Source organism: Nicotiana tomentosiformis, chromosome 4 (genome assembly GCF_000390325.3).
Source record: "Nicotiana tomentosiformis chromosome 4, ASM39032v3, whole genome shotgun sequence".
Lineage (NCBI taxonomy): Eukaryota > Viridiplantae > Streptophyta > Magnoliopsida > Solanales > Solanaceae > Nicotiana > Nicotiana tomentosiformis.
The window spans coordinates 7,842,991-7,903,938 of record NC_090815.1 but is presented as its reverse complement, the minus strand read 5'-3'; the positions used below and the strand labels follow the sequence as shown (position 1 = coordinate 7,903,938).

The 60,948-nt window shown below is 38.0% G+C and overlaps 2 protein-coding genes across 2 annotated transcripts; one reads left to right on the top strand and one right to left on the bottom strand.

Moving 5' to 3' along the window:
- Window positions 1-24,385: 24,385 nt before the first annotated feature.
- On the bottom strand, window positions 24,386-25,607 carry LOC104116348 (uncharacterized). The gene is made up of 2 exons (XM_033661353.2): window positions 24,796-25,607; window positions 24,386-24,713 (listed from the first exon to the last, which is right to left on the bottom strand). Exons 1-2 carry the CDS (start codon window positions 25,605-25,607, stop codon window positions 24,386-24,388), a joined length of 1,140 nt encoding a protein of 379 aa, XP_033517244.2.
- A 9,973-nt stretch (window positions 25,608-35,580) lies between these two features.
- Window positions 35,581-36,612, top strand: LOC104116347 (ethylene-response factor C3-like). The gene has a single exon (XM_009627184.4). The coding sequence runs from the start codon at window positions 35,755-35,757 to the stop codon at window positions 36,448-36,450; it is 696 nt and encodes a 231-aa protein (XP_009625479.1). The 5' UTR covers window positions 35,581-35,754; the 3' UTR covers window positions 36,451-36,612.
- Window positions 36,613-60,948: the final 24,336 nt, after the last annotated feature.

Sequence of the window (60,948 nt, the reverse complement as noted above, 5' to 3'; positions counted from 1 at the left end):
TTTTGGGGTTAAGCGCGTATCTAATTTGGACTAAACAAATTTATCCATGTCTAAATGATTATGATGTCTTGAACTTTTACGCGACTAATCACAATAAAAATAGTATTTAATTCAAGTTAATTAGAAATTAATGTACATCCAAAGTCAACAAAAGTTGTGACTCATAAAGTTAGCAGAAAATTACACCCAAAAGCAGTTCTAGAATTACACGTCGATTCTTGCACGTGCTGCACCTAATCTCACCTATATTTACTTTTATTTTTAAACTGTTAGCCATTTTGTTTGTTTGTTTGTTTGTTTATATTTTAGTAATATGTAAAATAATTTTGTGGATTATAAATTTATGAGTAAACTCTTGTTACCTGATTTTCTCCAACACATAACTTATAGGCAGTACTTATGAGAATTGAATATTAATTTTGAGATAATCATAGAAACTCATAAAATTTAAATTTTGAATTCACTTTTGATTTAAATATATTAACTCTAGTTAATATGCATATACATAATAATTTAATTAATAAATTGAAATTTCTAAGATTAAGGATAGGTATGCCCTCTCTTCACTTGAAAATTTTAGGAGATAAAGCTTTACGTCCTCATTCTACATTATTTGAAATATTGGACCTTGTGAATTGGGACAAGTTAAAAAGAAAAAAAAAGGTATATTGCTTGATTAGACATATTGATAATGAGATATATGGATTAGCGATCGAGAAGAATTAATATGTCAAGTCAATTCAAATGCTTCACTCACCACGTAATCAAATTACAATTGGACCAAACTTATAGAATTTTATGTGGAGTAGCTACATTTATTTGTTTTTTGTTTTTTTTCATTTTTGGCATAGTAAGGTGGCAGTAGCTTCATTTACTTGCATAATAAACACTCTCGATGCGCTTCAAATATCTTCAATAGAACGATAGAGACCTTTTTGGCTTGACCTATCTTTTGAGTGAAAATCATTTTAATCCCCCATTTCATCTAAAAAATCAAATTTCTCCTCCAATATTTAAATAACGTAAAAGGTCAAAACTATCCCTATTGTTTGGCAGATAGTTTATATTTATCATGTGTCCATCTATCAGTCCAAATATATGTTGGGATTAAAAGATTGGTGAATGGAAAATGAAGGAAAGAAAGTGGAGGGAAAGTAAGCTCCTTTTTTGCTTTAGAAAGAGCAAAGTGTCCCTCATTGGTGGTGGAAAGAAAAATGAATGTGCTTATATTGAGAAAGCACTTCTCTTGGTGTTAAATGGGTTGGAAAGAAAGTAAGCCCCACGCCGTCGTCATTGTTGCTCGCTCGGATTCGGTCAATAATTGATTGATTAATCTTTTTGGATTTTTCAGTACAACTATTGAGTGGTTCGCAGTTCATCTGAGTTTTTGGTACCAATATACTGGTGAGTTAAATCGTTCTATCCTGGGAGGATAATATTTCAGCACCTCGGGTACTTGAGGGGAATAATTTTCTTAAGGACACACTGTGCATTCAGTCGACTCGATTTATACCGAAATTATTTTCAGATATTATTTCGACATTCTGTTGCTGCTAACTTTCTGTTTCAGAAAGTTTACTGTTTCATTATTCATTATAGTAATACAGATTGGATAACAATCTTAAGGAAATTATTTTTTATATTATAATCTGTATTCTGTTTTTGGAGATTAAAACATGTGTGATTTTCTACTACTTCTGAATTTTTTTATTCTGATTTGAAGATATAAAAATTTCATCATTTTCTGTGAAACAGTATATAAAAATCTCGGTTTTTATTTATTAAATATATTGTTTATCATTAATTATAGTACCGTTTACTGTTCTATTTTTTGCCATTAATTGAACTCTTCTGTTGTTGACAGTGAAAAATGGCAATTGATAATAAAAATCCTTCTGTGACTGTTGCGGCAACGACGATAGCCTCGTCAAGCCAAACTGTTGTGCCACCAGCCGAGAAACCGGAGAAATTTTCTGGAGCCAACTTCAAAGGATGGCAGCAAAGGGTATTTTTCTGGCTTACCACGCTTGGTATGCAGAAGTTCACCAGTGAAGACCCTCCAGTGCCTGATGCCGACATGCCAGACAATGAGAAGTTTATCATTATTGAGGCGTGGAAACATGCAGACTTTCTTTGCAAAGGCTACATCTTAAGTGCTTTGGAGGATGACTTGTACAATGTCTACAGTGCTATGAAAACTTCGAAAGAATTATAGGACGCACTTGAGAAGAAGTACAAGACTGAAGATGCATGCTTGAAAAAGTTATTGGTTGCCATGTTTCTAGACTATAAAATGATAGACAACAAAACAATTAGAACCCAAGTTCAAGAGCTTCAACTTATTTTTCACGACCTTATTTCTGAAGGTATGGTAGTGAATGAAGCATTTTAAGTGACTGCAATGATTGAAAAATTGCCTCATTCGTGGAGAGATTTCAAAAACTATCTTAAGCACAAGTGCAAAGAAATGAAGTTGGAAGATGTAACGAGTCGGCCGGTCGTTTCGAGAGTTATAGCCCTGTTTTCCTCATTTCTATTTCTTTTGTGCTTTACAACTGTATTATATCTTACCGGGTTGGTTGGTTCGGGTCCAGAGTGGTTTTGGAGTGAATTGAGACACTCAGTCTCTTAATTGGAAGCTTAAGTTGGAAAAGTCGACCGGATGTCGACTTGTGGGAAAACGATCTCAAATTTGAATTTTTATGGTTCTGTCAGCTCCGTTAGGTGATTTTGGACTTAGGAGCGCGCCCGGAATGTGATTTGGAGGTCCGTAGTAGAATTAGACTTGAATTGGCGAAAGTTAGAATTTTGGCGATTTTGGCTGACAGTGAAAATTTTGATATCGGGGTCGGATTGGATTTTCGGAAGTTGAAATAGGTTCGTGGTGTCATTTTTGACTTGTGTGTAAAATTTGAGGTCAGTCGGACGTGGTTTGGTAGGTTTCGGCGTCGTTTGTGGAATTTGAAAGTTTAGAAGTTCTTTAGGCTTGAATCCGGGTGTAATTGGTGTTTTGATATTGTCTTGAGTGATTCGAAGGTTCGACTAAGTTCGCATGGGGTTATATGACTTATTGGTATGATTGGTTGAGGTCCCGGAGGCCTCAGGGTGATTTCGGGTGGTTAACAGCTTGATGAGAGTTGAGGAATTGCAGCTGAAGCTACTGTTACTGGTGTAACCGCACCTGCGGAGTGGGAACCGCAGGTGCGAGCCCGCAGAAGCGAAGGAGGAGCTGCAGATGTGGCTAAGGAGTATCTGGGCAGAGGACACAGGTGCGATAGAATTCCCGCACCTGCGATGGTCGCAGAAGCGAATTTAGGGGCGCATGTGCGATGTAGTTCCCGCACCCGCGAAGAGCGCACATGCGGTCACTTGATCGCAGGAGCGGAGGCAGTGTTTAGCGATTTTTCCACAGAAGCGGTGCTTTGCCCGCAAATGCGGCTCCGCAGATGCGAAAATGGAGTCTCAGGTGCGAGAAGTCTGGGCAGAACCTATAAATAGAACACTTCGAGATTTTTTACCATTTTCATCATTTTTTAGCTCGGATTTGTGGGATTTTGAGAGAGATTTCGGAGTAATCACTGAGGTAAGTTCCTTGTACCTATTTATCTTCAATAATAGTGCTTCCACACTGATTTTACTGAGGTAAGAGAGATTTAGGAGATTAGGGCTTGGGAATTGGAGAGTGAATTTTGGGGTTTTGGAGGGGCAATTGAGGTCGGATTTTGATAAATTTGGTATGATTAGACTCATGAGTGAATGGGCTTTCGGGTTTTATGCCTTTCGTCGGGTTTCGAGACGTGGGCCGGGGAGTTGAGCCGATTTTGGATTTTGGATTTTGGACTATATTTTAGTAGTTTTCTTGTGGAATTGATCCTTTTAGCCAATATTGATTATCTCGTACTGTTTGTGGCTAGATTCGGGGTATTTGGAGGCTGATTCGAGAGGCAAAGACATTTTGGAGTAGAATTTCTACGCGGTTGAGGTAAGTAACAGTCTTAAATCTGGTTTTGAGGGTATGAAACCCCGAGAATTGGTATGATGTGACTATTTGGAGGTGACGCACATGCTAGGTGACGGGCGTGTGAGCATGCACCGTGAGGGATTGTGACTTGGTTCGTCCCGTGAGATTGTAAAGTCGAATAGCCATTGTTATTACTTGTTTTTCCTTGTCTTTGAGCAATTGACTGCCTTTCATGTTAAAAACCATGCTTAGGCCATATGATATCACTGTTGTGACCCGCAACGGTCGTATACTTATTGAACTGACTACTAATTGCTGTCTTGTACTCAGTCACAATCTTACTTGTGCGTTATATATCTGTTCCCTTTCATTTCTTGTTGATACTTGTTCTATTCTTTGTTTGGGCTAATTGTTATGATATTCTGTGAGCCCGAGGGGCTGGAGAGGTTAGTGACTGAGATAAGGCCTGAGTGCCGAGCTGCGAGCTGCGAGCTGTGAGGTATATGGATCGGGTTGCAAGCAGCAACAAGCCTTCGGGCTATATATATATATATAATTGGATCGGGTTGCACGCCTCAACAATATTGGATCGGGTTGCACGCCGCAACACTATTGGATCGGGTTTCACGCTGCAACAATATTAGATCGGGCTGCGTACCGCAACAATATAGTGCTTGGGCTGAAGGAGCCCCTCCGGAGTCTGTACACCCCCAGTGAGCGCAGGTACCTATTGGGAGTGTGTATTGAGGGCTGAGAGCCGAGAGTATGAGCTGTTGCGATGAGTTGAGTGACTGCTGCCTTGAGAGGTTGTACATGCTTTTATTTATTGTTACACTTAGTTGTTATCTGTTGTTGTTGTGAAATTTTTGGAAGATTCATATCTGTTTTACTTGAGCTCGAACTGATTTAACTTATACCACCGCATTTGAAAGCATGTTCACTCTTTACTGAAAACTTTTGAAATGATCTGTATTTTTATAGTTCGTCACTGCTTCTCAGTTCCTTATTTAATTCTGTAACTTCCTGAGTTGGTTGTACCCATGCTACACCCTGCACTTCATGTGCAGATCCAGGTGTGTACAGTTCTGGCAGTCGCTGAGTTCGTGCGCGGGCTGATTATCGGAGACTTACGAGATAGCTACCGGCGTCCGCAGTCCTTGTTTCTCCTTTCTTATTATCTTTTCTCTCTTGTATTGGCATTTGGCACAGACTATAGAAGACTCTGTTTTATAGATTAGTTGTTAGATGCTCATGACTTAGTGACACCCCAATGTCGGGCTATCATTCCGCACTTGTGTTTTGGGTTTTTATCCCGTTATTATGTAAACCTTCAGTTAGTTTAATTGCTTTAGATCACCTCTATTATATATTGAAAGCATATTGAGAATGTCGACTTGCCTAGTTCCACGATAGGCTCCATCATGACTGGTTAGGTATTTGGGTCGTGACAGAAGATCTTGTTATTCGTCTCAAGATTGAGGAAGACAACAAAACAACCGAGAAGATGTCTCGTGGAAATTCAACGATTATGGGAGCTAATATCGTTGAAGAGACTACTCCAAAAAGTAAGAAGAGGAAGAGGTCTTCTGGACAGACTAAGGAGCAGAACAAGAAGAAATGCAAGGGCAACTACTATAATTGTGGAAAAGCCGGTCACAAAGCCCCTAATTGCCGTCTCCCAAAAAAGGATAAGAAAAAGGGACAAGCCAACATAGTGGAGAAGAATGATGGCATCGATGATCTGTGTGCAATGCTTTCGGAATTCAACCTAGTTGGAAATCCGAAGGAGTGGTGGATTGACTCTAGAGCCACTCGACATGTTTGTGTTGTCAAAGAAGCATTTGCGACTTACTCTACTGCTGGTCCCAAAGCAGAGCTTTTCATGGGAAATACTTCAACATCCAAGATTGAGGGTTATGGGAAGTTATTCCTCAAGATGACTTCCGGCGAGGTGTTAACGCTCAACAACATTCTTCATGTTCCTACTATTAGGAAGAATTTAGTTTCAACTTCTTTACTTGTTAAGAATGGATTCAAATATGTATTTGTATCTGAAAAAGTTGTTGTAAGCAAGAATGAAATGTATGTTGGAAAGGGCTACCTCACCGAAGGCCTTTTCAAACTCAATGTAATGGTTGTTGACAATATTAATAAAATTTCAGCTTCTTCTTATTTATTGGGGTCAAATGATTCATGGCATATTCGTTTAGGACATGTCAATTACAAAACCTTATGAAAGTTAATTAATTTCAAAGTATTGCCTAAATTCGAGTGTAATAAATTAAAATGTCAAATATGTGTTGAATCTAAGTTTGTAAAACATCCTTATAAGTCTGTTGAAAGGAATTCAAATCCTTTAGACTTAATTCATACTGACATTTGTGATATGAAGTCGACACCTTCTCGAGGTGGGAAAAAATATTTTATAACTTTTATTGATGATTGTACTCGATATTGTTATGTTTATTTGCTTAATAGTAAGGATGAAGCAATTGAAGCATTTAAGCAATACAAGAATGAAGTGGAGAATCAATTGAATAAAAAGATCAAAATGATTAGAAGTGATAGGGGTGGAGAATATGAATCTTCGTTTGCTGAAATATGTTTGGGATATGGAATTATCCATCAAACTACTGCCCCATACACACCTCAATCCAATGGAATTGCGAAAAAGAAAAATCGTACATTTAAGGAAATGATGAATTCTTTATTAATAAGTTTCGGTTTACCGCAGAGTTTGTGGGGGGAGGCTATCCTTACAACTAACCGAATACTCAATAGAGTACCCCACAACAAAATGCAATCTATTCCATATGAAAAATGGAAAGGAAGAAAATCCAACTTGAAATATTTCAAAGTGTGGGGGTGTTAGAAAAGGTACAAGTACCTTTACGCCGCAGCAAGCCTTCGAGCTATATATATATATATATATATATATATATATATATATATATATATATATATATATATATATGTATCGGGTTGCACGCCGCAATAATATTGGATCGGGTTGCACGCCGCAACAATATTGGATCAGGTTGAATGCCACAACAATATTGGATCGTGCTGCGCACCGCAGCAATATAGCGCTTGGGCTGAAGGAGACCCTCTGGAGTCTGTACACCCCCAGTGAGCGCAGGTACCTATTAAGAGTGTGTATTGAGGGCTGAGAGCCGAGAGTATAAGCTGTTGAGATGAGTTGAGTGACTGTTGCCTTGAGAGGCTGTACTTGCTTTTATTTATTGTTGCACTTAGTTGTTATTTGTTGTTGTTGTGAAATTTTTGGAAGATTCATATATGTTTTACTTGAGCTCGAACTGATTTGACTTATACTACCGCATTTGAAAGCATATTCACTCTTTACTGAAAATTTTTGAAATGATCTGTATTTTTATAGTTCGTCACTGCTTCTTAGTCCCTTATTTAATTCTGTTACTTGTTGAGTTGGTATACTCATGCTACACCCTGCACTTTATGTGCAGATCCAGGTATGTACGGTTTTGGCGGTCGCTAGGGTCGTGCGCGGGATGATTTTTGGAGACTTACGAGGTAGCTGCCGGCGTCCCCAGTCCTTGTTTCTCATTTCTTATTATATTTTCTCTCTTGTATTGGCATTTATTACAGACTGTAGTAGACTCTGTTTTCTAGATTGGTTGTTAGATGCTCATGACTTAGTGACACCCTGATGTCGGGCTATCATTCCACACTTGTATTTTGGGTTTTTACCCCGTTATTATGTAAACCTTCAGTTAGTTTAATTGCTTTAGCTCACTTCTGTTATATATCGAAAGCATATTGAGAATGTCGGCTTGCCTAGTTCCACGATAGCTGCCATCACGACTGGTTAGGTAATTCGGTCGTGACAAGTTGGTATTAGAGCCTAGGTTATATAGATCTCATGAGTCATGAGTAGATTTAGTAGAGTCTTGCGGATCGGTACAGAGACGTCTGTACTTATCTTCGAGAGGCTGCAGAACCCTTAGGAAACTCCATATTCTTGAATTCTTGTCGTGTGAATCTGTTGATTCTAGTTACTAAACATCTGTTGTTTTATTCTCTCACAGATCGTGAGGACTCGTACTACCGGGCAGGATGGACAACCACCAGTACCACCAGCCAGGGCCACGAGAGGCCGAGGTCGCGGTAGAGGCTGCGGTAGGGGCAGAGGTGCAGCCCACATAGCAGTTGGGGCAGTACCTGCAGATCCACCAGTTGCCCCAGATCAGGACCAGATTCCAGTTGTTGATGCACCAGCGCAAGCACCACCTGTGCCTATTGTGATTCCAAGCCTTTAGGAGGCCTTAACTCAGATTCTCACTGCGTGTACCAGTCTTTCTCAGGCGGTCTCTATTCCGGCCGCAGCAGCCACTTCTCAGGCCGGGGAGGTGCTCAGACTCCCGCTGCCCGTATACCATAGCAGGTGGTACAGGGATTACAGATACTGGGGGAACCACCAGCCCAGCCGGCTGCAGCTGCTTAGGACTATGTGGTTCCTGCTATGCCTGAGGATGCGCAGCGTAGATTGGAGAGGTTTGGGAGACTCCAACCTCCATCTTTTAGTGGTGCAAAGAGAGAAGATGCATAGGGTTTCTTGGACAAGTGTTAGAGGATACTCCATACAACAGGTATTCTAGAGACCAGTGGGGTCTCATTCACTACCTTTCAGTTCTCTGGGGCTGCATTCAGTTGGTAGGAGTCTTACGAGAGGCGTAGGCCGATCGGCATAATGCCCCTTACCTGGTAGTAGTTCTCCGTTATCTTTCTAGAGAAGTTCGTTCCTCAGTCTCGCAGAGAGGAGCTACGCAGACAGTTTGAGCAGCTTTATCAGGGTGATATGTTTGTGATGCAGTATGAGATGCGATTCTCGGAGTTGGCTCGTCATGCTATCTGGTTGATTCCCACATACAGGGAGAGGATCAGGAGGTTTATAGATGGCCTCACTTATCAGCTGTGATTGCTTATGACCAGAGAGAGAGTGTCTTGTACTACTTTTGATGAGGTTGTCGACATTGCTCATCAGATTGAGATGGTTCGCAGTCAGGAGAGGGTTAAGAGGGAGGCAAAGAGGCCTTGTTGACAGGTAGGATTTAACGGTGCTCCTTTTGGGGGTCAGTTCCAGCACGGTAGAGGCCGTCCTTGCAGACATGCTCAGACGGCTCGTCCAGTTCACCGTGGTGCATCATCTGGCCATGGTTCTCACAGTTATCAGCAAGGTCGTTCATCTCTCGGTGCCCTCCCAGCGCAGAGTTCGTCCCGTGCTCCATCGAGTCAGGGTTTGTCCATGCTAGGTCCTTCTGCCAGTTATCCCGGTGCTCGGGGCTCCCTTCAATCCCCTGCACCAGCACCAGGGAGTTGCTATGAGTGTGGGGAGTTTGGTCACATGAGGAGAGAGTGTCCCCGTATAGTGGGAGGTCCTACTCTGCAGAGGAGCCAGTCTATGTCATCAGTACCAGCCCCTCCACCACCCGCTTAGCTAACCCGGGGTGGAGCCCGGTCAGTTAGGGGTCGCCCGAGAGGGAGAGGTAGATCAGGGAGTGGCCATGCCCGTTTCTATGCCCTACCTTCCATACCAGATGTCGTTGCTTCAGATGCTATGATTACAGGTATTGTCTCAGTTTGCCACAGAGATGCCTCTATATTATTTGACCTTGGTTCCACTTATTCATATGTTTCCTCGTATTTCACTTATTTTTTGGATATGCACCGTCAGTCTTTAGTTTCATCTGTTCATATATCTACTCCTGTGGGTGATACTATTATTGTGGACCGCGTATATCGGTCATGTGTAGTGACTATTGGGGGTGTGGAGACCAGAGTGGATCTTTTGCTGCTCAGTATAGTCGATTTTGATGTGATATTAGGTATGGATTGGTTGTCTCCATGTCATATTTTTCTAGATTGTCACGCTAAGACTGTGACGTTGGCGATGCCAGGGTTGCCGAGGGTTGAGTGGAGTGGTTCTATAGACTATGTTTCCAGTGGAGTGATTTCATACTTGAAGGCTCAGCAGATGGTTGAGAAGGGTTGTCTATCCTATTTGGCTTTTGTGAGGGATGTTAGTGTAGAGACTCCTACCATTGATTCTGTTCCGGTGGTGCGTGATTTTTCGGATGTGTTTCCTGCAGACCTGCCGGGCATGCCGCCTGACAGGGATATTGACTTCGGTATTGATTTGGTGCCGGGCACTCAACCTATTTCTATTCCACCGTATCGTATGGAACCGGCGGAGTTGAAGGAGTTGAAGGAAAAGCTTCAGGAACTCCTTGATAAGGGGTTTATTCTGCCTACCGTGTCACCTTGCGGTGCACCGGTTCTATTTGTAAAGAAGAAAGATGGTTCTATGAGGATGTGCATTGACTACAGGAAGTTAAACAAGGTCACAGTCAAGAACAAGTATCCTTTGCCACATATTGATGATCTATTTGACCAGCTTCAGGGGGCGAGGTTGATAACGACAAGGTCGGGAATCCAAACTAGAGTAAGAATTTGAAAAATAAATGCGGAAGCAATAACAATAAGGAATTGAACAACTAGAACTAAAGGGCAGAAAATAAAGGATATGGGAAAATTCAAGGAAAGAATTCCAAGAACTTCCAAGAACGCAAGTTCTATAGCCTTGACAAGATCAAAGCAACAACGTCTTGATTTATTGAAGAAATCAAACGCCTTTACTTAAAAGCAAATCAAAACAATAGATTCGGATCTTGACCGCTTTACGAGTAACTTGAGACAACAATTAATAACTAGTATTAATTGCCTTCTAAGAATACCACAAAGAAATCAAAGATATCACAATAGAGAAGTAATCTTACTACCTTGAACTATGAACTAGTAAAGGTTGAAAGATAAATCTCAAAGCACAAGTAACAAAGGTTCAAAAGAACTCTCAAAGTATGATATACTTAATCAATAATGAAGTGTCTCAATGAATGAGAAGAACTCCTTATTTATAGGAGTACTAAGGCATAAAAAGTCATTACAATTAGGTAGGGTGGTTGCTAAGGAGTAACAAAAGTCATCAAATTAGGTAGAGGGCTGCTAAGGGGTAACAAAGTCATCAAATTTAGGTAGGGTGGTTGCTAAGAAATAAGAAAAGTCACAAAATTAGGTAGGGGCGGCCAAATCCCTTTGGGGAAGATTTGGGCCTTAAAACTACTAGTTTGGGCCATTGGTTTGGACTCCAATTGGGCTCCATTTCAAACACCCCCATTTGGACCTCTTTTAAGCTCATTTTGGGCTCTTCTGGGTGCCCTTTTGCTAGATTTTAAGGGCCGAGTTCGGGACCCAATCTTCCTCCTCTTGGACTTCAATTTGGGCCATCAAATAATTGTAAAACTTGTATAATTTATCTCCTTTGGTCTTGAGCTTGCCCTCCACCATTAAAAGCTTCTTTATTTGCACTTGAAATCTAATGGCCTTGTTTTGCAACTCTGTAGCTTGACATCTTGTTAAAGGCCATCTTTGAGATTCCAAAGCTTCATCCTTATCCTTGAATAGAGTTGAGCTTTCTAGGATGCTATCATTCCCCTCTTCTTGAAGAAAATCCGCCCTCGAATTTCGACCTTGCAAGAAAAAGAAAACACGCACTAGTAAATGGTATCCACTAATCTGAAAAAATAGTAGGAATAAAACAAGATAGTGACCATGTGTCCATTTAACCCAACTAATCCTAATAGGTGTAAATACTCCCTTATAAAGCATATGGACATCATCATCCCAACAAAATTTATGCCTACCTAGATCAATACAATAAAAACCTCTCTTAGATGCGCCATGCAATGGAACTTGCAATTCGATCTTGTCGGTAAGGTAGTCCATAGGTATACATGATAAAGAAATTATAAAAGATTGACCACACATCCATTTAATATAAGTATCTCTACCACATGTATCAAAGAAGATACTTTCATGATATAGCCAACAATCTACAATTACAAATCTCATGGATTCCTCTACATGAAAGAGTATTTGATCACAAGTGTTACAATAATCATGCATATCATCTTTACTAGTAACAAATACTTTTACAAGCTCACAATGAACATGACTTGAAGAATGACTCCCCATCACACAACAAAAATCACATTCTAGCAATTTATCACATGAAAACTCATTAGCCACTTGAATAAGAGAAGAAGAAATATTTAACTCATTCATAAGCCTCTTCTCATAAATTTCATGCCTCTTTCCACCAAGTTGGAATACATAATCATCTATGTCATACACAATTTTAAAAGGAAGCAAATTACTCTTGCACTTTAACTTAGATATTGCAGTTAATGACTTAATGTGCATCAAAATATCATCATCCACAAAAATTATAAAGTCACCAACATAAGAAATAAGAGTATAATTCATTACCACCAAAAATACCTTAGGTATTCTAGAAAGGGCAAGAATGCAAATGAACCAATTATACATACCATACTTGGACTTATTTACCAATGGAACATCATCACCTTGTATTCTTTTATGCAATTGCTCCAACTTAGCAATACTTTTAGGCAACTCCATGTCATAACCCTTTAAATAAGAATCAAAATAGTCAAAAGGTTCAATAACAAAGAATTTAACCAAGCTTTTATCTTCCACCATCCAACAAGAATAGATATCGCCAAATTCATGTTGGAATCCAATTGGATCTTTTTCCACCATCTCCTGCGCCTCACCACCCCTTTTAAAAGGTATTTCAATATGTGGCTGCATAAAATCACAAGAACTAAAACAAGAAAGAGTTAATGGGTTAGGAAGTAAAGATATTTTTTTCTTGCTTACACTCTCTTTGGCTTTTATCACAAGGCTAACGTTTTCCTCACTCTTAGCCTCTTTTCTCTCACTAAAGAGTTTTTCTTTGCTTTCACTCAATCCCTCTTGTTTTTCTCTCTCTATCTCACAGACTTTGTTTATCTCATTATCTTCTCTCTCTTTTTTTTCTTTTCAATATCACTCTTTACCTCACTTGACATCCCACTCTTTTCACTCAAGACAACCTCTCCTTTTTCCTCTCTTGGAATGTCAACATGCACTCCCTTACTCCTCTCATTCTTTTCACTCTCATATTTTGTCATATTCTCAACAATCTTTTTATCTTCACAAATTTGTGAGGGAGTCAAAGGCCCAAGAATGGGTTTCTTCCTATTAATCTCAAAAGAGTATCTATTTTTTTCAATACTATATGAAGCACTTCTATAGACATACCATGGCCATCCCAACAAGATATGAAAACTATTCATCGGAATGACATCACACCAAATCACATCCTCGTATCTTCCAATAGAGAATGGCAAGAACACTCTTTTATCTACTTTTACCCCTTTCAACATGTAGGGTTCAATATGTTCAATACAAGGCAAGTTCAATTTCTCAACCATATAAGTGCTAATTAAGTTATAGCCAAATGCTTTGTCAATTCTAAGGGCATAAATTGAAGACATCACCTTAGCTCTTGTTTGAAAAATAACTTTACCATTGTCTTCCTTCCATTTGATATACTGTAAGTTCGACTTTTCAAGTTGTTGAGTCATAGCTTTCCTCCTTCCACTGTAACTACCTGTTTGAGACATCTTGACATAGATTAAGGGAAATATGTATCTCTCAAATTTGGCTTTTTCCCTATAATGCTCTCACCTCTCTTGCCTTTTTTTCCTCTCAAAATAACCTTTAAACAAAATACTTTGTAGATTTATGGTTAAACCCAACTCATATAAAGTTCTTAGTAGTAAAATATAAATTTTTGGGGAACAAATAAAAGAAGAACCAAATCCTAGAACTATTAGGCTCGGTTGAAACAAGACACGAACAAAAATGAAAATGATTATATATTTAGATTAGAAAGAGTAAGAAAAATTAAATTTTTGTCTTATCTTTGAAATCTGGGATCCCCTCTTCTTGTTTCCTTTGATAGTTTTTGGAAACAAATTAGATACAAAAGAAAGTTCCTGGAGAGCAAGCAATTTTTTTTTTAAAATTGATTTTCGTTTTTGTTTTTGTTTTTCTTTTTAACTTGTTTTTTTTTTTGCTCTTAGTATTAAAGAAATCCCCAGAATTATCAAGAACGAAACCTTGATAGAACCGCTCTGATACCACTTGATAACGACAAGGTCGGGAATCCAAACTAGAGTAAGAATTTGAAAAATAAATGTGGAAGCAATAACAATAAGGAATTGAACAACTAGAACTAAAGGGCAGAAAATAAAAGATATGGAAAAATTCAAGGAAAGAATTCCAAGAACTTCCAAGAACGCAAGTTCTATAGCCTTGACAAGATCAAAGCAACAACGTCTTGATTTATTGAAGAAATCAAACGCCTTTACTTAAAAGCAAATCAAAACAATAGATTTGGATCTTGACCGCTTTACGAGTAACTTGAGACAATAATTAATAACTAGTATTAATTGCCTTCTAAGAATACCACAAAGAAATCAAAGATATCACAATAGAGAAGTAATCTTACTACCTTGAACTATGAACTAGTAAAGGTTGAAAGATAAATCTCAAAGCACAAGTAACAAAGGTTCAAAAGAACTCTCAAAGTATAATATACTTAATCAATAATGAAGTATCCATGAATGAGAAGAACTCCTTATTTATAGGAGTACTAAGGCATAAAAAGTCATTACAATTAGGTAGGGTGGTTGCTAAGGAGTAACAAAAGTCATCAAATTAGGTAGGGGGCTGCTAAGGGGTAACAAAGTCATCAAATTTAGGTAGGGTGGTTGCTAAGAAATAAGAAAAGTCACAAAATTAGGTAGGGGCGGCCAAATCCCTTTGGGGAAGATTTGGGCCTTAAAACTACTAGTTTGGGCCATTGGTTTGGACTCCAATTGGGCTCCATTTCAAACACCCCCATTTGGACCTCTTTTAAGCTCATTTTGGGCTCTTCTAGGTGCCCTTTTGCTAGATTTTAAGGGCCGAGTTCGGGACCCAATCTTCCTCCTCTTGGACTTCAATTTGGGCCATCAAATAATTGTAAAACTTGTATAATTTTTCTCCTTTGGTCTTGAGCTTTCCCTCCACCATTAAAAGCTTCTTTATTTGCACTTGAAATCTAATGGCCTTGTTTTGCAACTCTTTAGTTTGACATCTTGTTAAAGGCCATCTTTGAGATTCCAAAGCTTCTTCCTTGTCCTTGAATAGAGTTGAGCTTTCTAGGATGCTATCAGAGGGTGTTCTCCAAGATTGATTTGAGGTCAGGGTATCACCAGCTGAAGATTAGGGATTCGGATATTCTTAAGACAGCTTTCAGGACACGATATGGCCATTATGAGTTCCTTGTGATGTCTTTTGGGCTGACTAATGCCCCAGCAATATTCATGCATTTGATGAACAGTGTGTTTCACCCTTATTTGGACTCATTCATTATAGTATTCATTGATGATATCCTGGTGTACTCTCGTAGCCAGGAGGAACATGCCCAGTATCTGAGTATTGTGTTACAAAGATTGAGGGAGGAGAAGCTTTATGCAAAGTTCTCTAAGTGTGAGTTTTGGCTCGGTTCAGTAGAGTTCTTGGGGCACGTGGTGTCCAGCGAGGGTATTCAGGTGTATCCAAAGAAGATAGAGGCGGTGCAGAGTTGGCCCAGACCGTCCTCAGCCACGAAGATTAGGAGCTTTCTTGGTTTGGAGGGCTATTACTGTCATTTTGTGGAGGGTTTTTCATCTATTGCCTCGCCCTTGACCAAATTGACCCAAAATGGTGCTCCATTCAGGTGGTCGGATGAGTGCGAGGAGAGCTTTTAGAAGCTTAAGACTGCCTTGACCACGACCCTAGTTCTAGTTCTGCCATCAGCTTCTGCTTCTTACACAGTGTATTGTGATGCCTCGCGGTTAGGTATTGGATGTGTTCTGATGCAGGAGGGTAGAGTGATTGCTTATGCTTTGTGACAGTTGAAGACCCATAAGAAGAACTATCCTATCCATGATCTTGAGTTAGCAGTTATTGTTCACGCCTTGAAGATTTGGCGGCACTATCTGTACGGGGTTCATTGTGAGATCTACACTGATCACCGGAGTTTGCAGCATTTGGTCAAGCAGAAGGATCTCAACTTGCATCAGCGGAGGTGGTTGGAGCTTCTCAAGAACTATGATATCACCATTTTATACCATCCCGGGAAGGCCAATGTGGTGGCCGATTCCTTGAGTCGTCGGGCAAAAAGTTTAGGGAGTTTAGCGTATCTTCCAGTAGCAGAGAGACCTTTGGCATTGGATGTTCAGGCCTTAGCTAGCCAGCTTGTCATATTGGATATTTCGGAGACGAGTCAGGTATTGGCTTGCGTGGTCTCTAGGTCTTTTCTTTATGATCGTATCAGGGAGCGTCAGTATGATGACCCCCATCTGCTCGTCCTCCAGGACAGGGTTCGGCGAGGTGATGCTAGAGATGTGACTATTGGTGATGATGGCATGTTGAGGATGCATGGCCGGATATGTGTGCCAAATGTGGATGGGCTTCGGGAGTTGATTCTTGAGGAGGCCCATAGCTCACGGTATTTCATTCATCCGGGTGCCGCGAAGATGTACCAAGATTTGAGACAGCACTATTGGTGAAGAAGGATGAAGAAGGATATAGTTGGGTTTGTGGCTCGGTGTCTCAACTGTCAGCAGGTTAAGTATGAGCATCAGAGACCGGGTGGCTTGCTTCAGAGGTTAGAGATCCCAGAGTGGAAGTGGGAGCGGATCACCATAGATTTCGTAGTTGGGCTCCCACGGACTTCAAGGTAGTTTGATGCTATTTGGGTGATTGTGGATCAGCTGACCAAGTCCGCGCACTTCATTCCAGTTGGTACTACTTATTCTTTAGAGCGGTTGGCTGAGATTTACATCCGAGAAATTGTTTGCCTTCATGGTGTCCCGGTTTTCATCATTTTAGATAGAGGCACACAGTTTACATCGCAGTTTTGGAGGGTCGTGCAGTGAGAGTTGGGTACTCAGGTTGAGTTGAGCACAGCCTTTCACCCTCTGATGGACGGACAGTCCAAGCGCACTATCCAGATATTGGAGGACATGTTACGCGCTTGTGTCATTGATTTTGGGGGTTCATGGGACCAATTTCTGCCGCTCGCGGAGTTTTCATATAACAACAGTTATCAGTCAAGCATTCGGATGGCTCCGTATGAGGCTTTATATGGGAGGCGGTGTAGATCTCCGGCGGGAGGGTTTGATCCGGGTGAGGCTAGGCTCTTGGGTACAGACTTGGTCCAGGATGCATTAGACAAGGTGAAATTGATTCAGGAGTGGCTTCACACGGTGCAGTCTAGGTAGAAGAGCTATGCTGACAGGAAGGTCTGTGATGTGTCTTTTTATGGTTGGGGAGAAAGTTCTGCTGAAGGTATCACCCATGAAAGGTGTTATGAGGTTTGGGAAAAGGGGCAAGTTGAGCCCTCGGTTCATTGGGCCTTTTGAGGTACTTCAGAGGATCGGGGAGGTGGCTTACAATCTTGCCTTTCCACCTAGCTTGTCGAGTGTGCATCCAGTATTTCATGTTTTTATGCTCCGGAAGTATATCGGCGATCCGTCCCATGTTTTGGATTTCAGCACGGTTCAGTTGGATGGTGATATGACTTATGATGTGGAGCTAGTGGCCATTTTGGAGCGGCAGGTTCGAAAGTTGAGGTCAAAGGCTATAGCTTCAGTGAAGGTGCAGTGGAGAGGTCAGCCTGTGGAGGAGGCCACTTGGGAGGTCAGCCTGTGGAGGAGACTCCATGTATGTTACTAGACCCGTTCGAGGACGAACGTTTGTTTAATAGGGGGAGGATGTAATGACCCGGCCGGTCGTTTCGAGAGTTATAGCCCAGTTTTCCCCATTTCTGCTTCTTTTGTGCTTTACAGTTGTATTAGGTCTTAGCGGGTTGGTTGGTTCGGGTTCGGAGTGGTTTTGGAGTGAATTGAGACACCTAGTCTCTTAATTGGAAGCTTAAGTAGGAAAAGTTGACCGGATGTCGACTTGTGGGGAAACGACCTCGGATTTGAATTTTTATAGCACTGTTAGCTCCTTTAGGTGTTTTTGGATTTAGGAGCGCGTCTGGAATGTGATTTGGAGGTCAGTAGTAGAATTAGGCTTGAATTGGCGAAAGTTAGAATTTTAGCAATTTTGGCCGGTAGTGGAAATTTTGATATCGGGGTCGGATTGGATTTTCGGAAGTTGGAATAGGTTCGTAGTGTCATTTTTGACTTGTGTGTAAAATTTGAGGTCAATCAGACGTGGTTTGGTAGGTTTCAGCGTCGTTTGTGGAATTTGAAACTTTAGAAATTCTTTAGGCTTGAATCCGGGTGTAATTGGGGTTTGGATGTTGTCTTGAGTGATTCGAAGGTTCGACTATGGGGTTGTATGACTTGTTGGAATGATTGGTTGAGGTCCCGAAGGCCTCGGGGTGATTTCGGGTGGTTAACGGCTTGATGAGAGTTGAGGAATTGCAGCTGAAGCTGCTGCTACTGGTGTAACCGCACCTGCGGAGTGGGAACCGCAGGTGCGAGCCCGCAAAAGCGAAGGAGGAGCCGCAGATGCGGCTAAGGAGGATCTTCGCCACTGATTTTACACCTAGTTGGTGAGTGTTTGAGGTGAGATTTGGGAGATTAGGGCTTGGGAATTGGAGAGTGAATTTTGGAGGGGCAAATGAGGTCGGATTTTGATAAATTTGGTATGGCTAGACTCGTGAGTGAATGGACTTTCAGGTTTTTAAAACTTTCGTGGGGTTTCGAGACATGGGCCCGGGGGCCCGGATTGAGCCGATTTTGGATTTTGGATTATATTTTAGTAGTTTTCTTGTGGAATTGATCCTTTTAGCTAATATTGATTATCTCAAACTGTTTGTGGCTAGATTCGGGGCATTTGGAGGCCGATTCGAGAGGCAAAACCATTTCGGAGTAGGATTTCTATGCGGTTAAGGAAAAGTAACAGTCTTAAATCTGATTTTGAGGGTGTGAAACCCCGAGAATTGGTATAATGTGAATATTTGGAGGTGACACACATGCTAGGTGACGGGTGTGTGAGCGTGCACCGTGAGGGATTGTGACTTGGTCCGTCCCGTGAGACTGTAAAGTCGAATAGCCATTGTTATTACTTGTTTTTCCTTGTCTTTGAGCAATTGACTCCCTTTCATGTTAGAAATCTTACTTTTTAATTGATTTGTATTTTTATAGTTCGTCACTGCTTCTCAATTCCTTATTTAATTCTGTTACTTGCTGAGTTGGTTGTACTCATGCTACACCCTGCACTGCATGTGCAGATCCAAGTATGTACGGTTCTGGCAGTTGCTGAGTTCGTGCGCGCGCTAATTATCGGATACTTATGAGGTAGCTGCCGGCGTCCGCAGTCCTTGTTTCTCCTTTCTTATTATCTTTTCTCTCTTGTTTTAGAATTTGGCACAGACTGTAGTAGACTTTGTTTTCTAGATTGGTTGTTAGATGCTCATGACTTAGTGACACCCTGATGTCGGGCTATCATTCTGCACTTGTGTTTTGGATTTTTACCCCGTTATTATGTAAACCTTCAGTTAGTTTAATTGCTTTAACTCACTTCTGTTATATATTAAAATCATATTGAGAATGTCGGCTTGCCTAGTTCCACGATAAGCACCATCACGACTGGTTAGGTATTTGGGTCGTGACAGAAGATCTTGTGATTCATCTCAAGATTGAGAAAGACAGCAAAATAACCGAGAAGAAGTCTCATGGAAATTCAACGATTATGGGAGCTAATATCGTTGAAGAGACTGCTCCAAAAAGTAAGAAGAGGAAGAGGTCTTATGGACAGACTAAGGAGCAGAACAAGAAGAAATTCAAGGGCAACTGCTACAATTATGGAAAAGCTGGTCACAAAGTCCCTAATTGATGTCTCCCGAAAAAAGATAAGAAAAAGGGACAAGCCAACTTAGTGGAGAAGAATGATGACATCGATGATCTGTGTGCAATGCTTTCGGAATTCAACCTAGTTGGAAATCCGAAAGAGTGATGGATTGACTCTGGAGCCACTCGACATGTTTGTGCTGTCAAAGAAGCATTTGCGACTTACTCTACTGCTGGTCCCGAAGAAGCGCTTTGCATGGAAAATACTGCAACATCCAAGATTGAGGGTTATGGGAAGATATTCCTCAAGATGACTTCCGACAAGGTGTTAACGCTCAACAACATTCTTCATGTTCCTACTATTAGGAAGAATTTAGTTTCAACTTCTTTACTTGTTAAGAATGGATTCAAATGTGTATTTCTATCTGACAAAGTTGTTGTAAGCAAGAACAAAATGTATGTTGGAAAGGGCTACCTCACAGAGGGCCTTTTCAGACTCAATGTAATGGTTGTTGACAGTATTAATAAAATTTCAGCTTCTTCTTATTTATTGGAGTTAAATGATTTATGGCATATTCGTTTAGGACATGACAATTACAAAACCTTGCGGAAGTTAATTAATTTCGAAGTATTGCCTAAATTCGAGTGTAATAAATTAAAATGTCAAATATATATTGAATCTAAGTTTGTAAAACATCCTTATAAGTCTGTTGAAAGGAATTCAAATCCTTTAGACTTAATTCATACTAACATTAGTGATATGAAGTCGACACCATCTCGAGTTGGGAAAAAATATTTTATAACTTTTATTGACGATTGTACTCGATATTGTTATGTGTATTTGCTTAATAGTAAGGATGAAGCAATTGAAGCATTTAAGGAATACAAGAATGAAGTGGAGAATCAATTGAATAAGAAGATCAAAATGATTAGAAGTGATAGGGGTGGAGAATATGAATCTCCGTTTGCAGAAATATGTTTGGGATATGGAATTATCCATCAAACTACTGCCCTCTACACACCTCAATCCAATAGAATTGAAGAAAAGAAAAATCGTACATTTAAGGAAATGGTGTATTCTTTATTAATAAGTTCCGGCTTATCGCAGAGTTTGTGAGGGGAGGCTATCCTTATAGCTAACCAAATACTCTATAGAGTACCCCACAACAAAACGCAATCTATTCCATATGAAAAATGGAAAGGAAGAAAATCCAACTTGAAATATTTCAAAGTGTGGGAGTGTTAGAAAAGGTACAAGTACCTTTACCCAAAAGGGTAAAAATCGGACCAAAAACTGCGGATTGCGTTTTCACTGGATATGCTACAAACAGTAAAGCATGTCTGTTTTTGGTTCATAAATCTGATAATCCCGAATTCATTTTAATACGGTAATTGAATCAGATAATGCTGAATTTTTTGAAAGCATCTATCCGTATAAAACTGAATGCGAGTCATTAAGTTAAAGACCTAAACTACCATGGGAAGAACCAAAGGAAAATACTCCAAGTAATGAAGATCTAAGGCGTAGTGAACGTCAAAGAACATCTACTTCCTTTGAACCAGATTTTGTGACATTCTTGCTTGAAAATGAGCCTCAAACTTTCAAAGAAGCTATGTCATCTTCTGATTCAACATTTTGAAAAGAGGCAGTCAATAGTGAGATTCAATCAATTTTGGATAACCATACATGGGATTTGTTTGATCTTCCTCCAGGAAATAAGCCTTTAGGTTCGAAATGGATCTTTAAACGAAAAATAAAAGATGATGGCACTATTGACAAATATAAGGAAAGACTTGTTGTCAAAGGTTATAGACAAAAGGAAGGCCTTGATTACTTTGACACTTACTCGCCAGTAATGAGGATAAAATCTATTAGGGTGTTAGTGGCACTGGCAGCTGTGTATGGTCTTGAAATCCATCAAATGGATGTTAAAACAGCTTTCTTAAATGGAGAATTGGAGGAAGAGATTTACATGAAACAACCTGAGGGTTTTGTGGTTTCGGGTAAAGTAAAGAAAGTGTGCAAACTGGTTAAGTCGCTTTATGGACTTAAACAACTTCAAAAGAATGAAGGTGAAAGTGACTCATAGATGGACTATGCAAGAGTATTGGGAAGTTTGATGTACATCATGAATTGCACGCGACCAGATATAGCATATGTTATTAGCAAACTGAGTCGGTTTACAAGTAATCCCAATCAAATACATTGGATGGTAATGAAACAAGGTTTGGGGTATCTGAATCATACCCAAAATTATGCTTTGAATTATAACAAATATCCCTCTGTGATCGAGGGATATAGTGATGCAAATTGGATCACCGGATCATCTGAAGTTAAATCCACGAGTAGATATGTTTTCACAATTGGGGTGGAGCAGTGTCTTGGAAATTATCCAAACAAACGTACATCGCCCGTTCTACAATGGAATCTGAATTCATAGCTTTAGACAAGGCCGGTGCAGAAGCTGAATGGCTCTAAAATTTCTTGGAAAATATTTCATTTTGGCCCAAATCTTTGGCACCTATATATATATACATTGTGATAGTCAAGCGACAATAGGCAGGGTAGGGAGCGTTATGTATAACGGAAAATCTCATCACATTCAATGGAAACACAATACCATTAGACAACTACTCTCTAGTGGTGTTATCACGATTGACTACGTAAAGTCAAGAGATAACGTGTCAGATCCACTTACAAAAGGCCTATCTAGAGAGGCGGTTGAAAGATCATAGAAGGGAATGGGGTTAAGGCCTAGGACAAGTCATCATGGCGGTAACTCTACCTAGCAAGCTGGAAATCCCAAGAGCTAGGTTCAAAGAGATCAAACAAACTTATGAATGACGGTTTAAAATTGTCAAATAACTCAACCCATTCTCGTGATGAAGACAATGTTAAGAAATCAGGGTAAAACATTAAGGCTTTTTGATGAGTCAATAAAGCTTAAAGCTTTTTAATGATTTTTGTTCTTTTAGTAATTATAATTTTCATTAATCACCAAGAGCAATCGTTACAAATAAGCATAGTAATCCTCGACTTGCTACAATCCATACATAATCCTATCTGTATAACTATATTATATGCAGTACATAAATACTCATAGAGCTATCTTTGCCTGCTGGTCTTTGTATTGTTATTGTTTCCTTAGAAATGAAGCTGCTGCATCTTTGTCCTCACTCCCCCTTGTGCTCTAATGTTGCATATGCATGCCACTTCCCTAGCTATCTGTTCTACATTTCTTGTTTGATCTTCATACACTCTATTGTTCCTCTCTTTCCAAATCACGTAGCTATATTCTGCATACATCATCTTGAGTATCTTTGCCTTACATGACTTATCTTTGGATTGGAAAAGCAGCCATGTAAACACTTGTTGCGAAGAATTAGTTGGAGCATCCAATAGTTGTAACCATCTCAACAATCTCATCCATACTGCTTTGGAGAAACTACACTCACCAAAAGGATGGAGATGTGATTTATCTGCAGCCATACATAGAATACACCGTGAGTTCACTTAGATTTCCCATTTGGCTAGTCGATCCACAGTTAACAGCCTTTCATGACACTGGAGCCATATTGTAAACACTGCTTTAGGTCTAGCCTCATTATGGAATAGCAAGGTTCTCCATTCCACTTTGTTATGCTTACCCAGGAGCCTTAAGTATATCTGCTTAATGAAGCTCCTCTGCTGCTTTAGTGCTGGTATTTGCTGTATATTTTTCCTAGCATCCAGAATCTTCCTCACCATCCAACTTGCTTGGTGTGGGATAGCCATGTCAAGTATGTTTTGCCCTTTGATATAGTATGTATTAATCCATCTTATCCAAGCTTTATCCTCCTTATGAGCCAGGTCCCAGTATGTTTTAGTGATTGCTGCCTTATTCCACACTTGGAGATTTGTCAAGTTATAGCCCCCTACTGATTTAGTCAGGCACATCTTGTCCCAAGCTATCAATGCTCTCTTTGTGATTGTATTGGTTCCAGACCATATGTAACTTCTACAATATGCCTTTATCATCTTCATAACCTTTGCTGGTATAATGAACAATTGAGCCCAGTAAGATTGAATTCCAAATAGAACAGTCTGCACTAGCTGCACTCTACCAGTATAAGATAGTTTCCGAGCAGTCGAGGAAGATACTCTTGCTACAATTCTCTCTACCAACGGCTGCCATTGCATAATGGTTAACTTTTTTGTGTCTAAAGGAATCCCCAAGTATTTGAAAGGCAGCTCCCCTAATGAATAACCTGTACTCTGTAGTATTCTCATTTGTTCTGGCTTTGTCACTCCTCCAAAGTAGATAGCACTCTTTGTTAGATTAGCTTGTAAACCAGAAGCAGCAGAGAATTGCTTGAAGCAGTGGTGTAGAGCTTGTACAAAACCAGTGTCACCACTGGCAAACATGAGTAGATCATCTGCAAAACTGAGATGAGTTATGTTCAGTTTGTTACATCTTGGATGGTATTTGTACTCCTTTACTTGATTCAATCCTCTAAGTAGCCTGCTCAGATACTCCATGGCAATTGAAAACAAGAATGGTGACATGGGGTCACCCTGTCGAAGTCTTTTAGCAGCATTATAAGGCGTTGTCAATTCTCCATTGATCATGATAGAGTAGCTTACTGTCGACATACATATTTTCACCTATTGGAGGAATTTTGTAGGAAATCCTAAGTATTCCATAAGATGCTCCAAGTATACCCATTCTACTGAGTCATAAGCTTTCATCATGTCCACCTTCAACATGCATCTGGGAGATATATGTTTCCTGTTGTATGCTTTGACAAGTTCATGGGCTAATATGATGTTATCTGCTATTTTCCTTCCTGGGATAAATCTTGCTTGAGCTTCAGAGATGATATGTGACATTATCTTTTGCAATCTTCCAGCAATGACTTTAGATATTAACTTGTATAATACAGTGCAACAAGCAATGGGCCTGAAATCCTTGATTGTCACAGGGTTGGGTGATCTTAGGAAGCAAGGTTATAGTGGTGCAGTTGATAGCTAGATACATTACTCCTGTGTGAAAGAATTCTTTCACTACTACATACACTTCCTCTTTGATCACAGGCCAAGCTTTCTTGAAAAATTCTGTATTATAGTCATCTATTCCTGGCGCTTTATTACTTCCAATATCTTTCAGTCCTTCATATATCTCCTCATCAGTCACTTCTGCATTTAACCTTATTTGTTGTTGCTGTGTTAGAGTTGGTCCATTCTTCATAACCATCATATTGACAGCATGCAGTTTATTGGCCCTAGACCCCATCAGACTTTTGTAGAACTGTACTATCTCCTCCCTAATAGTTGTTGGTTCTGTGATAGTAAAACCTGATAGAGCTTGTATTTCAGTGATATGTTTCTTTTGTTGTCTCTCTTTTATGACAGTTGAAAAGAATTTATTATTGGAATCCCCCAATTTGATCCAAGTTTCTCGAGCCTTCTGCTCTAGAATCCCTTCTTCCACAAGTGACCATGTCTCCAGTTTGTGTAGCCATTCCCTTTCCTGTTCTAGTAATGGATCAGAGTAGTATGTTTGCATTTGACTTTGAACTTGAGAGAGAGTTATCCGAGCTTGTTCTATATTCTCTGTTACTCCTTTAAACTCTGTTGCATTTAGGTGCTTAAATTGACTTTTCAGCTCTTTAAGTTTGAACCAGATGTTTTTCATTTTTCCTGATACTTTGTTCTTTCTCCACCCTTCAGCTACTATCGACTGGAAAGATGCATGATTTGCCCAAACATTGAAGAATCTGAATGGACATTTGGTTTGAGTCTTAGGCTGCCTTATATTAATAATCATAGGGTTATGATCTGAAATATAAGGTTCTCCATACTCTATAACTATATGGCCATAATTCATCATCCAGACATCATTTTCGAATAACCTATCTATGCGACTCCACACTCTAGCATCTCCTTGTTATTTATTAGTCCATGTAAAGTAGTCCCATCTCCAAGGCAGCTCTGTAATATAGATGTTGTGGCAAAGTTCTGAAAAATCTCTAATGTCTGCATTGGTCACATGCACCTTAGACATTCTATCTTGAGGAGTAAGTAGTGCGTTGAAGTCTCCCCCAATTATCCATGGTCCTGTAGTTGTTTGTGCTATCCTTTGAAGATGTTGCCATAGATTTTTCCTTTGTTCAGCTATATTTTGTCCATATACCACTGTGAGATAGCATTGCATTCCATTATGTTTCCCTGTAACTTGCCAATGGATAAATTGAACTTGTTTATCAATTGGTTGCACTTCATACGTTTGGTCATCCCATATAATCCATACCCTACCATTCACTGCATACTCACAATTGGTTATCTTGTTCCATCCAGGGGTAATTTTACTCATCACCCTTTCTGCTTTAGCTTCTTTCACCTTTGTTTCTACCAGACGAGCTAACTTTATATGTTTTTCCTTTATGTACTACTTTATTTCTTTTTGCTTATATCGTTTATTCAAACCCCTGATGTTCCAAATCAACCAAGTCATTGTTGCAGAGCATCTCCACCTCCTCTATAAGGAGGTATAGGATTCTCAATTCTCTCATCTTCTCTTTGCAGGATTTGGAATACATTATGAGTTGATATTGAAGTTGTCCCAGAAACAATTTTCCTGTTACTGTTTAGTACATGCCATTCTATATTCATTCCATGATTTTGGCTTTATTTTGCTTTCCCTTTGTCCTTTGTTGTTGCAGATTTCATACTAGGCTCAGTGGTTGTTATCACAGTAGTATGATCCTGTATATATGCTTTGGTTGTTGCATTATTCTGCTCAACTAAAGGCTGTTGTCCCTGCCCTTTAACTTGCCACCTTGTAGTGACCTTACCCTGTCTTTTCCTTTCTTTAGGTTGTTCTTCTTTGTTTTCTCGTTTAGTCAATTCACAATCATGGCCAATCTTCAAACACTCTGCACAATAGTGTGGCTTCCATTCATATATGACCTGTTGTTGGAATATTCTTCCCGACAAACTTTTTAATGATTTGCTATTTCTGGCCGAAAATGTTCAGATAGTGTGTCTATAGGATTAAACAATTAGAAATCACCTATGTGAGTGTGAAGTGTAAGCCGCTTCAAGGGGAATGAAAGTAAAAGCCCATTCTCTAAGCACTCATAAAATCAGGCGGTGTTCATGGCTGAAACAAACACAACCGTGAGAAACATAGATGATTAAGGGTTGATTGTGTGACTTATGTTATCCAGGTATACAACAAAGCTCGATGGTTCAAAGATATCAAATCTGCCGATTGACCGAGTACATCCGATATAAGTTCATTACAGAAAGTTCAAAGGAAAACCTACTTATCCAGATGCAATTAATCCTTGCATGTAAATCACACATTCGTCTGTGCATTCCTTTATCTTATAGCCATTCCCCAGTCATGTCGAGGATTACTGTGATTAAAAGATTGGTGAATGGGAAATGAAAGGAAGAAAGTGGAGGGAAAGTAAGCTCCATTTTGCTTTAGAAAGAGCAAAGTGTCCCTCATTGGTGGTGGAAAGAAAAGTGAATATGATTATATTGAGAAAGCACTTCTCTTTGTGTTAAATGGGCCGAAGAGAAAGTAAGTCTCGCGCCGTCCTCGTTGCTCACTTGCTTGGCTCGGTTTGGGCTTGGGCTTGTGCTTCTACTTCGGCTTCGGATTTGGTCAAAGATCGATTGATTGATTAATCTTTTTGGACAAATATTATTTCAATTATTTAACTAATTAATTTAATTAATTAACGAAAAAATTCAACCCGGAATAACCCAGGACCCGCGATACGATACGGTCTGGTTCTTTTCCGGATTATTTTAAATCCTTTTCCCGAAATATTTCAGATGTGAAATGTTCCCACCTGTTCCAACAACCATGGCTGTTTCTGAAAGGTTGCAAACCTTTTCAGAAGCAGTGCCAGAAAATGGCTATAAATATGGCTTGATCCTAGAATCATTCATTACAAAATTTTCCGACCGTCTTCTTCTTCTTCTACACAAAATTTTTCAGTGTGTTTTACAACCATTGAGTGGTTCGCAGTTCATCAGAGTTTCTAATACCAATACACTGGTGAGTTAAATCGTTCTATCCTGGGAGGATAATATTCCAGCACCTCGGGTACTTGAGGGGAATAATTTTCTTAAGGACACACTGTGTATTTAGTGGGCTCGATTTATTTCGAAATTATTTTCAGATATTATTTCGATATTTTGTTGCTGCTAACTTTCTGTTTCTGTTTTCTGTTTCAGAAAGTTTATTGTTTCATTATTCATTATAGTAATACAGATTGGATAACAATCTTAAGGAAATTATTTTTTATATTATAATCTGTATTCTGTTTTTGGAGATTAAAACCTGTGTGGTTTTTTACTCCTTCTGAATTTTTCTATTCTGATTTGAAGATATAAAAACTTCATCGGAGTATTAAAATTCAGAAACGATTTGAAGAACATAAAAACTTCATCGTTTTCAGTGAAACAGTATATAAAAACTTCGATTTTTATTTATTAAACGTACTGTAAATTATTAATTACAGTACTATTTAATGTTCTATTTTTTGCCATTAATTTAACTCTTCTGTTGTTGACAGTGAGAAATGGAAATTGATAATGGAAATCCTTATGTGACTGTTGCGGCAACGACGATAGCCTCGTCAAGCCGAAGAGAAACCAGGGAAATTTTCTAGAGCCAACTTCAAAGGATGGCAACAAAGGGTGTTTTTCATGCTTATTACACTTGATATGCAGAAGTTCACCAGTGAAGATCCTCCAATGCCCATCACCGACATGCCGGACAATAAGAAGTTTATGATTATTGAGGCATGGAAACATGCAGAATTTCTTTGCAAAGGCTACATCCTAAGTGCTTTGGAGGATGACTTGTACAATATCTACAGTGTTATAAAAACTTCGAAAGAATTATGGGACGCACTTGAGAAGAAGTACAAGACTGAAGATGCATGCTTGAAAATGTTTGTGTTGCCAAGTTTCTAAAATGATAGACATCAAAACTGTTGGAACCCAAGTTCAAGAGCTTCAACTTATTTTTCATGACCTTATTGTTGAAGGTATGGTAGTGAATGAAGCATTTCAAGTGGCTGCAATGATTGAAAAATTGCCTCCTTCGTGGAGAGATTTCAAAAACTATCTTAAGTACAAGCGCAAAGAAATGAAGTTTGAAGATCTTGTGATTCGTCTCAAGATTGAGGAAGATAACAAAACAGCCGAGAAGAAGTCTCGTGGAAACAACGATTATGAGAGCTAATATCGTTGAGGAGACTGCTCCAAAAAGTAAGAAGAGGAAGAGGTCTTCTGGACAGACTAAGGAGCAGAACAAGAAGAAATTCAAGGGCAACTCCTACAATTGTGGAAAAGCTGGTCACAAAGCCCCTAATTGTCGTCTCCCAAAAAAGAATAAGAAAAAGGGACAAGCCAACATAGTGGAGAAGAATGATGACATCGATGATCAGTGTGCAATGTTTTTGAAATGCAACCTAGTTGGAAATCTGAAGGAGTGGTGGATTGACTCTGGAGCCACTCGACATGTTTGTGCTGCCAAAGAAGCATTTGCGACTTACTCTACTGCTGGTCCCGAAGAAGAGTTTTCCATGGGAAATTCTGCAACAACCAAGATTGAGGGTTATGGGAAGATATTCCTGAAGATGAGTTCCGACAAGATGTTAACGCTCAACAACGTTCTTCATGTTCCTACTATTAGGAAGATTTAGTTTCAACTTCTTTACTTGTTAAGAATGGATTCAAATGTGTATTTGTATCTGACAAAGTTGCTGTAAGCAAGAATGAAATGTATGTTGGAAAGGGCTACCTCACACAGGGCCTTTTCAAACTCAATGTAATGGTTGTTGACAGTATTAATAAAATTTCAGCTTCTTCTTATTTATTGAAGTCAAATGATTTATGGCATATTTGTTTAGGACATGACAATTACAAAACCTTGCGAAAGTTAATTAATTTCAAAGTATTGCCTAAATTCGAGTGTAATAAATTAAAATGTCAAATATGTGTTGAATCTAAGTTTGTAAAACATCCTTATAAGTCTGTTGAAAGGAATTCAAATCCTTTAGACTTAATTCATACTAACATTAGTGATATGAAGTCGACACCATCTCGAGGTGGGAAAAAGTATTTTATAACTTTTATTGACGATTGTACTTGATATTGTTATGTGTATTTGCTTAATAGTAAGGATGAAGCAATTGAAGCATTTAAGGAATACAAGAATGAAGTGGAGAATCAATTGAATAAAAAGATCAAAATGATTAGAAGTGATAGGGGTGGAGAATATGAATCTCCGTTTGAAGAAATATGTTTGGGATATGAAATTATCCATCAAACTACTGCCCCTACACACCTCAATCCAATGGAATTGCGGAAAACAAAAATCGTATATTTAAGGAAATGATGAATTCTTTATTAATAAGTTTCGGATTACCGCAGAGTTTGTAGGGGGAGGCTATCCTTACAGCTAACCGAATACTCAATAGAGTACCCCACAGCAAAACGCAATCTATTCCATATGAAAAATGGAAAGGAAGAAAATACAACTTGAAATATTTCAAAGTGTGGGGGTGTTAGCAAAGGTACAAGTACCTTTACTCAAAAGGGTAAAAATCAGACCAAAAGCTTCAGATTGCGTTTTCACTGGATATGCTACAAACAGTAAAGCATGTCGATTTTTGGTTCATAAATCTGATAATCCCGAATTCAATGTCAATACGGTAATTGAATCAGATAATGCTGAATTTTTTGAAAGCATCTATCCGTATAAAGCTGAATGCGAGTCGTTAAGTGAAATACCTAAACGACCATGGGAAGAACCAAAGGAAAATACTCCAAGTAATGAAAATCCAAGGGCATTGTGAACGTCAAAAAACATCTACTTCCTTTGGACCAGATTTTGTGACATTCTTGCTTGAAAATGAGCCTCAAACTTTCCAAGCAGCTATGTCATCTTCTGATTCAGCATTTTGGAAAGAGGCAGTCAATAGTGAGATTCAATCAATTTTGGATAACCATACATGGGATTTGGTTGATCTTCCTCCAGGAAATAAGCCTTTAGGTTCGAAATGGATCTTTAAACAGAAAATGAAAGCTGATGGCACTATTGACAAATATAAGGTAGGACTTGTTGTCAAAGGTTATAGACAAAAGGAAGGCGTTGATTACTTTGACACTTACTCGCCAGTAACGAGGATAACATCTATTAGGGTGTTAATGGCACTGGCGGCCGTGTATGATCTTGAAATCCATCAAATGGATGGTAAAACAACTTTCTTAAATGGAGAATTGGAGGAAGAGATTTATATGGAACAACCTGAGGATTTTGTGGTTCCGGGTAAAGAAAAGAAAGTGTGCAAACTGGTTAAGTCACTTTATGGACTTAAACAAACACCCAAACAATGGCATGCCAAATTTGACCAAACAATGTTGGCAAGTGGGTTTAAAATCAACGAGTGTGACAAATGTGTTTACATTAAAAACACTCCAGGTCATGAAGTCATTGTTTGTTTATATGTTTATGACATGTTGATAATAAGCACAAATATGGCAGATATAAATGCTACTAAGCGCATGTTGGCTAGCAAATTTGACATGAAAGACTTAGGAGTTGCTGATGTGATCTTAGAAATCAGAATTCACAAGACTCCACAAGGCCTAGCATTATCACAATCTCACTACATTGAAAAAGTACTTGACAAGTTCAAGTATTTGGATTTCAAGATTGCCAAGACTCCAATTGACGTGTGTTATGCACTTCAAAAGAATGAAGGTGAAAGTGACTCACAGCTGGACTATGCAAGAGTATTGGGAAGTTTGATATACATCATGAATTGTAAGCGACCAGATATAGCATGTGTTATTAGCAAACTGAGTCGGTTTACAAGTAATCCCAATCAAATACATTGGATGGCAATGAAACGAGTTTTGGGGTATCTGAAATATACCCAAAATTATGCTTTGCATTATAACAAATATCCCTCCGTGATCGAGGGATATAATGATGCAAATTGGTTCACCGGATCATCTGAAGTTAAATCCACGAGTGGATATATTTTCACAATTGGGGGTGGAGAAGTGTCTTGGAAATCATCCAAACAAACGTGCATCGCCCGTTCTACAATGGAATCTTAATTCATAGCTTTATACAAGGCCGGTGAAGAAGTTGAATGGCTCCGAAATTTCTTGGAAGATATTCCATTTTGGCCCAAACCTTTGACACCTATATGTATACATTGTGATAGCCAAGCAGTAATAGGCAGGGCAGGGAGCGTTATATATAACGAAAAATCTTGTCACATTCGACGGAGACACAATACCGTTAGACAACTACTCTCTAGTGGTGTTATCACACTTTATTACGTAAAGTCAAGAGATAACATGTTGGATCCACTTACAAAAGGCCTATCTAGAGAGGCAGTTGAAAGATCATCGAAGGGAATGGGGTTAAGGCCTAGGACAAGTCAACATGGCGGTAACTCTACCTAGCAGACTGGAGATCCCAAGAGCTAGGTTCAAAGATATCAAACAAAGTTATGAATGACGGTTCAACATTGTCAAATAACTCAACCCATTCTCGTGATGAAGACAATGTTAAGAAATCAGGGTAAAGCATTAAGGCTTTTTGATGAGTCAATAAAGCTTAAAGTTTTTTAATGATTTGCTATATCTGGAAGGAAATGTTCAGATAGTGTGTCTATAGGATTACACGATTAGAAATCACCTATGTGAGTGTGAAGTGTAAGCTGTTTCGAGGGGAATAAAAGTAATGGCCCATTCTCTAAGCGCTCATGAAACCAGGCGGTGTTCATGGCTGAAACAAACACAACCGTGAGAACCATAGATGGTTAAGGGTTGATTGTATGACTTATGTTGTCTAGGTATACAACAAAGCTCGACGGTTCAAAGATATCAAATCTACCCATTGACCGAGTATATCCGATATTAATTCACTACGAAAATTTCTAAGAGAAACCTACTTATCGAGATGCAATTAATCCTTGCATGTAAATAACACATTCGTCCGTGCCTTCCTTTGTCTTATAGACATTCACCATTCATGTGGGAAATTGTTGGGATTAAAAGATTGGTGAATGAGAAATAGAGGGAAGAAAGTGGAGGGAAAGTAAGCTCCCTTTTGCTTCGGAAAGAGCAAAGTGTCCCTCATTGTTGGTGGAAAGAAAAGTCAGTATGCTTATCTCGAGAAAGCACTTCTCTTAGTGTTAAATGGGTTGGAAAGAAAGTAAGCCTCGCGTCGTCGTCGCTCGGCTCGGCTTCGGCTTCAGCTTCGGATTCGGATTTAGCCAAAGATTGATTGATTAATCTTTTTGGACAAAATTTCTTTCAATTATTTAACTAATTAATTAAATTAATTAACGAAAAAATCCAACCAGGAATAACCCAGGACCCACGACACGATCCGGTGTGGTTCTTTTCCGGATTATTTTAAATTATTTTCCCGAAATATTTCAAACGTGAAATGTTCCCACCTGTTCCAACAGCCATGGCTGTTTCTGAAAGGTTGCAAACCTTTTCAGAAACAGTGCCAGAAAAATGGCTATAAATATAGCTTGATCCCAGAATCCTTTATTACGAAATTTTCTGATAGTCTTCTTCTTCTTCTGCACAAAATTTTTCAGTGTGTTTTACAACCATTGAGTGGTTCGCATTCATCAGAGTTTTTGGTACCAATACACTGGTGAGTTAAATCGTTCTATCCTGGGAGGATAATATTCCAGCACCTCGGGTACTTGAGGGGAATAATTTTCTTAAGGACACACTGTGCATTCAGTGGGCTCGATTTATTTTTGAAATTAGTTTCAGATATTATTTCGATATTTTGTTGCTGCTAACTTTCTATTTCTGTTTTCTGTTTCAGAAAGTTTATTGTTTCATTATTCATTATAGTAATACAAATTGGATAACAATATACATATTACGTCCATCTATCAGTCCAAGAATACACGCTATGTTACTTTTATTAATAAAAATATCTTACGTTTAATGGCAGATCAGGTGAACCTTAAAATTAATGCGTTGACATTTTTTTACTAGGCCACCTAGCACGTGTAATACGTTGCCAATTAATTAAAAGTGGGGCTCACATCTGTTGTCGTTAAATCGATGGGTAATTTTTGTAATAGAAATAACGACGAGGGTATATTTGGACGAATAGATGGACAAAGGGTATCTATAAACCATTTAGTAAACAATAGGGGTGGTTTAGGCCCTTTTCCATTTAAACAATAGATATTCTACTCCTCAAAACTCAATTATATTTTTAAAATGCCTATTTTATCCTCAATTTTATCAGCCTTAGTTTTTTTTTTTTACTTTTTTAATACCACAATTTTTTCTTAATCCATGTTATGAATTTAATTATAGTAAATAATTTTTTTTAAACAATAAAATAAAAAAATAATAATCAATCATATATAATTTATTGAAATTGAATAATGAAAGAAATAGGAACAATTAATAAATTAGAATAAAAGATCTTATTAATATCAACCAAATAAAAGGTAACAAAGTAATATAAAAAATAATAATAATAATAAATAAATTTAGATTTTATAATAACTTCCTAAAATATTACATACTTATACCTTGGATGTTCTTTAAATTATAATTTAAAATATATTTCGTTAATAAAAATAAAAATTCAAATATATATATATATATATATATATATATATATATATATATATATATATATCTCAAAGATGTAACGATTTATTGTAACAAAATTTATTGTAACAATCATATTTATAAACGAAAGAAGTATAAAGAACTCTTATAATAAGTCAAAATTGTTACCTTTATAATAATATATATTTAAATAATCCCTTTTATATATAAAGAACTCTTTTTTGAAATTTAAATATATACTTAATATTAAAGTAACAACAAAAAAGAGTAACGATGATTTTTGTCATAAAAGTATTATCCTAGTTAAATTTTATTGAGCTTTAATTATAAAATTCATAATAAGATATTTAGCTAAGTGTTTTACCAATTTAAATATATATAAAAATTATATGCATAGTGGATGAATTAAAAATATTAAGGGTAAAATAGATAATGCATATGATAGGAGGAGTAAAATGTCTATTGTTTAATATTGGAAGAGGAGTTTGATTTTTAAGGCAAACTTGGGGGATCAAAATGATTTTTACGTCATATCTTTTAGAAATAAAAAAATGGAGTTAATCATTGAAGTCATGATTTTCGATTTCAAAATATAAAAAGTAAAAACACACAAAATAAATATATATATATATATATATATATATATATATTCGACATAGTGTATTTACATAAAAAAAATTACTTATCTACTTAATGTTATTAATTTTTACTGATAGCGCCTACATTATAGACATTTCATGAGATTTCATGTTCATCTTAAAGATGAACATTGGAAAAATTTGCCACTTGGACAAAGTTGATGTCAATTTATTACAACCAAATTCTTGACAAAGGTGTAGTATTGCTTTTCTCCTAGGGTTTACACACCGGCCCCTACGTACACTCCCAAACCTTACCCTATGTTTATTCTTAGAGTTTAAGTTGAAGAGAAAATAAGATAACAATCTATTGATAAAGATGAAGAGAAAATAAGAAAATAATGGTAACTAACATTGGTATCAAAAATTAAAATTCACTAGTAATGGTAAAAATAAAAAAATTTACACTGTTAATATTAATGACTTAAATCCTTATTATTTTTTTGCTTTACAAATGGATGAATAAGACAAGTTTCTTGTTCGTTATTATTATCATGTCCTTTATAAGGAAGACTTGATGTGGTTTGGGTCAAATCATGAAGAGAGGTAGTGGGAAAAGTCTTTGAACAATATTGAAAGTTTCAATATACACATATATAATTATTGATCCCATATATAGCTTCCTCAAGTACTCCTTAATTACAACAATAACCTATTCTTATTCTCCTCTTCCACATCCAATGCACCCTTCTATATAAATGTCATGAAAAATTATTCAATTCCTATATGGAAATGGAATTTTCATCCCCTCAAATTAAATACCCAAATTTCAATTTCTTCCAAGATCAATCACCATTACCATGGAATAATGAACTTTTCTTAGATCATGACCATTTGACTAAATATCCATGGGAAGTTGACTCCTTCGAAGAAAAGTATGATCGTCAGATACCAAGAAGTTCTTCATACTCAGACGTTACGAATTCCTCCAAAGGAAGCAATTATCATGAAGAAGAGGTCACATCACACAATTCCACCCAAAACAAAAACACAACAAAAGAAGAAAAAGAAGAAAAACACTATATAGGAGTTAGAAAAAGACCATGGGGAAAATATGCAGCAGAAATAAGGGACTCAACAAGAAATGGAATGAGAGTTTGGTTAGGGACTTTTAATACAGCAGAAGAAGCTGCTTTAGCATATGATCAAGCTGCACTTTCTATGAGAGGTCCATTGGCACTACTCAATTTTCCTATGGACAAAGTAAGAGAATCACTTGAAAATATTAAGTATTCTTGTGAAGATGGATTGTCTCCAGCTGCTGTTTTAAAAGCAACAAATAAAATGAGATGTGTGAAACATAGGAGAAATAGGAAGACGAGAAAGAAGAAAACTGTTTTGGTTTTTCAAGACTTGGGGGCTGACTTGTTAGATGAGCTTTTGATGAGTTCATCTCAGAGTAACACTTCAAGTTGTTTGTAAAAACTGCTCTCTTTTTTTTTCCACTTTTTTTGGTGGACCTTTTATGTGTATGTATATTTCTGATTTGGTTGTCATTGTGAATCTATATATAGTTAAGGTACACTGGGTCTTATTATCTTAATGTTAGTATTCTGTATTTTTATGGAGTTCAATTTCACTGAATATGTGTCGGAGACAACGGGCAGTCCTTATACTATTCCAGGAATCCAATTATGTACCAACTCCTGAAAGCTCAATATATCTGCTAGCAAGGTTTGATTGGGAAATTACTAATTCAATTAATTCAGATTTATAACACCTAGGGCAGCGGCAGAGCTAGGATGAAAAATTGAATATCCTTCGTTAAAAAAATTATATTGATTTTTCATTCTAAAGTTAAACATAGTTTAAGGTCGAAGAAATCACATTCATCCCACCAAACTTTACTCTAGAGAACCTTTGGTGAGATTTAAATCCGAAAAGTGATGTGAAGTGAATAGCAACTATTAAGCTACAAATCCAATTTCTCGTCTATAATATAAATGTTGTAAAAAATCATTCTGTTACTTCTTTTTTTTTTTTTTTCATTTTCTAAATTGCTAATCATAAATATCTTTTCTGACTATTATATTTTCCTTTACCCTATTTCTAAATTGACATGTTTATTTTTCTATCCAACAACTCAATATTTTTCCGTCTTGTCGGGTGTCCTCCTTTCTAGGTTACGAAACAGTGATGTGCTCTTTTTCCTTTTGTTTTTGTCTTAAAGTTCTCACGTTAAGACATATATTTATGTTATATATTCTGATTGTGTAAAAGTTTTTAACTTATATGTATTATACAGTTTAACATGCGACCGTCGATTAATTATTATTTTTATCAGATTATTGCTTAACGTTGAGCATTAAAGTTTATTTAATTACCTTATAAAATATCTAACTGTGTGAATATTTCTAGAACCTTCAGTATATAGAATTTAAGTTCACGATTTGAATTTTGAATGGTGTAGGATCTCATTTCTTTATTTAGTATATTAGCATATATAAGACATCAAATTCAACCTTGATTTGACAACCCTCTCGATCATCATTATAATCTCTTTTTCTCCCAATAAAGCTCGAAAGAATATGCTATCTCCCTATATAGTTTGATCCTTTTCATACGTTTGTTTCATTTTCGTCAAATTGGTCATTTTTGTACGTTGAAAGAGATATAATAAAAATATAAACCACCTCTGCCTCCTGTGAAAAAAATATATATTTGTGGTTGAGATGTGGATTAATTGAGACCCTGAATTGTATCCTATATGTATGTTCTAATTATTATTATAATATTGAGCTTAAGTTATATGTACACGTCAATAAAAAAAATTACACTATCAGATTACTCAAAAGATATATCTATAAATAAGATTTTTTAAAATGTGAGATCTGTAACCTTGAAGTAAAACATGTTACATGTTATAACAGGTAAATGTGATCTAATAGTTAAAAAATTTCATACATAGACAATGTATATAACTAATTAATTACTTACACATACATGTATACTTAGGTCTCGTAGACTTTATCTTATACTATTACTATTTATTAATTTATTTACTTATGTTCCTTCCATCATCAAGTATCATTATATTTGTTTGACATTTCAATGGTTGGTCCGCTCGCGGGGACGCTTTGTACGAATTACACTTATAATCTTATCAACAATGTTGACCTTGAAATTATTATTATTTTTACTCATTCGGTATCAGATATCTGCATTGAAGCCTCGACTAAATCGGATTCACACGACGTAATGTTCATTAAAGGGGAAAGTATTCGCTATCAAAAAATCTTATCTATTCCACAACTATCCTATGTGGTACCTCGAACTATTAATGAGTATCCAACTTTGATACCTAAATCAGATTTACAAGGACGTACAACCAAATTATATACCAAATTTTATTTTATATGTACATAGACAGTTGATTTTTCGTCAAAAAATATTCCCCAGAATTAGCTACTTGTGCACGTTTGGCTATATATTTCTGATGCTTTTCATACAATAAGAATGAGTCTTTTGCAATGATTGAAGTATTCATCATCTACTTAATTTAAAAAGAAAAATATATTCGTAGAGAAAATATATACTGAAATCTGTAGGGTAGACTTTCAAGAAAAGAAATATGATTTTGTTCAGGCAAAACTGAAATTTGCAAGAAAAAATAAAATAAAGGGGGGGGGGGGGGGGGGGGGGAGTTTGCATGAATCTTCTTGCAATTGACAATTAATTCTCCTTTAATTTTCATTTGAAATTTTAAGAGCGATTTTCTGTACTCCTAGCGAGCAATTTCATGGCGCTTTAGTTCAATAATACCAATAGAGCATATTATATTAGTTGAGGTTTGATGTTTATCACAATAATATAATTTTACCAAGAATGAGGGTTTATTGCTTTTTTGGTTGAAAAGAGAAATAAAAAAGACAAAAATCACTACTATTAGGGTGATTAGTAATTAATTAATGAAATAATTTAAAATCTGACAGTAGGTTGATAGTTGTTTTAAGTAGGGAGACAATTAACTGCAAGAAACCTCATGTCAAGATAAGGAGATGTTAATTTGCACATCAACTTTATAAATTCTTTTGAAAAAATACACGTAGTTAACTTTAAATTCTTATAAATAAGAACGAGTCTACATTATTGATAAGATGAAGTTAATTAGCACATCAACTTTCATTTTATCAATAATGAAGTTGATAGAAAAAATACACGTTGTGTCTTTATTTTTCTTTCTTATTATTATAGTTGGTTGCTTATTATTTAATGATTTTTAAGCAAAGGGTCTTACGAAAATAATTTTTTTATCTTCACAAATTAGGGATAAGATCTGCGTACGCATTACCTTCATCGGAGCTCACTTGTGAAATTACACTAGGCTATTGTTGTTGTTGAAGTTGATAGAAAATGTCCACAAAGAATCTAACAAGTTATAAATGAATATAGCTTCGCGCCACTGAAGATTGTGGTGGGATATATATGATCTCTTTATAATTAATGAGAGATCTTTGTTTTGAATCTGAAAAATTAAAAAAATTAAAAAAGAAACTTGATAGAAAATGATATTTTTTCTTTAATAGGTCTTACGTGACATAAATTCAATTTAATTGAAATCTCAATACGAATATCGAACATAAAAATAGGGTGAAAAATAAACAAAAAAAAATGTTATTATCTACTTATCCTTTTCATTGGATTTATATCTCTTAGAAAAGTTGTTGAGGTCCGCCGACGGAAAACGACAAACCAGATGTTAGGTCCAAGATGTTTCCGTACTGCTGACTTAAAATAAAACTAAATCGTACTTATTAAAATAATAATATATTTTTATATTTAAAATAATTTAATTTCAATCCTTTAATCTTTCCTGACATAATTTATAAAGTATTATGTTACGCTTAAGACTTAGATTCCAAAATTAATTTTTTTTAATCTTAAATTTCATATTCAATCAAATAGATTTACATAAAATAAAATTGAGTGAGTACGTTTTATCTAATTTACTCCCCAATTATTATGAATCATACAACATTTTTCAATAATGAAAAATACGCAATATTATATTATTACATAAAATTTAGAATTTCATGTCCTATCTATTCTTAGAACTTCCTTTAAAGATTCAAAATATCATTCTTCATAGAACCTGTGCTTAAAATGCTTTTTACGTATTTGGCCACTCGATCAAAGACTTTTTTACACTCTGTAGCCAATACACATATGTTTTATACTAATTATGTATAACACGTTCATCTTACGGCTATATTTTTGCACGAGGTGCTATTTAAATTAATTTCTCTTTCTTTTCTATAACAAGTCAATATTTCGTAAAGGGTGAAAGGGTTTCTTTACTTCGTTCAAATGATAAATAAGGTAATGTTTTCTATCTCCATAAGGTTAAGAGCGAATAAATGGAGTTTAGTAACTAACATTTCCACAATATTTTGGGTGTGCTTTTCCATCTTTCGAAGAGAAAAAATGTGTTAAAACCGATGATTGTTTAGGTCATTTTTGACTTGCAGAAAAATTTCGACAATGTCATTATTTGAATTTGCAAAACGTAAAAGAGAATTAAATAATCTTTACTCTAGGTTAAATCATTAATAAATTTATAAAACGCCCGAAACCCCACAAAAAATAAAACCAAACTTGAAAGATTACGTTCTCTTTTTCTATTGAATAATAAGTTCACTAAGGGGTGGATGTAGTTTTTCGGTTACGTGTTCAACTGAATACATATTGAGTATAAATTTAAGAATCTATTAAAATCTCAATAAGTATTAAATTTGAATTCATAATTTTAATAATAAAATAAATTTAATGATAAAAATTATAAAATATAAATTTATAAAATTTAAATTCTGAATCCGCCGCTGCATTCTCAACGGATAAAACGGAGCGAAATTAAATGCATATCACCTCGCAATCTTGGTTTCATGTTACTTCAAGATTGGGCGGTGGGGAACCAGAAAACTTATTTTCTTTCTTTCTTTGTCTTATCTAGCCACTTTGCTCTGCTAAAAGATTCAAAATAAAAGAGAAAATGGTCAAATTTGCTCCTTTAATATTTGAAATTGAGAACTTTGGTATTTTGTTATAGTATTATTATCTACGCTAATAGAAAATAACATCATATTTGCCCTTGTAATATGACCATTATTTTAGTTAATGGAGTGCATATCACATAAGTATAAGCATCTTTGCAAAGTGTAGACTTTGTTGACAATATTCTTTGGGACCCTTTGCATTGTGTGTTGGACATCATTTGCACAAGTTGTATCTCTTCTTTTACACCTAAGAGGCCAAGACTTTTTTGTCTATAAAAGGGAAGGTTATTAGTTCATTTTAGACACACCAACAAAACTTGTCTTCATTTCTTGTTTCTTCCTTTCTTCCTTTATTAAAAGTGTTTTGTATGAGAGTTAAGTGTTGGGAAGCACTTGTGTGAACCCTTTCTTTGGAGTGATCTTGTGAGGTTACTCCCTTAGGGTATTTGGGATTAATTAGAGTGTTTACTCTAATTTTGTACTCTCTTTTATACTCTTATTGTTATAGTAAATTGCTCCTCTCCGCTTGTGGACGTAGGTCACTTTGACCGAACCACGTTAAATTTATGTCTTCTTTATCTACTTTAATTATCGTTGTTATCAATTTCAATTGTCTTTGTTATTATCATTATGCCGTTATTTGACTAAATTCTGTACCACCCGAATTTCCGATCCTAACAGCCCTTGACTCCTAATCAGAAGCAAGTTATTAGGTTTTGTCGACCTCGTAACCTGAGTTGTAGCTCTGCCATGCCCCTGACGGAGCTCCAACTAAACGAAAAGTTTGAATCATTATCCAAAGTTAAGCAGTAAATTTGGATTTTTCTTGAAGAATATGAACACATGTAATCCACTCGTATCACGCGGGAGCTTCATTAATGGCAGTTGCAAGTACGACACGATTTGCCAACGGCAAACAATATATAAATCAAAGTGGAACGAGAAAATAAAATTAAACAATTTCAAATAATGTGTGAATAAATTTAAACTTTTTCCAGACTTAAAATTTTCGAACATGAACCTTTAGCACAAAAACTATACTCGAATATTTTTCCCGGAAAAAGTATGAGGAGAAAATGACATTTTTTTAGGGCTTGAGTATGAGAAGAGTCAACATCGTGCAGTATATTAGTATAATGAATGAGAGAAGCTAGTGCATCAACTTTTAATTTTGATAGGCAAGTTGATATGCAAATATAAAGTATGTCCCAAAGAATTCTTAATTATGCAAGTGGAGAAACAGAAATTTATACGGTCCCCCACAACATAATTTTGTCATTTTTAGAGTAAATATGATCCCGTTTTAGAGCAATTGAGCAAACATATCAGGCATTTTGGATAACATTTGGTTAAAGTTGAAAAGATATATATTTGAAATTAAAGGTTATTATTATTATTATTTTTTATGAAAGTCGTACTTGGACATAAACTTTGATCGGAAAGAAGAGGTTGAAAATTTAAGTGGAAACTATAATTGTTAACCGTAAAACGGTACAGTTGAATTTATACGTGGTTTCTAGACAAGTGAACTAATTTGATCCTGAAATAATACAATAATTGAAGAAATATATAATACTTAGCCTTGAAATATAGATGTAGCAGAGATGACAATTCTAGGAACAATGTTTCTAAAGCACAGCGATGGTGAGATCAAAAAGCAAGAAATTAAAATTGTATAAAGCTTTGTATAAAATAGAGTATAAGTTTGCCAGTAAATTAGTGTCATTCACAATGATAACTGAGCTCATTATTTATAGTTATGTCTAGGGAAGGAAGTCCTACGATCATGTCCTCCTTTAATGTCAATTATGAGGGTCATTGATGAAGACATAACGGTGAGCATAAATGCCAAATTCTCTGTACGGACTATCGCTCTTAATGTTGCAGAATATGCCCTATTAAATGCTATCGGGCGCAGAATATTTAACACACCTTTATGAGCGTTATCCTTTCCGGTGACAAGCGGAATGGTTGCGTTCGGTCTTCGGTCATTCCTATCTTGGGTTCCACGTGTCCTCTCTTTAGATGTCCACGTGTCATATCATATTTCACCCTATACAAATAATCCCCCTGCTTTCCGGTAACATAACTTTGTGTTACCGGAAAGTTGGTAGAAACACCTTTCTGGCGAGAATTACTATAACTCCCTCTGAAAGTTTCTGATAGTTGATTAGACGCATGTCTCTCCGCATTTAATACCCCAAACACACGTCATCCCATGATTCAGCATAATTTTTACCGATTATCGAGGTAATCATGGCCATGAATTTAGGCTCCAAAATTTTACTTATACACCACATTCTTTTCCTTTATGTTTCATAATTTCTCGAGCTCCTAATTTGCATCTTTGTTTTCCATTTTTACTTTAGTTCTCTTCAAACACAAAACCTTTTCTTTTTTGATGGCTTCTTCCTCTAAGCGTGTTGGTTCTACAAAGAACAAAATCGAGGACTCTGTTACTCCAACAGTGGGTTCCATCATCCTAAGAAAACTCAGTACCATAAAGGACCTTATAGAGAAATTTCCTATTACTAATCCCCGTACAGGGGCTGTTAGTAAGTACCCTTCTTTCATTTGTCCTTCCAGTATTCCTGCTGTGAAGGAAGACTGTCGCTGCCATGAGTTGGATATCATCACTCCTAATTTGTCGGAGCGAGTGACCCTTCCCAAGGAAGGTTTTACATACTTTTATACGTATCCCTTTACTTTGGGTGCATTTTCTTTGAGTGAAGAGTTTGATTCCGTGATTGCGGAGTTTTACCTTCGCTACCAAGTGTGTTTGGCACAGTTAAGTCCTTAAATGTGGAGGTCGGTCGCCTCCCTTCGACACTTGTTCCAGGAAACTGGAGATGAGCTAACCTTGGCTCATATGATGAATCTTTATTCCCCCAAAATCTTTCGCGGGAGAATGACAAACCTTTGCAAGCGTGGCCACCATGCTTTGTTATCTAGCATGGATGATGACAATAACTGTAGATGGATGGAACGGTTCGTTGTAGTTGCCACCAACGATATCATTCCGCCAATGACTTCATCTTTTCCGGCCGCTTGGAACCGCACTCGTAAGTTCTTTGTTTTGTATTTCTTTTTACTAGATATTCCTTTGTGGTCGCATCAACTCTTCACCCTTCGCATGTTTCTGCAACTCGATGGATCCCACCGGTGGTAGAAGGTTTGGACCGGTGGGTTCAGAAGATCTTAGACGTCACAACGTCCGTAACGCGTTTGTGGAAAGAACTGGCCCTTAAATACGGGTGGAAGGCCAAAAATTATGGTAATTTTAATTTACCTTGCTTTCATTTTTTGTATATGGAAAACTTGATTGAACCCTTCTGACTTGTTCATAAAATTAGGTATATCTGCGGGCTCTGTTGCTGTCCCCGAGGAGAATGATTTGGTTGATCCTGCTGATGCAGCGAGGTTGCTTTAGGAAGCACTTACTCGAACAGGTATCTCCCAGCCTGTTTCGGGTGCAAACACTACTTTACGGAGTCCCCAGCCGGAGGATAAGCAACCAAAGAGAAGACGTTCCTCCACGGCTGGGGAAAAGAATAAGAGGGCAAAGACTGGTGCCCCTGAGTCATCTCCGATGGCGATGATGACTGGTCCTCCTTCCAGGCCGGTCATAGACACTGTGATGATTGATGATGAATAAGAAGTTGTTGATGAGGGAGCTTCTTTACATAGAAAGTTCGATCCTTATCATCTCAACAGGATGTTCGACCTATTGAGATAATTATACCAACTGAAGACGATGTCTCGGCACTTTGGGGAGAATCTGATTTGGTAGAATATGCCAACTCCCATTTTGGGCCCTAATTGCTGTAACCGGTGTTGCGGGGATGAGTACCGAGTCCTTGTCGTCTTTGATGGCGAGCATCCAACAACCGGCACTGCATTTAATGCAGCTGCTTCTCATTCTTCAACTTCATCAGCTTAATCTCCACCTTCACCAACACCAGCAAATGCTACATCACTTTAATCTTCATCCACTCTTCCACCAGCAGTTGCTACACCATCTCCATCGGCCGCACCTTACCATGAAGAAGGTGTTCCTCTTCCACAGTCCCTAGTTCATGGGAATTTGGGGCAAAATTATGCTGCCCCTTTGAAGATCCACAAAGGAGGAGGAACGTTACTTTTTTGGTCTCTGCCGGATGCAACTTGCTATCCCGGTCGGTGGATCTTGCTAACTATCAGAAGCCTTTGGCTTCAGAAAATGACTGGGAAAAGATTTAGGCACTCTCAGGAGAGTGCTTGTTGAACAATGCTATGCACAATGCCACAACGATACCTTCTTTTCTTCCTTCATTACTTCTTCTACTTTTGTATGAATGTATTCTAAGTTTTACTTCTCCTTGTCTTGTAGGCCAATTTTTTTGCTTCTCGGGGCCTTCAAAGATTGATTCGTAAAAAGGAAGAACTTACTTCTAACCGGAATCAGCTTTTGGTAGAACGGGACCAAACTGTTCTCCGCCTCTCAGAATTGGAAACCAAAGCTTCTGAGGCCATTGTTTTGGAGGCTCGCAGTGGAGTGAGCAAGAAGTGATAACCCTTAGCCGAGATATTGGCCCCCTGAGGGTTAGATTTGATGAAGCCAAGGCCAAATGGGCTGAAGTCCAAGATGTCATTCTTGCTGCAACCGATCGAGAGGTTGCCTACGCTGAAAGAGTGATTAACTTGGAGGCAGCCTTAAACTCCAAAATTGAAGAGCTTTTTGTTGCGGGGGCGAAACATACCCAACTAGAAGATAAGTACAGGAAAACTATCAAGCATAATAGGTCTTTAGCTCCACTGTCCGCGACCTCAACGTCAACCTCAAATCTATTAAGTGCGTCCTGAAAAGCCTTTCTGTCAAGGTTTCCCAACTCAAAGAAGAACATAAGCGCTGAGTGGTTTCCCTCATTGTCGAAAAAACTTATGCCGTGTACAGCATGAGGAGAAAAATCTTGGAAAAGGCCAAAGCTGGTATCATTGATTTTGATACCAAAATTGCTAAGGCCCGAGAGCTTGAGTTGGCTGCTAAAAATAGACTACCGGCGTAGTCTGATGCTCCTGGTTCTTTTGGTTCCGATTCCAAATTTTCGGGAACTAAAGAGGGTTCGGAAGGCGATGATACTGAAGACTAAACTGGAAAAAATGTCGATCCATCGGTGGACCTACCTACACCTCCCGGGAATGCGGGCGTTGCATTTTAGCTTTTCTTCTCTTTTTCCCATTTAGTATTTTTACCGCTTTGGCACATTCTTGTAAATAATGACGTATTTTTTTCTCAAGTATCGTTTGAGTCTTACTTTCATTTGAATATCCATGCAAGTCTTTAACCTTTGCATTTGCTCAAGAATTTTGCGCACATTTTTATGTTTGCGCTTTACTATGTGTAGTCTCGGATGCATTCTCCTCAAAGCATTTTGGTTCCGAGCATTATCCCTTTTACGTGAGGGTTTCTATATGTATTTTTGCACTTCGGGTGTACTTTTCCCCGATGGCATTTTAGATTTCAGGCATAGATTCTTCCGGAACCAACCCTTTAACGTGAGATTTTTTATAAGAGAGGGCCCTCTTATGTTTACGATTCTCTTAAAGAGAACGTCTCTTGTTCATTACGACATTAGCATTTGAAGTGCTTGTTTAACTTTCAAATGACAAAGTTTATTCATCGTTTAGACAAGAAACAAGATAAAAATAAAAGGATTGCATTTTATTCATTCTATTTTCAAAAAATACATAAGCATTTGCTATGATGAAAATAAATTGCCATTACTTGTGGCTATATTGTACAATTTATTTCTATGGGGCTGGCTGCGCAGTCCCTGGTCCCGATAATGCATTTAGTTTCTGGATTTTTGGTCCCCGGTTGACGTGGCAATCATTGTTGTCGTATCCTTATATCATTCCCCCGGTGTTTGATTATGAAGAGTGCGAATTAGAACACTGGAAGTCTTGTATCTTTGAAGATTCCACTAATGAATTGCTAGATAATCCTTAACTTGGAAACACAACTTTACTTCCCCTCAGGAATTTATGCTATCGAGCGAAGGAATAGCTAACAGCCCTCTAGTAGTTTGTGCCCGTGAACGGTTGGGTAACCTTTGTTCGGTAGTAAACTTAACTTCCCAATGGGAATTTGCTATCGAACCAAAGATTATCTAACTGTCCCCGAGTGGAAGCTTGTTTGTTTTCCTTGCTATCAAAGGTCTTATTGACGTTGTCTGCTGCTTCGTTAAAAACTTTGCCAGAAAACCCAATTGGGACAAAAGCTGAACGAAAGGAAAAAGAGTACAACACATACTTTCTCTTGAATAATGGTCATCAGCAATAATATCTTTTGAGGTGTGCCACATTCCAGTTGCTCGGCAACTTATCTCCATTCTAGTTCTCCAACTCGTATGAACATTTCCCTATGATAGCTGAAATCCGGTAGGGACCTTCCCACGTTAGACCTAGCTTCTACACATTGAGCTCTCGGGTAGTTTGGGTTACTTTCCTCAGAACCAAGTCTCCTACTTTGAAATAACGAAAGTTGGCTCTTCAATTATAAATCGCTCCATTCTCTGCTTTTGAGCTACCATTCGTAGATGCGCCAAGTCCTTGCGTTCCTTGAGCAACTCCAAGTTGATTAACATTGCTTCGTTGTTCGATTCTTCATCTGCTCAAAAATATCTCAAAGTGGTTTCACCTACTTCCACTGGGATTAGGAGCTTCAGCATCATAAATAAGGGATAAAAGAGTTGGCCACTATTCGGTAGGACCACAGAACTCCGGGTAATTCTTTAGGCCATTTTCCTTTTGCCGCTTCCAAACTTTTCTTGAGGTTTTGAATAATCACTTTGTTTGTTGACTCCGCTTGACTATCTGCGCTTGGATGATAAGGGGAAGATGTGATTCTTATCACCCCCCGTTTTCTCGCGAAAACGGGTTTCGACGTGTGGCAACTCTTTTAAAGGAGGTATTAAAAGAGAAAAGTCTCCGCCTAACGATTTTAAGGTGTGTTAGGGCACCTATTTGCGAATAACTCTGTTTGACTAGTTAATGCCACCAAATATCAGGTAAGGGCTCAAATTACCTCGAATAGAAGGTGTTAGGCACTCTTCGAGGTCCACAACTGTGGGTCCCGACCGAACTTTAAACTATGTGAATTATGTAATAAGGCTAGGTGATCAAGTAAATAAAGGAAAATTCAGAAGTCGAAGAGTCTTATTATAACACATGAGAATTGATACAAACCTTAATGACTACAAGGATACAATTACATCGATCTATGTTAAATGACTAAGTATAAATAACAAGTATATAAAGAAAGGGGGTCCTAAGTTTTTTAGCCTAAAGTATCACCTCGTGCAACATAAATAATATTTCGCAACTCCCCTAAGGTAGGGGTTACTCATATTATTCAGCGGGCACAGACTATCATCTCCTGGTACCCAATATCTATGTTGAGGTTGTTACTTATAGGCGCTCTAATTCAATTTCTAAATCATACCCTATGCGTGCACTACCTGTCCCATACTTATGGTCCAGGAGGCTTTGGACCTACTATTAAGCGATTCTAGACTCAGCTTAGGTTGCTCAAAATGGTAAAACTAGGCGACATTCAAAACCGATAGGACTACACATAAATGAAAGAAAGGGTTCAAGTTAACCTTCACACATAAACAACAAATTACACGCGGACAGATTCAGTAATAGACAGTTTTCAGGATCAAGACTTAAAGTCCTATAGGCATAGTTTCTAGGTGATTCTAGATTCCAGTACCGTACAAGCAGCGTTGCAACTTTAGGCGAGCGGATTTACAGATTGAAGGCATTACAAACCTATAGGCATGATCTCTAGTTATCTGCATAATGAGGCAGTGAAACAATCCCAGAAGTCTGAATTACCGGTGCTGATTTTACAGACATGTTTCTTAGGTAGGTGACAGTGTCTGCAGGATTTCTAGTAGTTAACAATCGAAATTGATTTTATATACTGTATCCCTATAGTTAGGTCGTCTAAGTGTGGAAATGCGACGAAGTAACAAAATAATTAATTAGTTGATTAAGATCATATAGTCATGATATCTAAAGGAGCAACGTACCAAGAGCAATAGAAGTAGTTGATTGATTGATTAATTGAAACCTTATAGACATGGTATCTAGATGGACATTAGCAAAATATGTGTTATTGTATCCTATAGGCATGCTATCTAAAGCATTTAGTAGTACACCTGGAAACAAGTGTGGCAGTTACTTGAGCCAACATATTTTGATAAGTTAAGTGAAGTGTGTGCGTGATTCCTATAGCCATAGTTTCTATGTGTGCACAGAAATAAAGCATATCGAAGCAAAGTAACAAGCAAAGAAAGTTGGTCCTATAGGCATATTTTCTACCCGTTTATGCGAGAATTAGGATGCCCCAACCCTTTTTTCACTAATCTCCCCATCATCTGTTTACCAATTATTTCAGGCCCAGAATCAAATAATACATACTTAAAGATGACAAAATATAGATTGAAACAAGTACAAGCCCGCTAAGGCAATCACAAGCCTAATACAAAGTAACCCAGGGATATCCCAGGCCTTCAACAACCTTACTCCCAGACCAAGTTGTAGGCCCAAACCACAGGTTCACAAGAAAATAACTAGAGTGCCCCTGAATCCTTTGACCAAATCCAACAACACATATGGACCCATCCCAGGCCCAACAAATAATTTATTTACCCAAATGGATGCCAAATTTGACCAAACGAGTAACACGGCTCATAGAATTAATTGAACAATTTAAACACTCAGTTCTTAAAAATGTAACTAGTAGCAGCTCTAGTCAAGGTATATAAACAAAATCATGCTAAATTGGAAGGAATACAAGACACATATAAGGCAAGTTTATGCTTGTCATTCTAGAACTGAGATTAAGAGCAACAATATTAACTATAGTAGGATAGTAGACTATCTCAAATAAAGTTTCAAGAAAAGCATGGTCCAGAATTATCTCAAAAGCCTTAGTCATGGGTTTGAACATGAGAATCTAGCAGTGTTATAGACAAGAGCAAGTGAAGTACAGCCTTAACATGGAGGCTTTGATATGAGAACCTAATGAGAATGTGACGGCATAACAATATGCTAGTGGGCATAGTTTGGCAGACATATCACTTAATTGAATCATGAGGCTTAACATACTGAGCATAGATCATAGCACAAAGACCCTAAAAGCTCATGTTAGGTAAACGAGTAAAAGCATACATCAATTCTAGGCTAATAGGAAAAACAAACACCAGGATTCATGCTAGTTGACTATACATAAGAGAAGAAGCTAAACGTTGAAATCTACCTTAGAGATTTTAGGCAGTGCTAAAGGATACATGATTAACAAGTCGAGGAGTACAATCATTAAAATTGCAAATAGCAGAAAAACATGTTCAGTTGGACATTAAGACAATATTGTAACATGGGATTCGCATGGTCATGGTCAGTTTTTAAAGAAACACTTGATTAAACATAAAAGACTCAGCAAAAAGGAATTCATTCAAGCAAGGAGATGATCCCCTAAGAGTTTCAGTATGAGAACCCAAGGCAAGGTATGAGAAGGATCTCATAACAAATAATAGGTAATCAGAATAGTCCGAATTATTAAAGTTGCACACATATAATAGGCATGCATCGAAGCTTAAAGTTCAAACAAGTTCAGATGCTAGAAAAACACAGAGGCACGGAATTAATTCCAAAGGAAAACAAGAATACCAATAGAGGCGAACAATAGCATATTGATTCACAAAGGCCTAAATGACATAAGTATACAAAGCATGAACACAAGAAAATTGAAATTGCGAGAGTCTCAGTACTTACCAATTTGCAGAACTTAAGAGCAAATAAGATAGAAAACTAAATGCTAGTAACAGCTTGCTTATCAGTAGCAAAGAGAGAACGGCAGAAACCCTAAAATTCTCAGTGCGTTAGAGTTCCCAAGGGTCTCAGATGAACCCTGGGCAGTACTCACACTGAGAGACGTTAAGCAATCGAATTCCGGTGGCCTTGGCTTTCAGCCGGCCAAGAATAATAGATTCAAAATAATATCGAGTGAGTGAGAGTATGAGAGAATAGTTCTTCCGCCTCGTTAAAGGGGATTAGGGAGGGGTTTATATAGTAGTGAAAATTGAACAATCAAACATAGAAAACAATTAATCAATCACAAAATAAGGAAAAAATATCTCATGCAATCAGTAATAGAACCGATAAAGGGAAAATCGAAATTTCAAACCTTAGCTGAGTCCAATGGCCATGAATCTCATTGGAAATGCGAGAATCGTTCATTGTAGGGTATATATAGATGAAATATCGCCAGATATTCACAAAATCGGAGTCAATTAAGCCTTCTCATGAAAGGAATTCTTGCCAAAAATAGAGCAAGAACTAAGTAACACCGCAGATGCATATACAATAGCAAAGTATCACAAAATAGGTAAGTAAATCATGGATTGATTCCATTTTTATGTTGCAATCGGAGAGAAATCAAGAGGCGGCTGCTAGGGTTTCTCAGAAGAGGAAAGGGATTGAGAGGTATTGAGAGCGGCTGATAGGGGAAAATGGGATTAAGGTTTGGTCCGAAAATGGGCCCTATATTGGGCTAATAATTAAATACACAAATATTATTTAAAAAAATAATTAATAGATAATAAAATATTACTTGTGCAATAAAATAATTGAAAATATTAACTTAAAATTTATAAAAATGCTATTTTAGCATGAATAATGTAATAAATGTAATTATGCATGGAATATAGGCTATTATTGCAAAATTATATAAGTGGATCAAAATGCAAAGATGATTATATGAAATGAAGTAAAATATTATAAAACATATATATAGATGTAAATAATAAATTTAAATGATTAAGTCATCACAAAATAATTTAAAGGGTAGTTAATAAATATTCAAGTAATTTAAATGCAAGAAAATCAATTCTAGAGCTTTAAAAATTATGAAAATTATAGAAAATACTTTTATAACTCTTGTAAATTAAGTAATAATGCAAAATAATATTTTGAGAGTATATGTACTATTTAAAAGAATATGAGGGCAAAATTGGGTATCAACAGTTGTCCCTCTTTACCCGGGAATGATAAACGAATTGTCGGGTAAAGAAAAATGATGACCAATTTGGTCCGAAGTTAGTGAGGAATTATGTGTTTTGAAAATAGTGGGGGTCGAACCCTGGTTCTTGAGTTTCTTACATATCCTTGGTTACGGGAATCGGGCCGTGTGTAGTTCTAGATCTAACGGCGAACGAAACCGATTGAGTTGTTATAATAGTGGTCGTATGTTTCAAAAAAGGATCTTTTAGGTAGGATAGTGTCGTAAGTAACGGATGATATCAGGTGGAGCTATGAATGCGTATTAGATCATTACGGATGTATAAGGCAAATATTTGAATGGTTATAAAACAAAGGATAATCAATTGATGACATTGGTTACGTTTGAGGCGATCGAAGGATGTGAACGTCGTGAACGGAAACCGGAGCGAGAGTTGCTTATGTTTGTAGAACGGTTACCTCCCGATTTACCTGCAAAACTTAAAACACATGCACGTAAATATATATGGGTTATTGCAAAAATTTAAACATGATGCAAATTCCCTTCAGACCATGAGATTTGTCTTTGGACGATGAGGATGATATCCTTAGACTATGACATCCTGGCCATGAAGCGTATGATAAGGGATTTGCAGGCCATGAGGATGGGCCTCTGAACTATGATGCCTTTGAATAATGATACGCAATTTGATAGATCCTCCGGCCATGGCATGATCTCTTCGGGCTATGAGGATGATGCCCTCAGACTATGACGCCTTCGGACAATGTGGTGATGTTTCAGCCCATGAAATGCAAAGGTGCGGTGATATTGATCGTTTGATAGAGAAAATAGGTAATACTTAGTCATATGCGAGAACGAGACAAGACAAGGCTTAGTCTTGTGTGATATGAGGGTAGTGCTTAGTCCGATACAGTATGGAGACAGTGCTTAGCCTTATGCAGTATGAAGGCAGTGCTTAGCCTCATGCGAGGGATGGAGACAGTACTTAGTCTCATACAAAGAAAGGCAGTGCTTAGCCTCATGCAGTATGGAGGCAGTGTTTAGCCTCATGCGAGGGATAGAGACAGTGCTTAGCCTCATGCAAGGAAAGGCGGTGCTTAGCCTCATGCAAGGGATGGAGACAATGCTTAGTCTCATGCAAGGAAAGGCAGTGCTTAGCCTTATGCAATATGGAGGCAGTGTTTAGCCTCATGCGAGGGATGGAGACAATGCTTAGTATCATGCAAGGAAAGGCAGTGCTTAGCCTTATGCAGTATAGAGGCAGTGCTTAGCCTCATGCAAGGGATGGAGACAGTGCTTAGTATCATGCAAGGAAAGGAAGTGCTTAGCCTCATGCGAGGGTTGGAGACAGTGTTTAGACTCATGCAATGAAAGGCAGTGCTTAGCCTTATGCAATAATGGAGGCAGTGTTTAGCCTCATGCCATGGTGAGGGCAGTGTTTAGCCATATGCATGGAGTAGAGACAATGTTTGATCTCATGCAAGGAGTAGAGACAATGTTTAGTCTCATACAATAATGGAGGCAGTGCTTAGCCTCATGCAAGGAATGGAGACAATGCTTAGTTTCATGCAGAGAAATGCAACATTTAGCCTTATGCGATGATGAGGACAGTGCTTAGCCTTATGCAAGAAAAGCAATGATTAAATGCGAGAGGGAAAAGTATTTCTTAGCTTGACGCATTTGCGTTTGGCGACTTCTGTTCGTGCGAAGGTAGTAATTTTGTTGTGTATATATATTTGCGGACATTCTTGTTATATACATTGTGCCTCTATCCAAAGGGAAATTGTGATTTTAGAGGGGGGGAAGGTTTCGTGCTCTCGATTCCTTGGTTTGCCTTTGCTCCTGTCTTGAGGTCCTGTTTGAGTCACCCCGAGTAACGTATGGCTACTATAGAAAGAATGAAATTTTTTGAAAAAATATGCATTTGTGATAAATCGGTTATATAAAAATATAGTTGTTTGAAATATGTGATAATGCATTAGAGTAGCTAATTTTGTCGAATTGGTGACTGTGACACACTTTTAAATGCATACTTCTGGCGATACAGTCCTTGGCGATTCTAAACATTATGAGATCGGGCAAACTCGGGTTCTTGCCCCAGTTTCTGACCATAGGGGGAATGAAGATTTTATTATGATGTGACCAAACCCACAAGGCTGCCTACGTATCCCCTCTTAAACGAGAATCAGGTCAAGCGTAGTTCAATTACATCAAATAGAAAGTGCAAACACAATCTTAAACATAGTATCTCTTGACTGTGTCCAAATTGATGGGTTTTGGCCAGATCTCCCCATCCATTTCTGCAACTATAAGTGCTCCTCCTGTTAATACTTGGTGAACCATGTAAGGGCCTTGCCAGTTTGGTGAGAATTTTCCATTTGCTTCATCATGATGTGGGAAGATCCGTTTTAGTACCAATTGCCCAGGTGTGAATTTCCTTGACCTAACATTTTTGTTGAAAGCTCTTTCCATTCTATTCTGGTAGAGTTGACCATGACACACTGCGTTCATTATTTTTCCATCAATGAAAGTTAGTTGTTCATATCGGTTCCATACCCATTCTGCATCGCTGAGCTCGGCTTCCTATATGATTCTTAATGAATGGACCTTTACTTCGGCAGGAATAACGGCTTCAGTACCGTAAACCAGTAGATAGGGAGTTTCCCCAGTTGATGTATGAATTGTGGTTCGATACCCTATAAATCAAATGATAGCTTCTCGTGCCATTTTTTCTACCATTTTCCTCAATATCTTCTTAATGTTCTTGTTGGTGGCTTCTACGGCTCCATTCATTTGAGGCTTGTATGTTGTAGAATTCTAGTGCTTGATTTTGAATGCTTCACACATAGCTTTCATCAAGTCACTGTTAATATTGGCAGCATTGTTAGTAATTATTGATTCAAGTACTCTAAATCGGCAAACAATGCGGTCCCGGACAAAATCTGCTACGACCTTCTTGGTTACCGCCTTATAAGATGCGGCTTCAACCCATTTTGTGAAGTAGTCTATAGTCACCAGAATAAACTTATGTCCATTTGAAGCAGTGGGTTCGATTGGTCCGATGACATCCATGCCCCAAGCAGAGAAAGGCCAGGGCGAACTCGTTGCATTGAGTTCGTTGGGCGGCACTCATATCATATCAGCATGTATCTGCATTGGTGACACTTTTGAACATATTTGATGCAATATATTTCCATAGTCATCCAAAAATTCCCTGCCTTTAATATCTTCTTAGCCAAAACAAAACCATTCATGTGAGGTCCGCAAGTTCCGGTATGTGTTTTCTCGAGCAATCTAGCCGCCCCCTTGGCATTGACACATCGCAATAATCCCAGGTCAGGAGTTCTTCTATACAAAATTCCTCCGCTTTGAAATAAATTATTGGCCAATCTTCGGAGCGTGCGCTTCTGAGTGTGGGTAGCATTCTCTAGATATTCTCCTTTTTCCCAGTATTCCTTGATATCGTAGAACCATGGATTTCCGTCGAACTCTTCTTCAACATGGGCACAATAAGCTGCTACTTATGAATTCCTATTGGGATCGGATCGATAAAATTCTTGTCCGGATGTTGTATCATGGAAGACAAGGTGGCCAATGCATCTGCAAACTCATTCTGAATCCTTGGAACATGTTTGAATTCTATCTTTGTGAATCTCTTGATTAGCTCTTGTACACAATCCAAGTATGGCAATATTTTGGTGTTCTTAGTAGCCCATTCTCCTAGAACCTAGTGCACCAATAGATCTGAATCTCCGATTACCAACAACTCCTGAACGTTCATGTCAATGGCCAACCTGAGTCCCAGGATGCAGGCCTCATAATCCGCCATATTGTTGGTGCACGGGAACCTGAGTTTTGTGGATACCGGGTAATGTTGACCGGTCTCTAACACTAAGACAACTCTGATACCCACTCCTTTGAAGTTTGCTGCTTCGTCGAATAAATCCTCCAATCGTTGTATGCCTCAGTAATATCTTCTCCTACAAACGATACCTCCTCGTCTGGAAAATACATTTTAAACGGTTCGTATTCTCTGTGTACGGGATTTCTACCAAGTGATCCGCCAATGCTTACCCTTTGACTGCCTTATGAGTTATATAGACGATGTCGAACTCACTCAGTAATATCTACCACTTTGCTAACTTACACGTAGGCATGGGTTTCTGAAAAATGTATTTTAGTGGATCCATCCTTGAGATGAGATATGTTGTGTACGCATATAAATAATGTCTCAACTTCTGAGCTATCCATGTCAAAGCGTAGCAGGTGCGTTTTAACAAAGAGTACCAGGCTTCGTAAGGTGTGAACTTCTTTCTCAAATAACATATCACTTGCTCCTTCCTTCTAGTTTTGTCATGTTATCCTAGAACGCAACCAAATGCCCCATCCAACACAGACAGATAAAGTAACAGGGGTCTTCCTGGTTGTGGTGGGACCAACACGGGCGGTTTAGATAAATACTCCTTCATTCTGTCGAAGGATTTCTGGAATTCTTCAGTCCAGCTTGTTGCAGCATCTTTCCTTAGCATATTGAAGATTGGCTCACATATAAAACGACTGATATAATTGAGGTGCCCTAGAAAACTTATCACATCTTTCTTATTCTTTGGCGGTGGCAAATCTTGGATATCTTTGATTTTTGACGGGTCTAACTCAATACCTCGGAGGCTGACGATGAAACCTAATAACTTTCTAGCAGGGACTCCGAAGGCACATTTTGCAGGATTCAACTTCAAATTGGATTTTTGAAGTCGGTCGAAAATATTTCTTCAAGTCTGCTATGTGATCCGAACTTATTTTAGATTTGATGATAACATCATCCACGTACACTTATGTTTCTCTCTGTATCATGTCGTGGAAGATAGTCTTCATGGACCTCATATAGGTAGCCCCAGCATTCTTCAAACCAAACGACATCATTTTGTAACAATATATTCCCCACAGTGTGATAAAGGAAGTCTTTTAGGAGTCCTCTTTATCCATCCAAATCTGATGGTATCCTGCGAAACAGTCGACAAAGGATTGGAGTTCATGCTTGGCGTAGTTTTTAATCAGTATGTGTATGTTAGGCAGCGAGAAAGCATCCTTAAGACTTGCTCTATTCAGATCTCGGTAATCGACACATACTCTAACTTTACCATCTTTCTTTGGAACTAGCACAATGTTGGCTAACTAGGTCGGGTATTCGACCACTCGGAGAACCTTGGCTTTAATTTGCTTGGTGACCTCCTATTTTATCTTCAAACTCATATCTGGCTTGAACTTTCTGAGCTTTCACTTACCGATGGACACGTGGGATTGATGGGTAGCTTGTGAGCTACTATGGATGTGCTTAACCCAGTCGTATCATTGTTGGACCATGAAAAGATGTCCTCATACTCCTTTAGGAACATGATATACTCTTATTTATATGACAGTGATAGATGACTGCTTATACGAGTTTCCTTGACCGTTTCGGAATCCCCTAAGTTAACGGCTTTAGTTTCCTCCAAATTAGACTTCGGTTTGTTTTCAAAATTCTCTATTTCTTTGACAATTTCATCAGGTATCATATTGTCTTTCAGATCTTCTGAATCACTATCCTTATGTTGCGTTGTCTCATTACATGTCTCAGTCGTAAGTTTATCAGGATATGTAATAATTATGCTGAAAAGAATGTAAAAAGATAATAATAAATATGAAAAGAAATAATGCATTAATAAAACTTTAAAATGTCAAAAAGTACGACTTAATGGCTCGAGTAATTATTTCAAAATAAAATACTGAAAATGTCTTAAATGCTCGAAACAATTTGGAAATAACTCATGCTAATTTTCCAGGCTATCCAGGAACTCGGCGAGCCCGGGATGGTGAAGCGGTCCAGTTCTTGAGAACAACTCCCTCTTTCATTTTCTGAATGGTAAGGTCTTCCTCCTCCTCCTCCTCCTCAACAGTTGCCCTGCAGTCCATGTCTTCGTCATCTAGAAACAACTTCCTCATACCGGCGAAAACCTCATCTTCTTCGGTTCCCCATATCATGTCAGCTTGACTGAATGTCTGGTGCAACGGTGGTATGGGTTGTTCCAGCGGATAATAAGGGGCGCGCCATGGTGGTATTCAATCCTGATGATCTTGCACGGTGTATTCACATCCGAGTCCAAAGATCATGCCATGGTACTGTGGTTGTACAGGTTTAGTGATCTCCTGAAGCTTTTTGCCAAGACCCTTTCCTGGTTCATATCCCGTCCACAACAATATGCTTTCTATCTTCTTGCTCCATCATCGATCCTTTTCAATTGCGTTCACCCGCTAAATGAGGTGATATGATTCTCTGCCCAACTTCCTCCTGTTTTTGATGACTAGAACGGTTTGATTGGTGTAGATGAGGTTGCTTCCATCTCCATGAATTATCACCTCCTGATGATTCCATTCGAACTTCACAGCCTGGTGCAGAGTATAAGCCAATGCCCTAGCTGCATGTATCCATGGTCATCCCAACAATAGGTTATAAGTAGTAGATATGTCTAGCACTTAGAACTCAACATCAAACCAAGTCGGACCCATCTGTAGATCAAGGTTGATTTCCCCGATAGTGGCTTTCTAAGATCCATCAAAGGCCTTCACATTCATGCTTCCCATTCACATCTCGTGCATGCCCTTACCTAATCTCTTTAGAGTGGTCAGTGGGCATATGTTCAGGCTCGAACCTCCATCTATCAAGACCGTGGCAATGAACTTGTCCTCAAATTGCATTGTGATGTGCAACGCCCTATTGTGACTAAGTCCTTCTGGTGGTAACTCATCTTCATGGAAAGTGATTTTATGACTCTCTAATACCTATCCAAACATGTTAGCCATCTCTCCACTAGTGATGCCGGCGGGTATATAAGCTTCATTTAACACCTTCATCAAAGCATTCTTGTGCGTGTATGAGTTTTGCAATAGTAATAAGATGGATATCTGAGCAGGCATCTATTTTAGGTGGTCAACAACAGAGTATTCTCTTACTTGTATCTACCTCCAAAGATCGCCAATGTCGGTCTCAAGAGAAGGTGGTTTAGGTGCAGCTTCCTTGTTAGTTCCTCCTAGATTCTCAGGTGTTTAAACCATGCCAGTTCTAGTCATACCTTGCGCGGCGCCTGTTTCTTCCATTTTGACTTTACCTTTTCTTCTTGCTTCCGCAACATAATCCCATAGGACGGTATTAGGCTCGTAAGATAGTGTGGGAGCCACCATTACAGTGAAAGGTATAGCTATCTCAACTTCAAATGGCGTCTGGGTTTGTACCACAACTGGCGTGAGGGTGACCAGAGATGTTTTAGGAGCGTCTCCCTCTTGAATGAGTCCAATGGACCCTTCCTAATCCCATTCCTCGTCAGTTTCTATCACATTCACTCCCTCACCTATGTGATCTGGGAGAGGGTTGTTACAGACGTTCGGTGCAGCTTTCTTTGCTTGTATAACCATAGTGCTAATCAGTGTCTCAATATTGTCTTTCAATGTGCGGCATTCCTCGATGGTATGACCATTCATGCTTGAATGATAAGAACGTGTTTTGTTAGGGTTGATCCATCAGGAAGGATTTTCCACAACAACATTAAGAATAGAAGTGACTTAACCAGCGACCTTCAGTCTTTCATATAGTTGGGCTATGGGTTCAACAATTGGGGTATATTGTCTAGGAGGCCTACGGTCGAAATTTGGATGTGGCTTTGGGTAGCTTTGGAAAGCGGGTGGAGGTGAATGGTAATATGCAGGATGAGTGTTATATATATGGTAGGTGGTAGCTGGGAATTGGTATTTTGGGGGTGAGGGTTGATATGTGGAAGGAGATGTTTGGTATGTGAGGGGAGACATAGGGCCTTGGGCTACCATCACGGCACCCACTTCTTTCTTCTTTGAAATACCTCTTGATTGCAAAGCTTTATTCGTGGCCTGTAGTGCCTCAAAATTAGTTACCATCCCACTCTTGATTCCTTCTTCTATTCTTTCCCCTAGCTTGATGTCCGAGAATTTGTGATTCTCGATGACCATCAACCTTTTATAATACTGCGGATCTTGAGCTCTAATAAAGAACTTGTTCATTTGTTCTTCTTCAAGTGCTAGACTTACCTTTGCGGCCTCTGATCTCTAATGAGTAGCATACTCACGGAAGGTTTCTGTCAGTTTCTTCTTGAGGTTTTTAATGTAGAAAACACCTGGCGCGTTCTTTGTATTGAACCTGAATCTATCCATGAAGTCTGATGCCATACTTATCCAATTTGCCCACTTCTTCGGGTTTTGACTGATATACCAAGACAAAGCGTCTCCTGTAAGGCTTCGCATCAACAGATTCATGTGGATTTGTTCATTCTTACCCACTCCTGCAAGCTTGTCGCAATATATTCTTAGATGTAATTTCGGATCACCAGTGCCATCGGGAACATTGAGATTAAGGGAAAGGTTTGCCAAATTTCGGACCTGCTCAAGCTCGCCCTATAGTTCCAGGATTTTCTGCTCCAAATGTAAGACTAACTCATTCTGCCCCGTAGTACTTCTACCATCCGAAGTTTTAACATTTTCCGCCACAACAACATTGTCTTTCCGGATTTCACTTAAATTATCTATTTTCCCTTTGCCCTTGCTTTTGCCTTTTGGGTCACTAGGTGGAAGAGGAGGTGGATGACCTCTGGATCTAGTGTGGTATGTTGATGATGCCAGTATGCACGAACCAACCTTTGGGGATGGGAATAATCAGAAATAAAGAAAAACAAAAGGTAACCTAGTTAGTAAGGTAAAATAAAAGAGTGTTCGCAATATTTAAACATGTTTCACAAAGTCATGCAATAATTTGCGTCCTAATTTGGGGACCTCATTGTGCCTGAGGTAGGCCTAAAC

Excerpts from the sequence above, each read along its gene's own strand:
- LOC104116348 (XM_033661353.2), bottom strand. The coding sequence starts at position 25,607 with ATGAATTATGGCCATATAGTTATAGAGTATGGAGAACCTTATATTTCA. Across the intron at positions 24,714-24,795 it reads CCTGTGATCAAAGAGGAAGT|ATCACCCAACCCTGTGACAA; the intron begins GTATGTAGTAGT and ends TTGCTTCCTAAG.
- LOC104116347 (XM_009627184.4), top strand. The coding sequence starts at position 35,755 with ATGGAAATGGAATTTTCATCCCCTCAAATTAAATACCCAAATTTCAAT.